Raw genomic sequence first — 72,089 nt, forward strand, 5'->3', positions numbered from 1 at the left:
AGTTATCTGTATGTGACTCAAGCATGTATCTGGTGACATACAAGTGAATCATGTTTTGAGTGATAACCAAAATGGTGTGTAGTATATGGATATAGGAGGGAATTTATCTTTGTAACTCTATGGGCGCGGCCCACTTTGTGGAATGGACACAAGTGTTGTGACTTGTCACAGATGGTCTAATCCTGATCATTCGTGTTGGGGACATGCGAGCAAGGGCGTCCTATACAAAGAGTTTGTATAAGACCTGATCACGAAGTGTTAATGTCTCGTTATATAACACCGTTCATGATAGAGACTTCATTTTACTAGGATGACCATAGGTAACATGACCTCAATCCTGAGTGAGTTGGGAACTCTTGCCATTAAAAGCGGTCCTTTGATTTGTATAGGTGCGAGTGGCAAGGTCGTCGATTCAAACCTACCATTTTGGGGATTCGTCTGATTTGGGAGCTGGGAACTCAGCTACACAAGATGGAATTCACTCCTTCCCCGAGGTAGGGGTAAGTAGATAGATGGCTCCCTTAAGGGCTGACTCTGGGGCTTGAATGATATGGTGTCACACACCTTCTCTTGGCCCGAGAGGTGTTCACACATAGTTGGACTATGTTATATTGTTCATTAGAGGAATCAGTGGTACTTAAGAAGTGAGATGTAACTATAGAGGCAAAACGGTAAATTGGCTCAGCTGTACTTATGAGCATATGTGAAGGGTCATCGTACTCATGATTTGTTAAATCCAATGGACACATAAATATATCTGTGGTAATAAGAGTTCAGTTGTTGGTCTTTAGTGGAATCACTGACAGTTAACGGATGGTGGATCTCGTGGCTAAAGAGTTTAATCAGCTATTCACGTACTATTGGAGCTTCGAGCCACAGGTCTATTAGGTCACCTAGGTAGCTTAGATAAAGTTGAGAACCAATGTTTGGGTTAATTTGAAATGTTCAAATTGACAAGAGGAAGTTCAACTATATATGATATAATTGGACTGGTTAATTATATATGATATAATTGACTAAATATATGAGATACATTATTTTGGAGGAAATTAAATATAAATATGATTATATCAAGTAGATGAGAAAATACTATAGTAGATATGTGATATCAAACTATAGGATATAAATATAATATGATTATATTTATTAATTAAATTAATTGATTAATTATATGTTAATTAACTAATTTATCCACGTTCAGATGTGGGAAGTGGGTTACGTTGGTTATGGTAACCGGCGGGTTAAAAATGAAAATCATTTTCATTTTTCATAATTGTGCATTCATTTTTTCGTTCGTGCCTAAAAGAATTCGTGAATACAATCGCGAGAGCCTATACGATAGAAGCTCATCCGTCTAAACGATCGTCTGCCTCACGTTTTCTCTAAACGATCGTATACGTTTTTCCTAAACGATCGTTTAGCCTTTCATACACGATCGTGTAGCTCTTCTATATGATAAGCACTTCCGCTATACGTTAGCATAGCCTCATCTCCCACTTACTTATCGTCTACACGACGCGTTGTCCTTCGTCCTCTACCAAACTCACCAAAGCCTACTCTTTGGGTTTTCACGTCGAGAATACCTGAGTTTCACTAGTGGTGGTGTCGTCAACGCTGCAGTGTTCGTGTATGTTTTGATCGTGCTGTTGCAGTCGACATATACCCAGGTGCTGGTAGATCTGTTGGAGGGTTCCCGCTGCTTAGGGTTCAAACGTTCGAAGAAAGTCTTCATCTGGTATGAACCCTTTCTTTGTTAATTATTGTGTTTTAAGCATGCCGATAATTAGGTTTATATGCATAAATGTTAGTGTTGAATGTATATCTTTTGTGTTTCGATCACTGTGAAATCGGAGCGATCTGAACCCGCTCATGGAACTCTCGGTATGAGATCCTTCAACACGATCGCTGAGCTCGGCTACACGATCGCTTACCTCTATTACACGATCACTGAGTAACAAAATGTTATACGATCACCTACCCAATGCTATACGATTGCCTACCAAATTCTACACGATCGCTGAGCTTGGCTACACGATCGCTTAGCTCTGCTACACAAAAAAATGTCAAGTAAGAGATTCTTGTTCACGTGTCAAGTAAGACCTTATATTCGTGTCAAGTAAAGGTTCGCATGAAAATATCCAAAATATTCCGTCAATCTCCGCTTTTTAACCCTTTTACTTGACTTTTTTTGTCCAAAATCATATTACTTGACGTTTAAAAACGTCAAGTAATTTAAAACTACAAGTGTCAAGTAATGTAGATTTTGTGGTAGTGGTTTTTTATTGGTGATTCCAAGATTTTTTTTTTTTTTTTTTAAAGGAACCGAACCAACCAAACACATTTTTTTGGGGTTGGTTTGGTTCCGGTTCATAATTGAACAAAGGTTAGTTTGGGTTAGAAAAATACACAAACCGAAGCACAGGGTTGGGCCTAAAATATCCCTAAACCCAACCCAACCCAACCCACGAACACCCCTGACGTCCGCAAAAGCCACATTTTTCAATGCTAAAAATTAGTTTATTGGCATCAAGATAAATACCCTATGTCGATGCCACTTCTTTGGCGTCTATAAAGGTTGGATATGTGAGGAAAAAAGTCTTTTCGAATGCCAAATTCGAAAGATTAGCATTAGAAGAGGGTACCTTTCTCGACGCCAATTTGATTTAGCATTGAGAGAGGTTACCTTTCAAAAACCAAGCAAAATTTTAAAAATTAAAATATATATATATAGTTTTCATAAACTTGTTTTTGTTTAAAAATTCATTAAGAATTCAAGTGGTTTTTCAACAAATGTGAAAACCATTATATGAAATATAGAAGAGAATTAAACTTATAAGTTTCAAAAATAGAAAATTAAAAACGATTACAATTTATTTTGTTTTTACGTGCAAGATTCAATCGTCCGATTTTCATGTTTAGTGAAGGATTAAAATAATCAATGTCGATGTCGATATTGACATTTTAATTTCATGAATATATTTATATAAATAGAGAAATTTATAAGAATTTAAAATTTATAATTAAGTTATTTTTACTTTAAAAAAAATTGCCAACAATATAATTTATGGTCTATTAATAATTGGAACGACTTTTTAAGTGTTAACTAAAATAGATTGAGTTATTTGGAACGATAATATGTGCTTAATATTAAAATTAATAAATTCACTATTTGAGGAGTAATTAATTAGAGATTAGTGTTTATGTTCGGAATAAATTTTGGGAAAAAAATATTTTAAGAGCAAAATCAACTTTAATTCTATAAGCACTTTGAAAAAAGTAATAATTTAAAAATAACTTTAAAGTGAATAATAAAATGAAATCTTTGAATTTTGTAGTAAAAAAATAATATATATGTAATTATATTGCAATCATTATAATTGGTTGTTTAGAAAGACAAAATCATATTAAATAAATTACAAGTTATGTGTATCTTTAGATAAACAGTTTCATCCAAACCATATATAGAGGATGTTCTTCAATTACAAGTTTAATTTATCTTTAGAAACAGTTTCATCCATCCATATATTTAAGTTGCCAGATCGTGTTGATCAATATATGATCAAATTTACCAACATAATTCGTAATATTTCCTTAATATGCTAATTGGTGAATCAAAAATATAAACACAAAATCATTGTCAATTGATATTTTAGGTGGTTACGGGTAAATTTGGATCTAACGAAATAAGCCAAAAATCAGGAAAAGATAGAATAAGATTTAATGCTAACTTGTTTGGGATTAGGAAAAACTCATGTAGGATTAAGATAAATCTTAGATCCAATTCCATATAAATATGTCATTTTAGTTCCATTTGAGGTAACTTAAACTTCTAGCTTTTTTTCTATTCTACTGTTCTCCATCTCTAACTTCGGCATCGAAGTTTTTTTTCTCTGTTTTGCAGGTCTTACCTAATCCTAGATTACAAATTTATCACTATTGTCACGTGAAAAACATACACATTTTTTTCTGGTTCAAATTTAGCATCAACATAGAATTTAAAAAATTCATTGTTTTTTACAACTCCCTCAAAACAACCTCTAAGTTTCACATATATATATGTGTATGTGATAGTTCTTTTTATTCAAAAAGAAGATTTCTTTGGAAAATTAAATGCTAAAGTGGGTGAGAAAAATGAAGATGAAAGGCCAAAATGCTTTAAGTATGGTTTTGTGGGTTGTTTTTGCTTTAAGTTTGATGAAGCCATGTAATTGTTGGAGGGTAATTATTTTGAATTACCAATCAACTTCACTTCTTCAAGCTCATTGTAAATATCGTGATGATGATTTAGGAGTGCATATTCTCAAAATTGGAGACAATTACAATTGGAAATTCAAAGAGAATTTTTGGCAATCCACTCGTTTTTGGTGCACTTTTGTTAGCCAAAATGGTCATGTGACCTTTGATGTGTTTTGGCCTGAGGGTCGCAGCTCTTGGCTTGTAGACAGATGTGTCTTTGGTGATTGCACTTGGATTGCTAAAGATGATGGATTTTATATCAAGAATAATTCTCTAAAGACGTATGAGTTCGTCCATAAATGGATCACATGATTTCTTGTTAAATTTAGAGACCTATCAAACCCAATAATCTCATCAAATGTTTGCATGTCTTTTCTTTGGAATCTCAACACATGTTGCACACATGAATAATATGAATAAAGTTGGAGTGAATGCCTATTATAAATGATAATATACTCTTAAAAAAATTTATGATATATATCTATTGTATTTCAATTCTCATTTTGAATAAATTTTGTGGAAAGTATATGTTATTTTAAATCATCTTGAGTATAGTTAAACTAGTTCAAACAACATGTTAAGAAATCGGTAACAATCAATGATTGTTAGAAACGTAAAGCAAAAGAAAAACGACATATAGATTTTACACAGTTCACTAGCAGTGTGTTAACTACGTTCACGGGCAAAGGGAGAATAGTTTATTATTAAAGAGGATAATTAATAATATAGAGTCATATGCGCCTCTAGGGTTAGAGAATTTAACCGTGCATTTCTCTAAACTCTATGGCCAAAAACGTAAATATGACAAATGGAATGAGACCCAGTACTTGATCGTTCGAAGATCTAGATATCAGATTAAGGCATTCCAACATACCATTATAATATCAATTAAAAGGTGAATGGTCTGAAACTCCACCTCATGTATTGTATATATATTAGGTTCAGTTCAAATTTTATTAATTTTTTGAAGCACAATAATGACAAAGGTGTGGGATCGAACCTCCAACCTCAAGAAAGAGAATTCATATCAATTACTGTTAAGCGAAGCTCACTTTAACAAGTGAGTTTCATTAGACATAACTAGGTCTCTTCAAAAAGCAAAATTAAAGCTTTTAGGTCATAGTCTATGCAACTAACTTGACAACCTCGTGAAAAAGAAAAATACTTATATCTTTTGTGTGTAACTTGACTCTAAAAATTAAATGTCCATTCAATCGTTGAAGAATGATGAAAGATTGCAAGAATAGCACAAAATTGTCATCACTACTAAAAAAAGTCACATTTCTTAACGTTTGCAATTTTAACTACTTGACATTTTTATGAAAAACATCAAATAATAGGTTCTTTTATAGAAAAATGTCAAGAAAATGATTAAAAAAAAGGGGAGAATTATGTTCCTTATATTCTTTTTGGAAATATTCATATGGATGGGGTTGTCCATATTCTTCTAGCTTAGAAAATCCTTCATAGAGTTGTAAGTTTTATATTGACAATGTTGAAGAAGCTGATCTTTTGTCAAAGATATTGAAGGAAATTTTGGTTTATAAGATTGAAAATGTGTTTGGTTGTTTATTTGGTTTGATGGATATTTGTCATATATTATATAATATATCATATATAATTGTTGGATCAAAATACAAGAACAATTTATAGGTAAACATCCATACTAAAATTAAGAAAAAAAAATCACAAACATACTTGACAAGTTAAATGTGTCAAGATATAGATATATGCGACAAGTGGAAACTATCAAAAAATTTTGCACTTAACACTTTTTTCTTGTCAAGAACACCTATATTTTTTACATTTTTGTAGTACCAAGTAAAGTATATCTTGACATTTTTAACATATCAAGTAAAAATAATCTTGATGTTTTTTCCTTATCAAGAACGTCAATATTCATAACATTTCAAACATGTCAAGTGTTATTGTTCATGACATTTTTTCCTTGTCGAGAACATCGACATTCTTGACCTTAGATGTCTTGACGTTTTAAACTTGACAATAAAAAAGCGTCAAGGAACATTGTTTTTCTAGTAGCGCATGATTGTTAAAAACAATTATCGAATAATTAGATGAAGCTAATTATGCTCTCATGTGAAAATTCAAAGTTGGTTTGAAAAGATTTTGAGATCAAACAATGATCTTATTGTTATGATTGAAAACAAAATCTTACATTAACTAGGAAAGAAAATATATCGATTTATAAAATATAAGTGAAAAGCAATTGCCTCCACTAGTATATTACTCAAGTTAACATTTATAATTTAAGGATGTTATAGACAAAAGGGTAAAATCGATTTAATAAAAAAGAAGAAGAAGCTACCGGGTCAAGAAAACAATAATAAATGGACAAACAATCGGGCCAAAAGGACGAAACAAGCTTAAAGAAAGGACTATAGCCCGGTCGACCTCAATCAAGGCCGAGGTGGAACTCAACATGTCGTGCATCCTATGCATGATGAGGGTTGACTTGGCCCAAAGCCAATTCGACTCATTCACCGGAGGCCACCTAGTTAGGCCTTATTCGCAAAATGTTGCCTAAAAGAAAAGATAATATCTAGAGATTTAGGGGAAAATTCTAAAGAGAGAAGGATTTGACAACCCAACTCTATAAACAAGGAGGAAAAAAAAAAGATAAGTGAACTCTCTATAAATAACTCTATTATGTTGAATCTTCAAACTTTAAAGCATCAAAATGTGCGTAGCCTACATCACATTATTGTGTAGTTTTTGCTAATTTACAGGTGATCTTCCTCCCCGAAATACAAATTTATAGTTACTGCTACCAAGAGATCATGTCAATTTACCTATTCAAATTTTTGCATCAACAAGGAAATTTTAGTCATTTAGTAAATTCGATTTGATCTTAAAATATTACATGTGTTTTCATTTTTTTAATAACAAAAATATTTTCCCATTTTTCAAAACACACCATTATATTTTGTCATTAAACCCTTTAAGTGGAAACCCAGGCTGAGTGATCTTTTTCTCGTTCTCTAGACCTCACAAGCCCAATTTAAGGTGAACAGTCAAAGTGTTGGCCCAAGCCAGTACAAAAGACAAGGCCCAGACAAGTACAGTTCTAAGCCCAATTAAAGAGAGAAATTTAGGTAAAGGCCCAAGCCTAAATCAAAACACAGCGATTCTTTTCTTGTTCGATGGGTCACCGGCGGACTGAATATTAGCTTCAATCGGGAGCCATTTCTCGGAATCTGTCTTTAGGATTGGAAAAAATGGGTCAGGGAACTCCAGGAGGTCTGAACCGGCAAGCCCCCGGCGACCGGAAATCCGACGCCGATAAAAAGAAAGACAAGAAGTATGAACCGGCGGCGCCGCCGACTCGAGTTGGCCGCAAGCAGCGGAAGCAGAAAGGTCCGGAGGCGGCTGCTCGACTCCCGACGGTTACGCCTCTCACGAAGTGCAGGCTGAGGCTTCTGAAGCTCGAACGTGTGAAGGATTACCTGTTAATGGAGGAGGAATTTGTCACTAATCAGGAGCGCCTTAAGCCGCAGGAGGAGAAGGCGGAGGAGGATCGCTCTAAGGTCGATGATCTGAGAGGATCTCCCATGAGTGTTGGGAATTTGGAGGAGTTGATTGATGAGAATCATGCCATCGTTTCCTCTTCTGTTGGACCGGAGTATTACGTTGGTATTATGTCTTTTGTCGATAAAGATCAGCTTGAGCCTGGGTGTGCAATTTTGATGCATAATAAGGTATAGTGCTTTTAGTTTCTATTTGAATATTTTGTTGAATTTTCTCTTGTTAACTTCTTCTTGGCGTTTGATTTTGTGTTGAAGTTGAGTCTATTCCCTTTTGGTGTGTTGGGTTGTATGATTCTGCTAGTTAAAAGCTTGGGTAGTTTGCTTTGGAATTTTAGGGACTTGCTTCTAGTTTGGGTGGGTACATGATGAGGTAGGCATTTGAATTTTTTAGATTTGTTTTTCGAGTAGAAGAACGTGGGAATGGCTTCAAATGTGGATGGTATCCCAAGTCTAGCAATCCGGGCTCAGTTCATATAATGTTCCATTACATGTTACTGCGATTTATATATTACCACTTACCCAACTGTCGTGGAAGCTAAAATGCTGGTTTTTCTTTGGGGTGCTTCTCTTTTGTCAAAAATATGTAGATTGAGACTGGCAATTAGAACTTTTTAGTACTAAAGTTGTCCAGAGAACTTATATTCAAGTCACCTATCTACTTTTATGTATAATTTTGATATTGTTGAGCTCTTGTATGAACTATAATGCTTATCTTTAAACTTTGAACAGCATGTGTTGGGAGTGATTTTGAAATGGTGAGAATCACTTTTGTCATTTGTAAAATCACTCCCAACATGCCTGATGGTTTGTATACACTTGGAACTCTAATTTCAGTTTTGATTGTATGAAATCATTTAAAAGTGTTAAAATAAAAACATGAAACTGATTTTGAATGATTGATCGCATGTTTCAAAGTGCTTTTGAGCATGAAAAAATTGCAGACATGCCAGAAGTGTTGTAGTTGGATATATGTGATGGAAAATGCACAGCTAGTAGAGTTGATGCTTTTTTGGGCAAAGTCTTTTTAGTTTGTTTTTTCAGAGTATCATCAAGACACTGGTTGATCATTTTGCTTACTATCGTTTGTTTTATAGGTACTTTCCGTTGTTGGACTTCTTCAAGATGAGGTTGATCCAATGGTGTCTGTGATGAAAGTTGAGAAGGCCCCTTTAGAGTCATATGCTGATATTGGTGGATTGGATGCTCAAATACAAGAGATTAAAGAAGCTGTTGAGTTGCCATTGACTCATCCTGAGTTATATGAGGACATAGGTATTAGGCCTCCTAAAGGTGTGATACTGTATGGGGAGCCGGGAACAGGCAAGACTTTGCTTGCAAAGGTGATTGTTTAATCTTGTTTCCCCCTTCAAAACTTTGCTGTCCACTCATTCTGTAGATTTATAACTTACCCTGTTTGAAGTTGAAGTCTCGTTATTTAAATTTTAAATCACTTGGATAGCTTTTTTAGGTTCTCTCTTCAACTTTAAGATAACTTTTTAAGTTAGAAGCTATCTAAAAAGATAGTATTATAGGTAAAATGTTTCAGTCAGTGATGATAAATTTGAGGCTTGTTTCTATTAAAAAAAGTATAGGTAAAATGTTTCTTTCACTTTGTAAACTGTATTTTCTCTCGTTTAGGCAGTGGCAAACTCAACTTCAGCCACGTTCTTGCGTGTGGTTGGGAGTGAACTCATTCAGAAATACTTGGGAGATGGTCCGAAGTTAGTGAGGGAACTCTTCAGGGTTGCTGATGATCTCTCACCTTCCATTGTTTTTATTGATGAGATTGATGCTGTCGGCACAAAGAGGTCAGTTGTTTTACATTCTTATTCGAACTGAAGAAGACTGTCGTATCTAATTCATACTCTCTACATGCAGGTATGATGCTCACTCTGGAGGTGAACGTGAGATCCAAAGGACAATGTTGGAATTACTGAACCAATTGGATGGTTTTGATTCAAGAGGAGATGTTAAAGTGATACTTGCTACAAATCGAATCGAAAGTCTTGATCCAGCTTTGCTTCGACCAGGCCGAATAGATAGGAAGATTGAGTTTCCATTGCCTGACATAAAAACCAGGAGGCGCATTTTTCAGGTCTAGTTTTCAATTGAAAGCCTTGTTAATTTGGAAGCTGTGCATTAACTTATACCATTTTATAGTTCGGTTTGATTAGATATTTAAAGGTGTTTCATCTTTGTCTAACAACTTGACGACTCTGATTTGCAGATTCACACGTCAAGGATGACATTGGCAGATGATGTCAACTTAGAGGAATTTGTAATGACCAAAGATGAATTCTCTGGTGCTGATATAAAGGCCATATGTACTGAAGCTGGGCTGCTTGCTTTGAGAGAACGACGTATGAAGGTAAGAGTGCCCCTAGTTCCTAAATGAATTTTGATGCGAGAAAACTTTTCCACCGATTAACATAGCTTTTGAAGGGTCTGTTGAAGTAGGCTTAAAAATACTTTGAGATCTTTAAGCACCGGTGATTAAGCTCCAAGTTTTTGGACTACCAAACATCTTGAAGTATTGAAATCTAGGGGTTCTCTGTTTGTCACAGCCCTCATGTCTACTTCATTTTCTAGGGTTTGTTCTTTGTTGTTGTATTTCATTGTTCATTCGTCTTTGCTGTGTTTTCATGGAGAATTTCTTTGCGCGGCCTTTAAGATTGCCTTCCTCTCAGTGTGAAATGGAAGTGTCTCAAGTCATAGTTGTGCTACAGCAAATACTCTTTTTGGAGAATTCCATTAGGGTTTTCCTTGTGAAATCTCTCCATTTCCCACTTGAACTTGTTTTTGAGGCATTTGTTCTCCCATCTGGATCTCCTACTACCAGTTATCTGGGACCCTAACGTCTTGGCTTTTCTGCTGTTTCGTTAGATGAGTGTCATGTATTTGGAGTTTCAGATCCATATGGATGTTGTCTTAGTCTTGCTCTAAGGTGGGGATTACATTTCATATTCGTTTTGCGATGAAGTATCGAAATTTATAATACGGATAGAGTGGGGAATTGAACAGTTCATCCCAAGTCCATTTTGTGTATTGTTACGCTTGGAGTTGATTGAATGACCGTGAAATGTAGCTTAGGTTCTTTTTATGTTGTATTTTGCTTCAGGTCACACATGCCGACTTCAAGAAGGCAAAGGAGAAGGTTATGTATAAGAAGAAAGAAGGCGTGCCAGAAGGCTTATATATGTGATGAAGATTATCGATAGTGTGCTTGAAACTACTCAAAGAAATGTCATCTCACATTTTGGAGTTGGAAATACTCTCTGTTCTCAGATTTTAATCTATATATATGTGTTTTCCATTCTGAAGCTAATTTGTTAGCAGCCTTTGTTGGATATGTATTTCCTTTGTTCACCAAACTCTTCTATTCATTGTTTAGAACTTGATAGCATCAATTTTGAAGATAATCAGAAATTTCTCCTCCAATGAATTCTATTCTTCTTTCTCTATCACGAATCTCAAAACAAGTGAAATAAGACCTATCGAATAATTACAGAAAAAGATTTAGACACGGATGTCTGTCTAAAAGAGAAATAGATAATTCAAAAGGGGTCAAACATTGTTGAAAGAACTCTTTGATAATTTTTTGTCCTAACATAGTTAAATTATGTTTAGAAAATGGTTAGATCTCCAATATCCTAGTTTCCTCATCTTATTCACCAAATTGTCTAATCCTCGATTTTCTATTTGGTTGCCAAAAAAAGTATAGTTCAAATGATATAATGTTTGTAGTATCAATTTAGAAGTCAGAGATTCGATTCTTCCATCTAACGTATTGTCAAAAAGAACTTTGTATTTGATTGGTTGATAGATACTAATTCTGATCATGAAAAATTATACATTTCTTTCTCAACTGAAATTAGTCTGATTCATCGTGATAATAACGATGTTGATTTTGTGATCTAAAACCTTCAATTTTCAGTTTGTTAATTTAATCACAAGTCTTTTTGTCAAAACACGACTTGCTACATAGTACATGGAGTCATACGAATCGTTAAACACACAAGTGTTGGATTGATCCTCAAAAGGATTCATTGCAAGCATCTGCTGAGCTGATCATTATGCCAAGGGGACAGAAATGTCCCATTGATTATACTTATACATGTCTTGGGAAATTGTTTCCCTCCACCTCCATCTATTACCATTTGGAGCTAGGAGCCAAATGATGGATGATATTTAACCAACAGAGAGAACAAATGCTTAGAGCAAACAAAAATATTTGTCCGGCATGCTCACAAAGATAGTGTTGTAAGTCATAGATGAACAAAAATATTTGTCAACACTTCGGCATGTTGAAAATGTGAAATGTTGCATCTTCCATAGCTTTATCAAGTTCCTAACCAACTTAAAACAATGCTTTTAACTATAAGTATTGATCACATTCACATTGATTTGTTCATGAAAACTATAATGGGGCAAACAGATGTTTGAGAGTACAATTTCTCTAAGTAATGGAAAATACAGACTACTCATAGCTTTTGGATTTGATAAACTATAATTATTAATGACGATCTTATTCTATTTTGGTCCTAAGTTTTTAAAAATATTCGTTTTAGTCTCTAAACTTTTAAAACATGCTTACTTTGGTTCTTGTTGTCAAAATTTTGTTAACTCTTTAACAGAATGATGAAGTGACTAAGTTAGCCACCCTAAAAAATGTATGGTTTCAATTTTAAATTAGAGGGTAAATCGATTTTCTATAAGGGGCTCAAAAGTCATTTTGTTTTCAAGATTTTGATCGTTCATTATTTTGGCATGTTGATTATTGGTTTTCCTTATAACTTTCATCTTCTCAACCCACACAATTTCATCCTCAAAAGCCAATTGTTTTCAAGATTTTAGTCCTTCACTACTTTGGCACATTGATTCTTGATCATATCTACATAACTTTCATCTTGCTCAACACATCCTAGGCACAATTTCATCCTCAAAAGTCATTTTGTTTTTAAGATTTTGGTTGTTCACTATTTTGGCACGTTGATTCTTAATCTTCTACATAACTTTCATCTTACTCAACACATCCTAGATGCAATTTCATCCTTATATAGATTTTGAGTATTTTGTTATATCCTCAAGTTTGAGATATTTCTACAATTTATTGAGGTACATTTTTGCTCTTCTTCCCAATTCCTTCCTTATTTTGTGTGAGATACCGTTTATTTTACATTGTCATGAATTGTTTTATTCTTGAATTAAAAAGTTTTCAGAACATAATAAAGTGAAGAACAACACGTAACTTCTTTTTTTATCGAAATGATTCAGAAAAACGAGACTTGGTCTAGTTACACGAAAAATGGGTGGATTCAAAGGAAAAGAAAAAGAGAAAATAAAGATGCTTATGACACTTTGAGAAAAGTTCTCCATTTCCTAAATTATACAATAGCCATGAAAGATAGTTGTATAACAAAGAAGGAATGTTAAGTGATTGATTGTGATTGTGATTCTCCATATTTAAGTGTGCTTAAATCCTAGACATCTAAAAAATACATGCAACCTCACACATTTTACCAATAACAATGGCCAAAATAAATAATTTTCTAAAAGTTTAGGGATCGAAACAGACGACTTTAAAAATATGAGGACCAGCATACAACAAGATTCAAACTTTTAGGACAAAAAGAAAAGCCCTACAGTTTTGGTTGTGCTGCCGAATTCTGGCCTAAAGAAGTATCGAGAAATTCTTTAAAACTTTTGGCACTCGACTTCCCAGTCGCACGCCTCCTTCTCACTTTCACTCTCTTCTCTTCAGTCTTCGGTTCACAGCCCAACACCTGCCATTCAGTGGCGATTCCACAACCACCCGTTTCTCTCCTCTTTTAGTTTCAGTTGCTTCTTTCCCCTTATCATCTTTTCCAAGGTACCCATTTTGAAATTTTATGGGTTGGGTTGGTTTATGGGTTCACCCAATATAACCCAAACCAACCCGAATTTATTATTACTTTAAAATATATTTTTTATTACTTATAATACAATTATTTATACATATATTGATTTTAATTTTATTTAATTCTAATATTTTTTGAATAATTTATTCTTCAACAACTCTTAAAAGTAGTTTCTTTACACTTTAGAAAGAAAATTTTCACTATGTAAATTGAAATTGAGTTGTTAATCTTAATTCAATATATGAAAATTATTAAATTAGACTTTTACATATTTACGTTTTGCTTCTTTTTATAAAAAAATTTTAAATAAATGACTTAATTAACCTGAACCAATCCAACCCAAATATTTCATGGTTGGGTTGGGTTGGGTTGAGTTTATTTTTTAATAAAAGTTATTTGGGTTGAAAAAATTTACAACCCAAACAATTGAGTTGGGTCTAAAAAGTCTTTCAACCCAACCCATGAACACCCTGTTGGGATTGATGCCCTAAATCTCGTAGGGTCCTGTAGTTTGTAAACACCTGTATGAACAAACGCTTGTGATATAATAATATGAGATATTTTCTTCACTGTTTTTTATGAAATATGGGATATTTTAGTTGAATTAACCACAAACCAATAAACTAAGATCCCTAGTTATCGTTCTAACTTAAGTATGTAAGTGGAGACATACAAGTGGATCATGCCTTAAGTGTTATAAAGTGCTACAGATGGTCTGATCCTGGTCATTTATGTGGAGACATGCGAGTGGGTGTGTCCTATACAAAGGAGTTTATATAAGACAGGACCACGAAATGTTTAGTCTCGTTATATAACGTCGTTCATGACAGAGACTTTCATTTTACTAGGATGACCATAGATAACATGACCTTAATCCTGAGTGAGTTGGGAACTCCTGCCTATGAGGGCGGTTCTTTGATTTGCATGGGTGTGAGTGGCCAGATTGCCGACTCAAACCTACCACTTTGGGGATTCGTCTGATTGGGGAGTTGGGAACTAAGCTACACAAAATGGAATTCACTCCTTCCCCGAAGCAGAGATAAGTAGATAGATTGCTCCCTTAAGAGCTGATTTCAGGGCTTGAACAATGTGGCGCCACACACTTTCTCATGGCCCGATAGGTGTTCACTTATAGTAGGACTATGATGTATTGTTAATTAAAGGAATCAGTGGTACTTAAGAAGTTAGATGTAACTATAAGGGCAAAATGGTAAATTGGCCCAATTGTACTTACGAGCGATCTGCGAACGGATATCGTACTGTTAATTGGTTATATCCAATGGATATAGAAATATATCTGTACTGAGAAGAGTGTAGCTGTCGATCTTTAGTGGAGTGCCCTGCAATTAACGAACGGTGGATTTTGTGATTAAAGAGTTTAGTCAGTTATTCACGTATCGTTGGAGTTTCAAGCTACAGGTCCATAAGGTTCCCTTGGTAGCTCAATGGATTCAAGTTGAGAATCAGTTGTTGGGTTAGTTTGAAGTGTTCAAATTAACAAGAGGGAATTTGATTATATATGATATAATTAAATTGGTTCAATTATATGTGATATAAATGTTTTGATGTATGAGATACATTAATTGAAGGAATTTGATATAAATATGATTTATATTAAATAAAGAAGAAAAGAACTATGGTTTAATTATTACATATGATGTGATATTAAAACTATAGGTTATAAATATAATATGATAAGTTGGTTATTATATTTATTTATAATAAAAAAAAATTATGAGATAATTGTTTTGTTGGTTATTTAATTTCTCCTTTAACCGTGCAAGTGAGAGGTTATGTTCAGTTTTAATCGGAAGAATAAAATGAAAAGTATTTTCATTTTATTGAACGATCACTTCATTTAGTGAATTACTAATCGTTTGATCAGACTATACGATAGCTCTCACAAGAGACTAAAAGATCTAACGAGAGACTAAACGATCGTGTAAACGATCTAGCGAAGACTAAACGATGGTATAAACGATATAGCAAAATTTATTAAACGATCAAGTACTCTCAGTGTATGCGATAGACAAAAACTTTCTCCCACTTACTTGATCGTGTAGTTCGATCGTTTTCTTCCTCCTTCCCTCTACCAAATTCACACAGAGCCCATACCTTCTGGATTCTCACTCCGAGAATACCAAGGTTTCCGAGTGGTAGTGTCGAGGGGTTACTGTTCGTGGATCAGATAGTTCGTGATTGCTAAACGATTGGTTGGACGATTGCTCACGAAAGCTAGATATTTTTGGTCGATTGATCACAAGAGCCGGAGATTTCCAGAAGAAGAGTTCTTCAAAGGTATGTCTCTCAATTCCTTTTGTATTATTTAAGAAAGCATGTTGTAATTTTGTTTAAGATGCATAATTGTTCTTGTATGTTTGTGAATGCGTTTATTCTTTCACAATGGGCTTGGAAAGATCTTACTTCCACTCACTGGTCCTCTTCTATAAGAGTTCCTTTAATTGGTGTCAGAGCTAGGTTCTGATATTCCAAATTCATTACTGTACAGAATTGCATTTACATTCTTGGTAGGTGTTAAGCATGTCTACATTATGTTTAAATGTTAAATGTATCTGTGGATGTGGATTAATAGAGTTTCTGGGATGATTGCCTCTGGTTAATAAATTCTTTTACATTTCAAAGTTAATTATAAGGGCCCCTATGTTTTTGGAAATATTAACTTGCTATCAAGTTTGTAATTCAAAGAGTTTGAGTATGTTTGAGTCGCTCGTAAGGCATGGAGATGCATTTTACTTCGAGGAAGAAGAAGACCAAGAGTTAATCAGATCGTGTAAATGATGGAGGTAAACAATCATTAAGTATGGGATACTCGTTGCATGGTATGCGTGCGCACTGAACGATCGTGTAGGCCAGCATGCTTCATCGCATAGACACTGGCTACACGATCGCTCGGTAAGTGTTACTTAGCGCTTGCTCTTCGATCGTCTAGATGATCATGCTTCATAGCATAGTAGCCGTCTACATGATCGTTTAAGCTTGCATTTAAAGTTGGTGCGTTGCACAATTGAGTGGCCTTCATGCTTCATCGCATAGTCAAAGGTACTCAATCATTACTACACAATCGTGGTTACTCGACCAATTTTACTAGACGATTAGGAAGCATGGCTTCGCTGGGACGGTTCAAGACTCGGGTCGCTTGTTGATCTGGTTTACTCGATGGTTTAATGTAATAGATAGATTTATTTTCGATATTTTTAGGCTAATCATCCCGGTCCATTAATTTTAGTGAATATACATGAGATGTATGTTTAAATGATATGTCATATAGTTTTAAATCCCACTATAGGTTATGCATTGGTCATGTATCATCTCTATATTGAGTTATGATATAGTAGTTTGCATGATTAAATTACTTAAGAGTATGCTCATGCATCGTATAATATAAGAGTTATATTTATGCATGCATTAAGCATATTCATGCATCATCTTTATATTATAAATGTTATAGTATAAGGATGTATGGAAGCATGTATGCTTAGTTCATTACTTTTTATATAAGAGTTATATATAGTAATGAATGGATATTGCATGAAGCATGACACATAGGTTAAATTTATAAGAGTTATAAATACCTAGTCTAGCTTAGCAATGTGAATGATTTTGGTTGTTTCCTTTTATAAGTGTTATAATGGAAATTAGAACTAAAATCAATAAGAAAGACATGCATGCAAACTTAGGCTTGAATCATGTTTTAAAAGAGTTTTAAAATTTGATGGAGATAGACCTAAGATCACGGTTCTAATGAGATTAGAAAAGCTAATCTTTTAATAAGTTTAATAGGATTAAATTGACTAATAAAAGATTAAATATGTACCAAATCTATCTATAATGGACCTTTTGTCTAAGGCGAGTTTTGTCTAGGCTGAGGTACTTAAGCTGACGAAAATGGAACACCTCTACCTGGGAACCTACCTGGAAAGGTGAATTAGATAGATTTGATGTATGCATGCAAATTTGATGATAGTTCGTTAAAGTGTTTAATGGGACTTGATTCAAACTTATTTAATTATCAAAAGCAAGAGTTATTTTTTGAGCAAATCAAATCGCACTTAGATAAAATCAATAGTCGAATTGTCTAAGTTAATGAATCCCTAGGTACAACATTCAGTGGAAGGTACTTGAGGTATATGATACTTCACTTAAACTTCTTCACGTTTCTCCCTAATGTTCACACCATGAGATCTATCCTCGACTTCGTGACACCCTGGGAGTGTCCCTCTAAAGGATGGTGTTTGGGTAGGCCAATACCATGGTGAACAGAGAAAATATTCATAGTAAGTGGGAGCGGGATGTGTGACAACATATCCCATGGTCTCTCTCATTAGGTTAGATAACATTTTCTACATCGCCTCGAGGCCCGCTAGGAGTGTCCCCCTAAAGGATGGTAGTTTCGTACGACTCTTTATCTCATTTCCTGTATAGGATAAGGACACTTTAGTCTTTTATCCTAATATGCTTTTTCCCTAAGGTGGGTGCATTAGGGTGGGATTCTAGGGTCTAAAATGAAGGGTTACACTTATGCAGAATTGTTAAAGGTAGTTCTGGACCGAGAAATGGTGATTGTTAGAGTCAGTTACAAGAGTTATTTCTATCTAATGGTTGAGAATGTCTCATCCCAGTGAAGAAGCACTTGATCACCCCACTGGTGACTTTTGTCCTGCCTCGCTGGGAAATAATTGCAAAATAGATGTCATTTTACTTAGGGTATATAAGAACCATTTTGCTAAAACTAAATTGGTATTAAAAGTGGTAATGCATAGACTTATTAAGTTTTTTCATGTTTTTTTTTCAGCAACTTTAAAATGGCTACAGCCAAATTAGCTCTATTAAGTGCCGATAAATTGACTGGTGAAAACTATGTTAGTTGGAAAAACACGATTATTACCATACTGATCATCGATGACCTTAGGTTCGTCCATATGGAGGAGTGTCCTCCTATTTTGACCCAAACTGCCGCTCAAAATGTTCGAGAGGCATATGAGAAATGGACACGGACAAACGAGAAGGCCCAAACTTATATCTTGGCCAGTCTGAATGACGTTTTGGTCAAGAAGCATGAGCCTATGGTCTCTGTGCATGAGATCATGGAGTCCCTGCGAGGAATGTTCAGACAACCGTCAGGACAGCTCAAGCATGAAGCTCTGAAATGCATCTTCAACTCCAAAATGAAGGAGGGTAAATCTGTTCAAGAACACATTATGAACATAATGGTCCACTTCAATGTGGCGGAGATGAATGGGTCCCGTATCGATGAGGGTAGCCAGGGTAGCATAATTCTGCCCTCATCGCTAGAAAGCTTCTTGCACTTTGGCAACAATGTTGTGCTAAACAAAGTTGATTATACCCTTACAAATCTCCTTAATGAGTTGCAAACATTCCAATCTTTGTTGAAAAGCAAGGAGAAGAAGGTTGGTGAGGTAAATGTTGCTTCATCATCAAAAAATTTCCATAAGGTTCGACTTTAGGAATTAATTCTGCACCTTCTACTTCTAACACTACCAAATGGAAGAAGAATGAGGGTGGTAAGGGGAAAGAGAAGGCACCTGCTAACCCACAACCTACAGTACAATGGGTAGGTGACCAGCGCCGGTTGAAAAAGGAAAATGTTTCCATTGCAACCAGGATGGGCACTGGAAGTGGAACTGTCCTTGCTGGTTGAAGGAGAAAAAGAAGGTTAAGACCAAGGCAAAACAAGGTAAATATGATTTACTAGTTTTGGAAACTTGTTTAGTGGAGAATGATGATTCTGTCTGGATCATAAACTCTAGGGCCACTAATCATGTTTGTTCTTCTTTTCAGTGGATTAGATTCTGGTGGCAGCTTGAAGCTGGTGAGATGACGATGCGAGTAGGCACCGGGCACGTCATCTCAATTGTGGTAGTGGAAGGGCTCCAGTTGACTTTACAGAATAAATTTATCATTTTGAATGATGTATATATTGTTCCCGAGTTAAAGAAAAACTTAATTTCTTTAAAGTGTTTGATTGAATGTAAATATACTCTCAACTTTTCAGTGAATAAAGTGTTTATTCTGAAAAATGGTGTTGAGATTTGTTCAGCAAAATTAGAAAATAATTTGTATGTGCTAAAGTCGTTAGCAACAAATTCCCTCCATAACATAGAAATATTTAAAACTGTCATAACTCAAAATAAACGACTTAAGGTTTCTCCTAAGAAAAAGTCCCAACTTTGGCGCCTTTAATTAGGGCACATCAATCTCAATAGGATTGAAAGATTGGTGAAGAATGGACTTCTAAGCAAGTTAGAGGAAAATTATTTACTTGCGTGCGAGTCATGCCTTAAAGGCAAGATGACTAAAAGACCTTGTACTGGAAAAGGTTATCGAGCCAAAGAGCCTCTAGAGTTAATGCATTCAAAACTTTGTGGTCTGATGAATGTGTGAGCCAGGGGAGGTTATGAGTATTTCATCATTTTTACTGATGATTACTCCCGGTATGGGTATGTTTATTTGATGCAACGAAAGTCAAAATCCTTTGAAAGGATCAAAGAGTTCAAGGTTGAAGTTGAAAACGCATTGGATAAATGGATTAAAACACTTCGATCAGATCGAGGTGGAGAGTTTTTGGATTCTGAGATCCAAAACTATATGATAGAATATAGAATCATTTCCCAACTCTCGACACCTAGTACACCTCAGCAGAATGGTATATCGGAGAGGAGAAATAGAACCCTATTGGACATGGTTCGGTCAATGATCAGTACGCTTCCTTATCGGACTCGTTTTGGGGTTTTGCAGTGGAGACTGCATCTTATATCCTCTACTGTGTTCCTTCCAAGAGTGTTTCCAGAGCACCTTTGAAGTTGTGGAACAGGTGTAAAGCTAGCTTGTGTCACTTCTGCATCTGAGGTTGCCAAGCACATGTGCTTGAGGCTAATCTTAAGAAACTGGAACCATGTTCGAGGCTGTGCCTATTTATAGGCTACCCTAAAATTACACGAGGGGGTTACTTTTATGATCCTAAGGAAAACAAGGTGTTTGTGTCAACAAACAATACCTTCCTTGAGAAGGATCATATGAGAGAGCACGGTCCACGTAGTAAAATCGTGTTGCGTGAACTTTCCAATGAAATTACTGAAACTTCAACAAGAGTTGTTGAAGAGCCTGCTACATCAACAAAAGTTGTTGATGGAAGTTCATCTGGTAGGTCCAATCCACCTCAAGAGTTAAGGGAACCTCGACGTAGTGAGAGGGTTGCGAACCCACTTGTTCGTTATATGGGTTTTAGTTTCACTGAAATCCTGGCTATGGTAGTCGATGGCGAGGTGAGGATCCATTGTCTTATCAGAAGGCAATGGAGGATGTTGACCAGGATGAATGGGTCAAAGCCATGGATCTCGAAATGGAGTCTATGTACTTCAACTCAGTATGGGATCTTGTAGATCAACCTGATAGGGTTAAACCTATTGGTTGTAAATGGATCTACAAGAGGAAACGGAGTACTTATGAGAAGGTGCAAACCTTCAAAGCTAGACTTGTGGCAAAAGGTTATACCCTGGTGGATGAAGTTGATTATGATGAGAATTTCTCGCCTATTGTCATGCTTAAGTCTATCTGCATCCTTCTGCCCATTGCCTCATATTATGACTATGAGATATGACAAATGGATGTCAAGACTGCCTTTCTGAATTGTAATCTTGAGGAGGCCATTTATATGGTGCAGCCTGAGGGATTCATAGCCCAAGGTCAAGAGCAAAAGGTTTGTAAACTGAATCAGTTCATTTATGGCCTGAAACAGGCATCTCGATCTTGGAACATGAGGTTTGATACTGCGATCAAATCTTACGATTTTGACCAAAACGTTGATGAGCCTTGTGTCTACAAGAAAATCATCAACAATTCAGTAGTTTTTCTAGTGTTGTCTGTAGACAATATCCTACTCATTAGGAATGATGTAGGTTTATTGACTTTAGTTAAGAACTGGCTAATGACCCAATTCCAAATGAAAGATTTGGGAGAGACTCGGTTTGTTCTTGGTATTCAGATCTTTCGGGATTGAAAGAACAAAGTGCTAGCAATGTCTCAAGCATCGTACATTGACAAGATGTTCATCAAGTACTCGATGCAGAACTCCAAAAGGGGACTACTGCCTTTTCGGCATGAAGTTACATTGTCTAAAGAACTGTGTCCTAAGACACCTCAAGAGGTTGAGGAAATGAGACGGGTTCTCTATGCATTTGCCGTTGGCAGTTTGATGTATGTGATGTTATGTACTAGACCTGACATCTGCTATGCTCTGGGGATAGTCAGTAGATATCAGTCTAATCCAGGACAGGGTCACTGAACTGTCGTCAAGAACATCCTCAAGTATCTTCAAAGAACATGGGACTACATGTTCGTGTATAGATCTAAGGATTTGATCCTTACTGGATACATGGACTCTAATTTTCAGACTGATAAGGATTCCCGAAAATCCACTTCAGGATCGGTGTTCACTTTTAACGGAGGAGTAGTAGTATGGCAAAGCACTAAGCAGAGGTGAATCGCTGACTCCACGATGGAGGCCGAGTATATAGCGACTTGTGAAGCTACTAAGGAGGCCATTTGGCTCAAGAAGTTCCTGACTGATCTGGAAGTTGTTTTAAACATGTCTAGGCCCATCACCCTTTATTGTGATAATAATGGTGTTGTAGCAAATTCCAGGGAGCATAGGAATCACAAGTGCGACAAACATATAGAGCGGAAGTATCATCTCATCTGTGAAATTGTACATCGAGGGGACGTGATAGTCACAAAGATCGCTTCAGAGCACAACGTTGCTGACACGTTTACAAAGGCTCTCACGGCTATAGTTTTTTAGGATCACCTACAGAGCATAGGTCTATAGAACCGTCTGCGGCTGGACTAGGGCAAATGGGAGATTTTACATTGGGCCTTAGTGCCCTAGTTTATTGTTTTGTACTTGTATTTATCTTGTACACCCACTCTCTTTAGGACAAGTGGGAGATTGTTATGGTCAATGCCTTAAATCTCATAGGGTTCTGTAGTTTGTAAACACCTGTATGAACAAACGCTTGTGATGTAATAATATGAGATATTTTCTTTATTGTTGTTTATGAAATATGGGATATTTTAGTTGCATTAACCACAAACCAATAAACTAAGATCCCTGGTTATCTTTGTAACTTAAGCATGTATGTGGAGACATACAAGTGGATCATGCCTTAAGTGTTGTAAAGTGGTATAGATGGTCTGATCCTGATCATTCATGTGGAGACATGCCAGCGGGGGTGTCCTATACAAAGGAGTTTGTATAAGACCGGACCACGAAATGTTTAGTCTCGTTATATAACGTCGTTCATGATAGAGACTTTCATTTCACTAGGATGACCATAGGTAACATAACTTTAATCCTGAGTAAGTTGGAAACTCCTGCCTATGAGGGTGGTCCTTTGATTTGCATGGGTGCGAGTGGCCAGATTGGCAACTCAAACCTACCACTTTGGAGATTCGACTGATTGGGGAATTAGGAACTCAGTTACACAAGATGAAATTCAGTCATTCCTCGAAGTAGGGGCAATTGGATAGATTGCTCCTTTAAGGGTTGATTCCGGGGCTTAAACAATGTGGCGCCACACACTTTCTCATAGCCCAAGAAGTGTTCACTCATAGTAGGACTATGATGTATTGCTCATTAGAGAAATCAGTGGTACTTAAGAAGTTAAATGTAACTACAAGGAAAAAACGGTAAATTGGTCTAGATGTACTTACGAGCGGTCTGTGAAAGGTTATCGTACTGTTAATTGGTTATATCCAATGGACACATAAATATATTTGTAGTGAGAAGAGTGCAGCTATTGGTCTTTAGTGTAATGCCCAATAGTTAACAGATGGTGGATTTTGTGATTAAAGAGTTTAGTTAGTTATTCACGTACCGTTGGAACTTCAAGCTACAGGTCCATGAGGTCCCCTTGGTAGCTCAATGGATTCAAGTTGAGAATCAGTTTTTGGGTTAGTTTGAAGTGTTCAAATTAACAAGAGGGAATTTGATTATATATAATTTAATTAAATTGGTTCAATTATATGTAATATAATTGTTTTGATGTATGAGATACATTAATTAAAGGAATTTGATATAACTATGATTTATATTAAATAAAGGAGAAAAGAACTATAGTTTAAATATTACATATGATGTGATATTAAAACTATAGGTTATAAATATAATATGATAAGTTGGTTATTATATTTATTTATAATAAAAACAATTATGAGATAATTGCTTAGTTGGTTATTTAATTTCTCCTTTAACCGTGCAAGTAGGAGGTTATGTTCAGTTTTAATAACTGAAGAATAAAATGAAAAGTATTTCATTTTATTGAACGATCGCTTCATTTAAAGAATTACTAATCATTTGCTCATGAGAGACTATACGATAGCCCTCACGAGAGACTAAACGATCTAGCGAGAGACTAAACGATCGTGTAAACGATCTAGCAAGAGACTAAACGATGGTGTCAATGATAGAGTGGGATTTACTATACGATCAAGTACTCTCAGTCTATGCGATAGACAAAAACTTTCTCCTACTTACTTGATCGTGTAGTTCGATCGTTTTCTTCCTCCTTCCCTCTATCAAATTCACACAGAGTCCACACCTCTTGGATTCTCACTCTGAGAATACCAAGGTTGTTGAGTGGTAGTGTCGAGGGGTTACAGTTCGTGGATCAGACAGTTCGTGATTGCTAGGCGATTGGTTGGACGATTGCTCACGAGAGCGAGATATTGTTGGTCGATTGATCACGAGAGCGAGAGATTTCCAGAAGAAGAGTTATTCAAAGGTTTGTCTCTCAATTCCTTTTGTATTGTTTAAGAAAGCATGCTGTAATTTTGTTTAAGATTCATATTGTTCTTGTATGTTTGTGAATGCATTTATTCTTTCACAATAGGCTTGGAAAGATCTTTCTTCCGCTCATTGGTTCTCTTCTATAAGAGTTCCTTTACACCCCTAGTCTAGTAAGGATTTCAATTTTAATTGGCGTAGTTTATATATATATACACACACATATATATACTTCCAATCATAGAAATTCAATTCCAATCTTTGCCCTAATTCTCACTGAATTTTAGTTGATCTAGGTTGATTTAATCTTATTTTCATAACAATCAACTACATAATCACATGCCTTTAATTTGTTGTGTTAACTTATTTTGACAGTCTTGTAAATTTATGCAGAAGTTGGTGATTACACATGGATTCATTCTTAGTGACAAATGATTTATCGTATTCTCCCTTTTATGTTGATGCATTATAATTCTACTGAAAAGGTTTGTGATTCAAGTGTAAAATTGACATCAAAACATGGTTTGTAAATTTCCAGAGCTCTTGTTCTTTGCAGTCATCTCTTAATGGATCAACTTCAAATCTTCCATATGTACTAGGTGAGCTTTTGCTACCTCATTTTCTAATTAGTCTGGTATAGCCTCCCTTGTTTTTCATCACTCTAGTGGGTGCACGTTCCTAGAGTTTCTATAGTTTTCTTTCAAATTTATGGAACTTAGAGGTCTCAATTTCCTGGAGGAGGTTGCATGATGTTCATGGAAGCTTCAATATTCAAAACATGTAAGGTGCACTAGCTTCAAGAAATTCAATGATAAATTTGAACAGAAAAAGAGTTTTTAAGGTCACGCTTTGATGTATATTGACTTTTAAATTGATGGTTACAGTAACAAGGATGTGGTGGTGTGTCTCTTGCGTGTGAGACTTTTCGCTCCTAAGCAATGTTCAATGGTAGTGTGAATGGTGGCGATAACGTCTTCAACAGAAATAACGACAACTATCCTGATGACAAACTTAGATGAACTTAGACCAACAGACTCGCAAGCAGTAGATGTGACTTTCTTTTGCTGTAATCCGCCCTATATTTGTGGTAAGTCTTGGATTAGTAGGGTTTCCTGCTCATGTTCCAATCTGTGGAGTACCTTTGTGTTGGGAAAAAAAATCTCCCACAACATGAATAAGCATAAAAATAACAGAAAAGTTAAAAGAAACCAATAAATTTGTGAACATAAGAGTTAATGTGGAATAACTCCAAGTCCAGAAAAAAAACGGTTTAGAAAATTTTCACTATGTAAAAGATTATTACAACCACACAGTCAAAGTATTATCCCACTCATTTGTGTACCAAGAAAGTGGTTCAAAGTGAGAGGGGTTGTTTGGGGGCCCAACATGGGATGGTATATTTCCACATCCTATATTATCTCAGTATTTGGAGACCCATTATCCTATCTCACCAATTTTAATTATTTGTGGGCCCATTTTCGGAACCTGTTTCTTATCTCACCGTCATTTTCCTTCCTGTATCATATATCATCTCAGTGCTTGAACATACTCGATCATACTTGATCGTTCATACTCGATCAAAACTCTCTAGAAATCAGAACTCGCCAAATATCATAACTCCCCACATCCTAGATCATCTCAATACCCCAAAGAGCCTCAAACTCTTTTTACAGTGAGTCATCACTTTCGTGGGTAATTGACAAAAATAACCTTTTTCAAGTTTTGATTTTGACTTTTGGACCATTTTTAAAAAGTTTGTTTTTTTTACCCCACAATTTTGAAAATTAAGAAAAATTACCTTAATACCCTTCGCATTTCAAAACTCACTCAACCCCTCCAAACCCTCAATTTTCTTTTCCATTTTCACTCTTCTCCATTTCAAAAGTCCTCAATCTCACTCCATTTCACAATAAGTTTGAGTCTAAAATGCGTTTCCAAAAATCGTCCTTACCCGGCCGGGTTTCATATCATTGTGACCGGGTATGTGACTGGGCAGGCAAGTTTGAGGTTGCTTTGGGATAGATTTGGGGAAGATTGTGCCCGATGGTAGACCGGCCAGGTCGTATGTGTATTTCGATCGAGTATGGGCGGGAAAGAGAGGAAAGGACGAGGGGGAAGGGGGCAAAACCGGGTAAGAATAGATGGCACCCGACCGGGCTTCAAAGCACTTGAACCGGGTACGTGACCAAGCCATGTAAGTGGATATTCTGGAATTTGGCCCGATCCTGGCCTGGTCGGGTATTGGACAGGGTAGTGGGAGGGCACCGGGTAGAGAGGGGGCACGCGTGGAATTATTGGGAATTCAGCTCGGTCCCGACTCGACTGGGTATTGGACCGAGTAGGGGATGTTTCTTGAATTTTGCCCGGCCTGACCCGATCGGGTATTGGACCGGGTAGGGGTATTCTGTTTTTTCGCCTGGCGCCGTACCTGGTTGGGTATGGGTCGGTCCATTTTTTTATTTATATTTATATATAATTTTTTGTTTTTTTTTTAAGTATGCATTGATGATCATGATGTGTTGTCCTTAAATTTATCTATTTCATGAACCGATCGTGTGGCGCTGAAGGCTAAGGCCGATCGTGTAGCGCTAAAGGCTATCGTCCAGTGTTTGCTGAAGCTAAACAATCGCTTAACTATGATCACTTAGTACCATCGCTTAGCTCTATCGCATAGAACTACATGATCGCTTAACACCATCGCCTAGCACTTTCATGTCATCGCTTAGCGTGTGTCATAGCTAAACGATCGTGTAGTGTCATTGTTTAGCAAATCTAACGTATCGTTTAGTTCCCACACCACGATCGCTTAGCTCTGCATCTAAACGATCGCTCAACGCTATCGCATAACACTTCATCGCATCGTTTAGCATGCGTCGTAGCTAAATGATCGTGTAGTGCCATTGTTTAGAAAATCTAACGTATCGTTTAGTTTCCACGCCACGATCGCTTAGCTCTACATTTAAATGATCGCTCAGCATTATCGCGTAGTACTTCATCGCATCGCTTAGCGCACGTCATAGCTAAACGATCATGTAGTGCCATTGTTTAGCAAATCCAACGTATCGTTTAGTTCCCACGCCACGATCGCTTAACTCTGCATCTAAACGATCGTTCAGCACTATCGTGTAGCACTTCATCGCATCGCTTAACGCGCATCGGAGCTAAACGATCGTGTAGTATCATCGTTTAGCAAATCAACGTATTGTTTAGTTCTCACGCCACGATCGCTTAGCTCTACATCTAAATGATCGCTCAACCCTATCGCGTAGCACTTCATCGTATCGCTTAACACGCATCGTAGCTAAGCGATCGTGTAGTACCATCGTTTAGCAAATCCAACGTATCATTTAGTTCCTACGCCAAAGCTAAACGATCGCGTAGTGCTATCGTATAGCATTTAAAGCATCGCTTAGCTCCTGCAGGTACACGATCGTATAGCGTTCAACATCAAAACGGCCAGCGCCCATTGCTATACGATCGTCTAACTTTTCTTCACATCGTGTAACGTCTAGAACTAAACGATCGCTTAGCAACTGAACCTCAAATTGGGAAGCTTCGGTGAATATTCGGTGAAGTCCAGCCGGGTATCTTAAAAAAAATTACTATTTTTTCATTTTTGTAATATAAATATCAAATGCAGAGCATTATAAAAAAAAAGGAAAAAATAAATAATAAATAATCAACAAAGCAAGCATAAATCAAACTCCAAAAAGGTAATTTATTTTTGTCAAATTTTTCAAAAATTATCGAATTATTGAATACATACAAAATTAAATACATACTTTCTTACGGAGTGTACAAAATTACAACTTCTTGAAATACAAGTTTTAGACTTGACGAAAGATTTCTCATTCTGGAAATAATTTGGTGAAGATAATTTTTTGGTGGGGTTGTAAACAAATTAAATTTGGTGGACAATTTTTTGTGTTGGAATGTAAAAAAAATTTGTCAATTAATTTTGGATAAAATAAATTTTTGAGGTGGAGAATTTTTTGTGAATTAATTTGATAGGTTGGTTGTTGAAATTGAAAGTAATAATTTAATAAGGGGCATAAGAGTAATTGTACAACCAATATTTTCCATGATTACATAATTTTCATCTTCAAGGGGTAAAAAAACTTGTTTTTCAAAAATAGATCAAAAAAACAAAATCAAACTCCAAATAGGCCATTTTTGTCAATTTTCCCACTTTCTTCAAATGTGTAATAAGTATATTTTAGAATTATTTTAAAAAATAATATTTTTTTAATATATAATGACAAAAATAGGGTTGGAGAGAAACTTTTTCTATTTAAGGAAACTATTGACAAAATTGGAATAGTGAAATCATGTACGGGGTATACGATTGCCATGTGACAAACTCGTGTACCTGATACACGAGTTCCGTTTAATCCAGTCAGCACCACGTCGGCTGACTGGTTGATCGGTTAGATGCAAACTCGTAGACCCGGTCCACGATTTGCTTATTTTTTTTTTTTAAAGTGTGTTGACTATTTTTTTTATTATTATTATTGTAGATGTACAACAATATTAAAACTTTAGGAATGGGTCCACAAATTCCTTCATTATTAAACTTAATTATATATTTAATCTACAATGAAAATATCTTGCACTTATATTAAAAAAAATGTCATGATATTAAAGAAAATTTACCATTAGTTCTTTAATTTACAATTTGAAAATGAAAGCTTACATGAAATTTAAAAACGACCCTCTGTCCCTTACCCCTCATGGGTTTGTCTTCGTGTCCCTCTAAATTAAGTTCACCCTGTTGTCGTTGTCGTCTACGACGAATACATCTTCGATCAATGTCAGCAACATTGAGTCGTCTTGTTTGTTGAATAATGTTGACCAATGTTTTGAGTCGTCTTGTTTGTTGAATAATGTTGACCAATGTTTGCTGACACATTGAACCCAATTCTGGTAAGTTGTTCTGCACTGAATATTGTTGAACCGATAAAATTATTTTGTACAATAAAAAAAATAAATATTAAACAATATTCATATCATATATATGGAAAATGTCTTATTTTAAATCTCTTATCATGCAGTAATAATAAGTGTCGTTAGGATAAATCGCCACATGATCGAATTGTACCAAGAAAAGTAGTCATCTAATACAGCTGGCCCATTTGTTAATTCTCCCTGTGCACAACGATCATGTCGTCCATGCTAGTAGGATAAATATTCGGCATGGATTTGACACCAGTTTTGGTCGTGCTTACCTCTCAAATTGATATGGTGTAATGCTGGGAGTGTATAGGATAATGAAGGTATCGTTTGTCGCAGACCGAACTGTCTCAACACATGATCTAGATGATGTCACTCTACTATATGGAAGCATATAAGAGGGCTAACGGTCAACTAGATATCTTCACCATCACGACAATAATCAGGTAAGGATGACCAAATATGTTGTGTTTATGGCGTCCAAATAATCTGACAAAAAAAAAATAATAAGTATACATCTAAAATGTTTTAAATATTCATTTATATATATATTTGCTACTTGATTGTGCATCAGCATGTCAAATATTTTTCTGTATATGAGCAACATATTTGATGACTGTTCAGAGGCAACTAATACACCACTCCATCTAAAATTATAAAAAAATACAATTAATTTATATTCTTACCTAAAATGGTAACGAAATAAATATATAAATGAAATAATACCTGGCATTAGGTGGACAATAATCTGAGGCCTATAGCTGGATTTGTGGTGTTATAATTGGAAATCGGTCATAAGCCCATACTTGTAGTAGTATCAGTGACCCCGCTATTTCCAACGCTTGTGCATTTCCAACACTTGTGGGAAGTTTGGTGATTTCGAACATCCCATGAGTTCTATGCCGACATGCCCGTAACTTCCAAGCACAACCGTCACTCCATGATTTACATCTAACATACCAAAGATCTTGATTTGATTCCACTACAACAATTTCGTAGTGTTCTGTCACACAATATTTTTTTACAGTAAGCTGTAAATCTTCTTTGGTATTAAACAATAAACTACAGTTATCTACACCTATATTTCTTTCTTCCAAAGTAGACCCTAGTTCACACCTTGAATTTGTCATTTTCCAATCTATTTGGGTGAACATTTCTAATGGTACCAACTCAAGATCATGTTCCCCACTATTGTCGTTTCCAAATTCATCAACTTCAACGTCAATTTCACTATCTCCATCATTTCCAGGTTCAAGAATAACTAAATCTTCAAAACACATCATATATTTATTATAATTTTTTCAACTATTATAGTTGACAAAAAATATGTTAATATGTCAATCCAACAAAATCCAATTTCTATGTTCAACATATAAGTCTAAATATTATACATTTAAATCCGCCCAAATCTAAGATTCATAAACTATATATTTAAATCAACCCAAATCTAAGATTCATAAACTATACATTTAAATAACTCAAATCTAAGATCCTTAGATAGCTCAAATCTAAGATCCATAAACTATGCCAAAATCTAAGATCCATAAACTATACATTTAAATCAATCCAAATCTAAAATCCATAAACTATACATTTAAATCAGCCCAAATAAAAACAAAATAATATATCAATCATACATTTAATTCAACCTAAATGCAAACAAAGTAATATATCCGTGAATCATACATTCAATTCAGCCCAATGCAAAAAAGTAATATATCTATGAATCATACGTTTAATTCAGCCCAAATGCAAACAAAATATTATATATATATATATATATGTGTGTGTGTGAAACAATCTTCATTTTTATAAACATATACATATATTTCTACATTCAACCCAACAAATACATAATCATCCAATGACAAAATCAGCCCAACAAATAGACAAATATATACATATATTTCTAGATTCAACCCAACAAATAAATCATGGATCCATAAACTACACATTTAGCCCAAATGCAAACAAAATGATATATATAGAAAGATTATATATTGGAAAAAACATAGAGAAAGAATTTTACCACAGAAGTGGACGAACAAATGGATGACCATTTCAGATGCACGAGATAAGCAAAATGAGGAAGATTTCAAAATTTTGGATAGAGAAATGCAACAAAAGAAGGTCGAAAGCTTGAAATTGGACGGAGAAGGCAGAAGGTCGGATGAGGAAGAAGAAGGGGCGCGGTGGAATTTAATGGAGGAGGAAGTCGTGTAGAATTTAATGGAGGAGGAAGTCGTGTACAGGATACACGACTTAAGGTAATCGTATACGGGTACACGATTACCTCAGTCAACCCTGCATGACTGTCACAGCAGACTGCGCATGGAACTCGTGTACCTGGTACACGATTTAGTGCTAATCGTGTATTGTGTACACGATTAAGGTGTAATCATGTACCCAACACACGATTTAAAAACATATTTTTGACAATACTTTCACTCCTACCTTATTTTTGTTATTATATATTTAAAAAAATATATTATTTAAAAAAAAATTCTATATTTTATCAAACCCCAACAGTTTGATTCTCTGCTAATTCGTTTTTTTTTTTCCGGCTTATTGCCAATATTCTTCTAATAAGCCCAGATTGCTGCTTCCAATCGTGACCCATCAAATTACTTGGTGCGTCGAAAGTGCACTTAATTTTCATAGCTCTTCTCTAACACATCATGGTCTTTTTCCGTCGGCAACACATCCGGAGAAATTTTACATTTTTGGCTGTCGCCGGAGAGGAGACGAAGGATAATCTTCGTCATCTAAATACAAAACTCAAACCTTCAAACCTGAATACCCATTTCTCAAATAATGTAGATTTACCCAAAGCTAACAACGAGTTGAAACTATTAGTGAGAACCGGTCACTTGAAAGATGCACGCGACATGTTCGATCAACTGCCTCAAAGGGATGAGGTTTCATGGACCAATATTATTTCTGGGTATGTTAATGCCTCAGACTCCTCTGAAGCCTTGCTTTTGTTCTCAAAGATGCGACTTCAGTCTGAGCTCCGAATTGATCCCTTTCTACTTAGTCTTGGTCTTAAGGCTTGTGGGCTCGGTTTGAATTTTTTTTATGGTACAAACTTGCATGGGTTTTCAGTCAAAACAGGTCTAGTCAACTCTGTTTTCGTCGGTAGTGCTCTTCTCGACATGTATATGAAAATTGGAGAAATTGGGAGAAGTTGTAAAATGTTTGATGAAATGCCGACAAGAAATGTGGTGACTTGGACAGCAGTTATAACTGGGCTTGTTCGTGCAGGGTATAGCGAGGACGGGCTAGCTTACTTTTCTGAAATGGGAAGGTCAAAGGTCGAATATGACTCATATGCATATGCTATAGCATTGAAGGCCAGTGCTGATTTAGGCGCACTAAATCATGGAAGATCAATTCATACACAGACACTTAAGAAAGGATTTGATGAGAACTCCTTCGTGGCCAATTCGCTGGCCACCATGTATAACAAATGTGGTAAGCTAGATTATGGTTTGTATATGTTTGGAAAGATGAGGACTCCAGATGTCGTTTCATGGACGACAATTGTAGCAACATACGTTCAAATGGGTAAGGAGGAATGTGGGCTTCAAGCATTTAAAAGAATGCAGGAAAGCAATGTGATTCCAAATGAATATACATTTGCTGCTGTTATCTCTGGTTGTGCTAATCTTGCAAGGTTGAAGTGGGGGGAACAACTACATGCTCATGTTTTACGTGTCGGGTTTCGGAATGCTTTGTCAGTTGCTAACTCTATCATGACCATGTACTCAAAATGTGGGGAGTTAGCTTCAGTTTCAAAGGTATTTTGTTCAATGAATTTTAGGGATGTGATTACTTGGAGCACTATAATTGCAGCATATTCTCAAGTAGGCTATGGCGAAGAAGCTTTTGAGTATTTGTCACGAATGAGAAGTGAAGGACCGAAACCAAATGAGTTCGCCTTGGCTAGCGTGCTGAGTGTATGTGGAAGTATGGCGATTCTCGAGCAAGGGAAGCAATTGCATGCTCATGTTTTGTCTGTTGGGTTAGAACAGACATCCATGGTATGTAGTGCTCTTATTATTATGTATGCAAAATGTGGGAGCATCGCGGAAGCTTCTAAGATCTTTATGGACTCATTGAAAGATGATGTCATTTCATGGACAGCTATGATCAGCGGGTATGCTGAACATGGACATAGCCAAGAAGCCATTGAATTGTTTGAAAATATCCAAAAGGTTGGTTTAAGACCAGACTCCGTGACCTTCATTGGCGTCCTTACAGCTTGTAGCCATGCAGGAATGGTTGACCTTGGTTTCCACTACTTCAACTCAATGAGCAAAGATTATCACATCACTCCTTCAAAAGAACACTATGGATGTATGATTGATCTTCTCTGTCGAGCAGGACAATTACGTGATGCAGAGAGCTTGATTAGAAGCATGCCATTTCAAGGGGACGATGTTGTCTGGTCTATTTTGCTGAGGGCATGTAGAGTCCATGGTGATGTTGATTGTGGACAACGTGCTGCTGCTGAAGTTTTGAAGTTAGATCCAAATTGTGCTGGGACTCACATAACGTTAGCAAACATTTTTGCTGCCAAGGGAAAGTGGAAGGAAGCAGCAAATATAAGAATGTTAATGAAATCAAAGGGGGTGGTTAAGGAGCCAGGTTGGTCTTCGATAAAGATCAAGGATAGTATTTTCGCATTTGTTGCTGGAGATCGTTCACATCCACGAGGAGAAGACATATACAGTATGTTGGAGGAGTTGGCTTCAGGAACGGAAATCTATATTCTTGAATTGGACCATTTAGTAACTGATATGGAAGAATAACAAAAGATTGATTTGTACATACTCCAATTTTGACCGACTGTTGTCTCCTTGATGCCTTTACTTCTTAGAAGTGAAATCACGGACTGCAGCTGGGATCACGTTTGACTTTTAAGAAGTGAAGAGGTGGCTCATGAAGGTGCTGGTACTCTTTTGAGAATTCTGTTAAATCAATTGTGATACTTATGCATTTGGTTTGAATTAGCAATGTCAAAGGTGAAGGGTCCAGTACATGGAGGTTATTTTTCAGATCGTCATCTTCTTGAAGGACTTGTGGAGATTTTGAGAAAGGTATGTGATTCAACATAACCTATATTTACCATTATTATACCTAATGGTGGAAGAATATGACTTGTCACGTGAAAACCTTGTTCAGGAACAGATACTTGCACAAGCATATTGGCGTTGCCTAAAATTTGATCTTGAAGCTGGATACTATTTTTAAAAATTATACTTAAAATGATCTTACAGTAATTGGTCTACTACCTCTCTCTCTCTCTTGCTGATATTGCCTTCCTACACATTGTTATAATTTAGGCTGCTTCCATCAGATAAATGAAGCAACTAAGAACGAGGGGAAGTAAAATAGAACTGCACTGTAGCAGCTGATGTAGCATATGGATTTCAAACTAGTGAATGTTGGAAACTTTATAGAGATTTGTACTCTTCAAAGATCTTTCATAAATATATTTACGCCTAATTTCTTCCTTCCTATAAGCCATTGAATGATTCGATCAGTTTTCTATTCTAAAGACAAAAAAGAAAAATCTACACCCTATCTTTTATATGGACACAATTGTCATCTCACCATATCAAAAGGTGAAATCAGCAGTTGTATTCAATTATCCAAGCACCTGTTTGCCTCGAGAAAGAGACCTTAAGGATTCCATCCAATTGAGGCATGTAGCATAATACCGTGCACGTGACTACAACTATTTATCATCCCTGAATCAATTGTTTAATACATATATAACGAAGCCTATACAGAATCAAGAAGCTTCCAAGACCACAACAACTTGAACTCACAAATTTGCTGAAAAAGCTTCACTAACCACAGCCTTCCAGAACAAATACCATAAAATGGCGAAGAAACCACCCAATATAGAACCTATCAAAACTTGGCTGAAAGTATGGAGCTTCCGTGAGACTCGTAGCCACGACTGACTGAGATTGATGCTGTCAGCACAAAGAGATCAGTTGTTTAACATTCTTATTTCTAAAAGAAGTCTGTTGTTTCTGTCTCTGATTCATACTCCCTACGTGCTCACTCTGGAGGTGAATGTGAGATCCGAAGGACAATGTTGGAATTACTTAATCAGTTGGATGGTTTTGATTCAAGAGGAGATGTTAAAGTGATACTTGCTACAAACAGAATCGAAAGTGCCGATCCAGCTTTGCTTCGACCAGGCCGAATAGATAGGAAGATTGAGTTTCCGTTGCCTGAGGTGCATTTTTCAGATCTAGTTTTCAGTTGAAAGCGCTGTCCATTAATAAACTTGTACCATTTTATAGCTCGGGTTGGTTATACCAATAAACTGAAGGTGTTTCTTCTTTGTCTAACAACTTGAGAACTTTGATTTATTTGCAGATACACACATCGAGGATGACATTAGCAGATGACGTCAACTTAGAGGAATTTGTAATGACCAAAGATGAATTCTCTGGGGCTGATATAGAGGCCATATGTATTGAAGCTGGGCTGCTTGCTTTGAGAGAACGGCATATGAAGGTAAGAATTCCCTACTTGACGAAAGGGAACACACTTTGTTTCGTTTCCGGGTTGATGGATTGGATTAAGTTCCAAGTTTTTGGACTAACAAATGCCATCAAGTATCGGAATCTATAATACATAGAGAATGGGGATTGAACAATGAACAGGTTATCCCGAGTCTGTTTTGTGTATTGTTACTCTTGGAGTTGATTGAATGAGAATGAAATGTTGCTTAGGTTACTTTAATGTTGTCATTTGCTACAGGTCACACATGCCGACTTCAAGAAGGCAAAGGAGGAGATTATGTAATATGTATAAGAAGACGGCGTGCCAGAAGGCCTATATATGTGATGAAGATTATTGATAGTGTGCTTGAAAGGAAACTACTCAAAGAAATGTCTTCTTTCACATTATGGAGTTGGAAATACTCTCTGTTCTCAGATTTTAATCTATATATATGTATTTTTCCATTCTGAAGCTAATTTGTTAGCAGCCTTTGTTGGATATGTATTTCCTTTGTTCTCCAAACTCTTCTACTTGTTTAGAACTCGAAAGCATCAATTTTGAAGATAATCAGAAATCTCTCCTCCAATGAATTTTATTATTTTTTTCTTCTTCAATGCTTTCTTGGAGAAAAATTGAAAGAATACATGGCAAAGAGCGTTCAAACAAGTAAAATGAGATGTATCAAATAATTATAAAGACATCCAAAGAGAAACAGAATCTAAAAAGATCAATACGTGAAAGAACTCTCGTTTTGGAAATTCTATTTGTTTCATCATGATAGAAACTGACTTTCAACTTTCTGCTTGTTAATTCAATCCCAAGCCTTCTAGTCAAAACATTACCTATTACACACCATTGAGTCTCGACATCATTAAACATGAGCTATTCATTGATTCTCAAAGGAACAGATTCCTATGTAGTATTTGAATACTGTTTTGTTCATTAAAGAAAGAGAAGGCTACTTGTAAAGAAAAGACGAGTAAATCATATATCATCCCAAAACTTGGCACATTTATCGCCATCAAACATTGCAGCTGAGTGCTTGGATGGCGTCCCAAAGCTAATCTACAATCCGAGACCCGTAGTTAATTGTTGAAAATCAGCATCTGCAGAGCTGATCACTTGTGCCCCATTGATTATACATATACATGTCTCGAACAAACTTTTTCCTTCCTCCATCTGTGACCACCGGGACTACGAGCCGATAATGGATGATATCTAACCAACAGAGAATATATGCTTAAAGCAAACAAAAATATTATCTGGCATGCTCACGACTGCATCGTGAGTCATAGATGAACAAAAATATTTGACAGACAGTTCTCCCCAAAAATAGTACCTTGGTGCTGAAAATGTGAAATGCTTCATCTTCCATAGCTTTATCAAGTTCCTAATAAGAGCAATAACCAACTTAAATCTTCGCTTTTAACTATTATTATTGATATTCACATTCATAACCATTAGTTTGTGACGACTATAATGAGGAAAAAAGTTGATCAAGTGTTTTCTTTCTTTTTCCTTTTGTTTTCGAAGAGAAGTCGTTTAAGAGTATAATTTCTCAAATTTTGGAAGTGCAGACTACTCACAGTTTCTGGATCTGGTGAACTATCGATAGCAAGGATGAGCTTCTGGAGTCTCTCATGATTCAAATCACTGTGTATTTCTGAGGAAGAAGCTATATGAAAGATGCGTAGAAACCTATTGTAAGTTCATTAATAGTCCAAACAACTAGAAACAACATTATTCTCGACGCATAAATAAAAATGTGATAAAACATAGTTTTCTGTCGGTTTTCTGTCGTTCGAACTTCAAAAGCTTAAACCCCTTCTCATATGATACTTTGCCATCCAAAGTTATGCAAATGATTCAGAATTTATCATATTCTAGATTTTCTACTTAGAACTAATCCCGTAAACATTTCACTTTGGGGCCGTTGCCCACCAACTTCTTAAGTTGGTGACTTGGTGTAAATAACTCAACTTTAATAATAAGTGTTGTACATTTATAGAGTAACTCTATCTTCCCATTTCTTTCATACTTTTTACGTTTACCAAAGAACTCAATATTCTCCTATATCTCTACTTTCACATCTACCAAGTAACTTCATTTTATTTTCTTAATCTATTTATCACAATTATCAAACACAATCTTACAACTCTACACCCCAAACACAAACTTACTAACTCCAACATTTTTACCCAAGACTTATTAAATCCACTTAGTGGGCCAAACGTCCCCTTTGAGATTTGAAGATTTTGGTCTCTAATTAACCATCATGAATTTTACACACACACACATATATATGTATATATATATAACCCTACTAAAGGAAGGGGTTCTCCAAGAAACCATCATGAAAATTTTTAACTCTTGTAAAGAAATAGGAATGCATGTCAAGTGTTTATTGGGACCAACTGAGCTCATGTATAAATTGAGGTAATAAAATCAGTAGTTATGAATCAATACCAATAGCCTCTAGCTGCAACTTTTCAAGTATTTCATTCTGGTCTCTAACATATATGGGCCTATCTACAAGTGATCCATTAGGAGCAGCTGTAGACAGAAAGAATAGAAAAGGGTCAGTGAGTTCAATGAATACTAGAAGAATGAACAAGTAAAAGAAAGTTTATTGACTTTTACAGGATCCAAAAGGATAAAATCGGGAAGGAACTTCATAGACAATTATTGGGTAGTATATGACGTGAGGCATTTGAATAAATGAAACGTGAGAATAGACTTACTTGGTTGGTCCCCTGCAGACACAGGCTCGATGGCACATGGCACTTCTGCACAATTTGCAAATGATATAAGTTATCATACTAATAGAATTGAAAGCTAACCACAGACGGCGTGTGTAATGCCCCCAAATTTCAGACTTCTTACCTAGTTAAACTCAATTACGACACCTAGGTCATTTAAACCAAACCGAAAATTGCTGTCTAAAGAAACTGTCTGAAGTTTGGATTAAAACTTTTGAGTCTCACTTCACCAACGAAAATAAACCTGCTAGTCCCAGAGAGTGAAATAACAACTTTGCTCAAACAAAAGAATCAAATGACTTATCTCTTTACAAGAATTCTAATCAAAGAATTTTAATCAAGCCACTACAACTTTAAACATAATAATGTGAGACCTCCAATTATGAACGTATATGAGAGGAAGGGTAAGAAGGGAGCTGTGCAGGCCAAAAGGGAGGTGGGGACCATCTGAGTATTGGTTCGTTGGTTGACAGTGTACGGAGGAGGGGACCAGTGGATGAAGGGTTTTTGTAGGGCTTGGGAAATGAGTGTGGAAGGGAGGAATGTTTTTGGGAGCAAGAGCTCACTGAAGGAGAGGCGCTCTCTCGAATAGCCAAGTATTTCATTTCCATTTCCTTGTTTCTGTATTTCTTGTTCTTGTGATTTTGAGACCTCTGTTTGGCTTGTAATATCCTCTGATACTTTGGGATATTTGTTGATATATAATATTCACAGGGGCGATCATATTACCCTGTTTTGGTATTGTTAGGTGTTCCTTATTGGGTGTTCTTGTGTGTTTTTCTGTGTGCAGGGACTTGGATACCTAACAATAATGAACGGGAATAAAAACAAGCTTCTCCTGGACAAGTTTAACAACTCAAATACATAATCTAGAAGTTAACCAACAGCCACTAACCTCAAGCTCAAAAACACACAACAATAGCTCCACAAACGAATGGAATAACCTCAACACATTCACAAACTAAACTAAACCCAACTACTTGAAAGAATCAACTAGACTATCCAAATGGAAAAGTAATCACTAAAAGTATGAATAACTTGCTACTGGTCCTTTTCATCACAAGGAAAACTAGAGCATCTCAAGGAGACAGACTAAGGCGAATAAATCATATATCCAAGAGTACTTCCAACTGCCCTTTGAGTTCCTTCAGTTCGTCTAGTTTCATTTGGTCAGGTGCCTTGGGGACATCCCAAAGAGATCCTAAAGAAGAACATCCACAAAATCCTTCACAACAGGCATAGAGTCTATGTTGGATCATTCCTAGCTAATGTTCACAACATTTGACAAAACGCCCAAGCCCCATGCTACAGGAGACGCTTAACCTTTAGGACCGATACCACCTCTGGACATCTGTGCTTCGCACCTTTGAACTTAAAATTTAGGTCACAGTCGGTCCACAGAAGGCATCCTTCTTGGCACAATCGATGGTGGTTTGATTAGCAGCTAACCAATCCATGCCCAAGATTGCATCAAAGTTCTGTACATCCAATCTACTCAACATCTCTCCAAGAGTCTAGCCCACAATTAAAAAATAATAATAATAAATAAATCCAACTTCACTACATGCATAGTTAGTAACATTGAACGAAACCAAACGATTGTACAGAAAGCAGGTAACCTGAAGGTTCTAGCTTTTAAGTCCACTTCTTGAACAAAGGACGAAGAAATAAAAGAATGACTCGACCCCAAGTCAAAAACCACAGAAGTAGAAACTCTAAGAACCAATATAGTATTTCAATTAAAGAATTTACAAAGTGTCATATGGGTAAAAGATACCTTGTAAATTTTTTATAGGAACCATCTCAGTTCTTAGTTTTCCTGCTTTTGTGTTATTTGACTTGGGTCAAGTCCTCCTTTTATTCTTCAACAAGCTAACTTAGAGCTAGAACTTCTAGGTTACCTGCTTTTGGTGTTTACTATATATGGTTCAGTGTTGCTAGCTAAGCAAGTAGTCAAGTTGGGAAACTTTTTATTTGGGGTCAGACTCTTGAAGCAAAGTTGATCATATTGGATATGTAGGACTTCAATAGTTCAACGTAATCTTGGGCATCAATTATTTAGATGTTAACCAAGCGTGGATCAATTGTGCTAAGAAAGAAGTCCCTTTCAGACCACCGTCAAAAGCCTGAATTTTAAGTTCAAAGGAACGAAGCATGGAGAGCCAAAAGGTATTGTCCACCCTAAAGACCAAGCACCTCTTGCAGCATAGTGCTTAGGTGTATTTGGAAAATGTTGTAGACGTTTCCTAACCTAATTTGAAATTTGGGGTCTTCCATGTGTATTACGTAAAAGAACACTCTATGAACCACTTATTGGAGCATGACATTCAAGAGTAACTCAACTTGGAAAAACATAACTAATAAGTATTCAACCCTTAAACAGATACCAGACCCTCCAGTTATCATCAACTAAACCTTAAAAGAAGGTAAAAATGCAGGCAATGGAACTTGAGAACAATTATCTGCTATGAACTTGGGCAGTGAGTTCAAACTCACAACAAAGCACAAGCGGCATCAACCTAGACGACTAGTGATTTTGCCACATCATGAAGTTATCCCAAATAAAAGGCCAACTAGAACTATATACCATCTGAACACGAAACTTCAAACAAAATATAGAACATAAATAGAATAATAAAAAACCCAAGTCCAAAAGAACAGCACCTTTGTGTTTCTTGAAACAAACCAGAGAGCAGCTTCAAGCAAATTGAAAAGGAGAGGCCAGCACACAAATAAATGAAGGTCAGAGAGTTTTCAATAAAGACTACACGAAAATAACCTAAAACAAATCTTCTTATTTGTCTTACTAAGGTACAAGGCATAGGGGGCATTTGTATTTGGATGGTGCTTCATTGCAGACCTGACATTGCCGAGGACCCATAGAATGTTCAATTTCTTAATCTCAAATGCTGCAAACCAAAAATGATGAGATTAGACCTATCAAGCTGGAAGTGAAGACAATTTTAAGCTTCTATCATCAATAATGAAGTTCAAATTCAGTCCGGACGGTTAAAAATTCACCAGAAGAACTAATGCTATAGCTGTTACTCGAACTACAACTTGATTCTTCCAGAACTATAGGCAGATTAACAAAAACAGATTGATGTAAATCACTACAAACAGATATATAAACTCCGAAAGCAGAACAAAAGAAAAAGGAAGAAGAAAACGAATTCAGGAAGTTTTAACCAAACAATCAGACTAAACGGATTCTGAAGAACAAAGCGGCGATAACAGAAGCAGAAGGAAATTAGAGGCTTCACCGGAGGGAGTTTGGCGCTGGCTTCACCGTCCGACGAGCGGGTTCTGTCAAAAACCGAAATACTCGAAAAGGAAGTATTTTGTTGAGAAATTTGTACGAATGATCATCCAAAATGCCAAATGACCTTTTTTTTTTTTTTTTTTTGTGAAAAAATATCAAATAACCCTATATTAATATGAACTAGATCAAAATCATTCTTTACAAGTCCATAAGAAGTGATCTCATTTTTTTCATGGTCCGGGTAGTGACCAAAGGTCTTAAACGATTAATCCAGCAGAACAACTCAAAAGATAAAGAAGTCTCGTTAATTTTCGAGGTTTACTAGCGAGAGTGTGTAACGCCCCAGGCCCAGATTCGGAATCCGAATTCGGCCCCTAATGGCCCCGACACTCCCTTCCTCCCTTGCCTTGAATGCCTTAGAAGTGAAAGTTGTCCCCATAAACCAACACGGGTCCTTTCAGCATGTTTTGTCCTCACTCACATGCATCCTAGAAAAATTCCCAGAGGCTCCAAGCTAAGCACGCTTAACTTTGGAGTTCTTATGATTGAGCCACCGAAAAGGAAGGTGCACCTTGTTGGTATAGGTAGTAACTTTCAATTCTTTTAAGCCTTTTTTAACCAAACTTTCATGTCCTCAGGATCCCTCTCGTTCGGATGTGATACCAGTTCATTCATGTACCCCTCCTGAACTCGGGTCGTTACAGAGTGAGTCTAGCAAGACTTAAATAGAATGTATGTTTGTTGATTTTTTTAAGAACCTGTTAACTGATAGATTAAATGTTCATTTCATGCAAGAGTAATTTAATATGTCAAAAGGTTTTAAAATACATGAAGTTGATCGGTTTTCCGAACAAGTAAAGAGCTTGACTCACATTGCGAGTGCCAACAAGATTGTGAAGGAGAAGCTTACCCGACAACAGTTAAAGATGTTCAAGAGAATAGTTTTTGGGCGATTCATAGACATAGACATCATATTCAGCAACCCACTTGTCCACCATATGTTGTTGAGGGAAGTGAAGAAGAAGAATGTTGACTCGATCAGCTTCTCTGTTAGAGGAAAGGTTGTCACGTTTTCAAACAACGATTTTCTTTTGATTACTCGTTTATGGTGGTCCCCCTACAGGAGGTGTGAGAATCCAGGAGGTGTGGGCTCTATTGTGAATTTGGTAGAAGGATAGAGGCAGGAAATAATCAAACTATATGACTAAGCAAGTGGGAGGAGGTTTTGTATATCGCATAGACTAAGATGCTTGATCATTTAGTAAATCTCGGTTGGTACACAATCATTTAGTAAAACACTCTTGATCGTTTATACGATCGTTTAGTAAAACTCGCTTAGCACGTGATCGCTTAGTAAATCACTTTACACGATCGTTTAGTAAGAGGCACTTTACACGATCATTTAGTCTCTCACTTAGAAGGCTATCGTGTAGTCTCTCGTGAGCTAAACGATTAGTAATGCACACAATGAAGCGATCTCTTTCAAAATGAAAACACTTTTTATTTTATCCTTCAGTTATAAAAAATGAACATAACCTCCCACTTTCATGGTTAATGGAGAAAATAACCAGCCACAATTATCTCATAATTGTTTAATTATAAATAAATATAATAACTAACTTATCATATTATATTTATAACCTATAGTTTTAATATCGCATCATATGTAATATTTAAACCATATTTTTTTCTCCTTTATTCAATATAAATCATATTTATATCAATTCCTCCAATTAATGTATCTCATACATCATATCAATTATATCACATATCATTGAACCAATTTAATTATATCATATATAATCAAACTCCCTCTTGTGAATTTGAACACTTCAAACTAACCTAAAAATTGATTCTCAACTTGAATCCATTGAGCTACCAAGGGGACCTTATGAACCTATAGCTTGAAGCTCCAACAGTACGTGAATAGCTGACTAAACTCTTTAATCACGAGATTCATCATCCATTAACTAACAGGCACTCCACTAAAGATCGACAGTTGCACTCTTCTCACTACAGATATAAATATGTGTTTGTTGGATATAATTAGTCAATAGTACGATAACCCTTCACAGATCGCTCGTAAGTACAGCTAAGCCAATTTACCGTTTTGCCCCTATAGTTACATCTAACTCCTTAAGTACCACTGATTCCTCTAATGAACAATATAGTCCTACTATGAGTGAACACCTCTCGAGCCATGAGAAAGTGTGTGGCGTCACATCGTTCAAGCCCTAGAATCAGCCTCTTAAAGGAGCAATCTATCTACTTACCCCTGCTTCGGGAAAAGAGTGAATTCCATCTTGCGTAGGTGAGTTCCCAGCTGCCCAATCAGACAAATCCCCAAAGTGGTAGGTTTAAGTCGGCAATCTGGCCATTCGCACCCATGCAAATCAAAGGACCGCCCTCATAGGCAGAAGTTTTCAACTTACTGAGGATTAAGGTCATGTTACCTATGGTCAATCTAGTGAAATGAAAGTCTCTGTCATGAACAGCGTTATATAACGAGACTAAATACTTCGTGGTCCAGTCTTATACAAATTCCTTTGTATAGGATACCCTGCCCGCATGTCTCCACATGAATGATCAGGATCATACCATCTGTAGCACTTTACAACACTTGTAACATCTACAAAGTAGACCATATCCGTAGTGTCACCAGGATAAGGTTTCCCTCCTTTATCCATATACTATCAGACCATTTAGGTTATCACTTAAGCCATGATCCACTTGTATGTCTCCACATACATGTTTAAGTTACAACGACAACCAGGGATCTTAGTTTATTGGTTTGTAGTAAATGCAAATAAAATATCTCATACAAACTACAGAACCCTACGAGATTTAGGGCATCAACCTCAACAGAAAGGTGGAAAGGGGAAAGCTAACCCACCAGCTGCTGCCCAAAAAGGCAAGAAGGCCAACGCTACAAAGGGAATTTGTTTCCATTGCAACCACGAGGGACATTGGAAAAGGAACTATCCCAAATACTTGGGAGAAAAGAAGAAGACCAAGAATGGTAAATCTGATTTACTTATATTGAAGACCTATTTAATGGTGAATAATGATTCTTCCTGGATAATTTATTCAGACGCCACTAACCATGTTTTTTCTTCATTTCAGGGAATTAGTTCCTGGCGGCAACTGGATGCTAGAGAGATGACAATGCGTGTTGGAACTGGGCACGTTGTCTCAGCTATGGCAGTGGGAGGACTCCAGCTAACTTTACAGAATAGATATATTTTACTTGAAAATGTATTTGTTGTTCTTGATTTAAAGAGGAACTTAGTTTCTGTAAAATGTTTATTAGAACAAAACTACTTTATACAATTCTATATAAATACAACATTTATTTCCAAAAATGGTATTAATATTTGTTCTGCTACATTGGAAAATAATTTATATGTGCTAAGACCGTTAGCAACTAAAGCAATCCTTAACACTGAAATGTTTAAAACTGCGGTAACTCAGTATAAAAGACTTAAAGTTTCTCCTAAAGAAAATGTCCATCCTTGTCACCTGAGGTTAGGACACATCAATCTCAATAGGATTAAGAGATTGGTCAAGAATGAACTTCTAAGCGAGTTAGAAGAAAATTTTTTACCAGTGTGTGAGTCATGCTTTGAAGGCAAAATGACTAAAAGATCTTTTACTGGAAATGGTCATAGGGCCAAAGAACCTTTAGAGCTTGTACATTCAGACCTCTATGGTTCGATGAATGTTAAATCAAGAGGGGGGGGGGGGGGGGGGGTTGAATATTTCATCACTTTTACTAATGATTATTCTAGATATGGGTATGTTTATTTAATGCAATAGAAGTCTGAAGCTTTTGAAAAGTTCAAAGAGTTTAAGGCCCAAGTTAAAAATGTTAAATAAAACAATTAAAATATTTTGATCTGATCGAGGTGGAGAGTTTTTTTTATCTTACATTCCAGAACTATTTGATAGAGTCTGGAATAGTATCCCAACTCTCAGCACCTGGCACACCTCAGCAAAATGGTGTATCAGAAAGGAGAAACCGAATGTTGTTAGACATGGTTCGTTCTATAATGAGTTATGCTTCCTTACCTGACTCGGGGGTTATATACATACTTAAATTTATATTTTGAACTGTGTTCCATCTAAGAGTGTTACTAGAACACCTTTGGAATTATGGAATGTTCGTAAAGCCAGTTTACGTCATTTCAGGATCTGGAGTTGCCCAACATATGTGCTTGAGGCAAGTCCTAAGAAACTGGAGCCTCGTTCAAAATTGTGTCATTTGTAGGCTACCCCAAAAGAATGAGAGGTAGTTACTTCTACGATCCTTAAGAAAATAAAGTGTTTGTGTCGACAAACGCTACATTTTTAGAAGAAGGCCATATAAGGGAGCATTTGTCATGTAGTAAAATTGTGTTGGATGAACTTTCGAAGGAAACTACTGAACCTTCAACAAGAGTTATTGAAGAGCCCAACACCGCAACAAGAGTTTTTGAAGTTGGATCATTTAGTTGGTCAAAGCCACCTCAAGTGTTAAGGAAACCTCGACATAGTAGGAGGGTTGCGAACCCGCCTATTCGTTATATGGGTTTAACACAAATCCTAGCTATGGTAGTTGACAAAGATGTTAAGGATCCATTGTCTTACAAGAAGGCAATGGAGGATATTGACAAAGATGTATGGATCAAAGCTATGGATCTCGAAATGGAGCCTATGTACTTCAGTTTTGTTTGGGATTTAGTAGATCAACCTGGTGGGGTTAAACCTATAGGTTGAAAATGGATCTACAAAAGGAAATAGGGTGCTGATGGGAAGGTGCAGACATACAAAGCTAGACTCATGGCAAAGAGTTATACCAAAGTTGAAGGAGTCTACTATGAGGAGACTTACACACCTGTTGTCATGTTAAAGTCTATCTGGATCCTCTTGTCCATTGCTTCATATTATGACTATGAGATCTGGCAAATGGACATCAAAACTGCTTTTCTGAATGGAAATCTTGAGAAAACCATTTATATGGAGCAACCAAAGGGATTCACAAACCCAAAGTCAAGAACAAAAAATTTGCAAGTTTAATCGATTCATCTATGGATCGAAACAAGTTTATCGATCTTGGAATATAAGATTTGATACTGTGATCAAATCTTATGGTTTTGATCAAAATGTTGAGGAGCCTTGTGTTTACAAGAGAATCATCTATAGTTCAGTAGCTTTTCTAGTATTGTAAGTAAACGACATCCTACTCATTTGGAATGATGTAGGTTTACAGGCTGAAATTAAGAATTGGCTAGCCAGCCAATTCCAAATGAAAGATTTGGGAGAGGCGCGGTTTGTTTTGGGCATTCAGATCTTTAGAGATCGAAAGAACAAAATGCTAGCCCTGTCTCACACATCGTATATTAACAAGATGCTTGTCAAGTTTTCGATGCAAAAATTCTAAAGAAGTTTACTACCTTTCAGTCATAGAGTTATATTGTCCAAGGAACAATGTCCTAAGACACTACAAGAGGCTAAGGAAATGAGATGGATCCTCTATGCATCGGTTGTTAGTAGCCTGATGTATGCGATGTTATGTACTAAACCTGACATCTGCTATGCGGTGGGGATAGTTAGTAGATATCAGTCTAATCCAGGATATGATCACTGGACCACCGTTAAGAACATCCTCAGATATCTACGGAGAACGAGAGACTACATGCTCGTGTATGGTTTTAAGGATTTGATTCTTAATGGATACACGTATTCTGATTTCCAAACTGATAAAGATTCTAGAAAATCCACATCAGGATCAGTGTTCATCCTTAACGGAGGGGCAGTAGTCTGAAGGGGCACCAAACAGGGGTGCATTGCTGACTCCACCATGGCGACTGAGTACGTAGTGGCTTGTGAAGCTACTAAGGAAGTTGTGTGGCTCGAAAAAATTCTAACTGATCTGGAAGTCGTTCCAGACATGTCAAAACCTATCACCCTGTATTGTGATAATAGTGGTGTTGTGGTTAATTCCCGAGAGCCTCAGAGTCACAAGTGTGAGAAACACATAGAGCGAAAGTATCATCTCATCCGAGAGATTGTGAATCGAGGAGACGTGATCTTTACACATATAGCTTTGGAGTACAACGTTGCTGATCCATTTACAAAGGCCCTCACGGCTAAGGTATTTAAGGGTCACCTTCAGAGTATGGGTCTATGAGACAGACCACGTCTAGACTAGGGCAAGTGGGAGATTTATACTGGGCACGTGTTATGCCCTAGGTTATTGCTTCGTGTACTTGTATATTAGTATGACTTTTATATTGTACACCACACTAACGTTAGGCCAAGTGGGAGATTGTTGGGGTTAATTCCCTAAATCTCGTAGGGTCATGTAGTTTGCAATTGTATTGTACAAATATTTTATTTATTTAATAAAATCTGGGATGTTTTATTTGACATTTAGTAACATTAAACCCACAAACCAATAAACTAATATCCAATGTTATCATCTGTAGCTTAAACATGTATGTAGAGTTATATAGGTGGATCATGTTTAAGCGATAACTTAAATGGTCTATGGTAAATGGATAAGGTAGGACACCTTATCCTGGTAACACTGCGAATACGACCGTTTTGTAGATGTTACAATTATTGTAAAATGCTACAAATAATCTGGCCCAGCCTTATTCATATACTATAGACCGTTTTGACTATTTACTGAACTTGATCCACTCTTATATCTCACATAAAGTTCATGTATTCAAATAATAGCCATAGATCTTTAGTTTATTAGAGACTTTACAAGCGCAATTCACATATTCAATAACAGTTTTATTGAATAAATGTCAATAACATCTTTATTGATAATAGAATATGTTTAACATTATAAACTGCGAGTTTTAGGACTTACAACCCAACAAACTCCCACTTGGACTAAAACTCTAGTGGATTTTACATGTATATACAAATATATATACAATGTTGAGTAATGAGAGAATAAATACAAAACTAGGGCATCATATACCCAATACTTCTCCCAATTGCCCTAGTTCTATCTACCTTGCAGTTCTAGTCCCACTAGGTGATCCTCGAATACTTTAGCCAAGAGGGCTTTTGTAAATGGATCAACCAAGTTGTCTTCACAGGAAATATGTGTGACAATCACGTCTCCTCAGTGTCCATACTCAGCTTCTATGGTGGAGTCAATAATACAACTTTGTTTGATACTCCTCTACACTATAGCTCCTCTGTTCAAAGTGAATATTAACCCTGAAGTAGATTTCCCAGAATCTATATCGATTTGAAAGTCAGAATCAGTGTATCCAGTAAGGATCAGATCCTTAGCACCATACACGAGCATATAGTCCCTCGTTCTCTGAAGATACTTAAGGATGTTTTTAACGGCAGTCCAATGATCATATCTAAGATTGGACTGATATCTGCTAACAATTCCAACTGTATAACATATGTCAGGACAAGTACACAACATGGCATACATTAAACTCCCTACTGCTGATGCATATGGAATTCGTTTCATAACCTTAACCTCTTGAGGTGTCTTAGGACACTGTTCCTTAGACGGATTAATTCCATTTTTGAAAGGCAACATACCTTTCCTAGAATCTTGTATTTTATATCAAGACAACATCTTGTCTATATAAGATGCCTGAGACAAGGCTATCGTTCTGTTCTTGCGGTTTCGAATGATTCAGATCCCAAGAACATACTGTGCTTCTCCCAAATCCTGCATTTGGAATTGCGTGGCTGGCTATGTCTTAATGTCAGCAAGAAATTCTACTTCATTCCCAATGAGTACGATATCATCAACATATAGAACCAGAAAAGCTACAGTTTTTTTGACGATCTTCTTGTAAACACAAGGTTCGTCAACATTCTGTTCAAAGCCATAAGATTTTATCGCAGTATCAAATCTCATGTTCCAAGATCAAGATGCTTGTTTTAGCCCATAAATGAATCTGTTAAGCTTGCAAACCTTTTGCTCTTGACTCTATGCAATCAACCCCTCTAGTTGAGACATATAGATACTCTCTTCAAGATAGTCATTCAAAAAAGTTGTCTTGACATCCATTTGTCAGATTTCATAATCATAAAAAGTGGCAACGGACAAGAGTATCCTAATAGACTTGATCATGGCAACCGGAGAGAAGGTTTCTTCATAGTCCACCCCCTCTCTTTAGGTAAACCCTTTTACCACGAGCTTTGTAGGTTTGTACCTTACCAGCATGGTCTCATTTTCTCTTGTAGATCCATTTGTAACCAATGGGTTTGACCCCTTCTGGTTGTCTACAAGATCCCAAACTGAATTGAAGTACATTGACTCCATTTTGAGGTTCATGGCTTTTATCCACTGGTCTTTATCCATATCATCCATTGCTTATTTAAAAGTCAATGGATCCTTTAAGCCATCATCAGGGTATGACGACCTGAGTTTCAGTTAAACCCATTTACTGGTTAGGCTGTTGCACAACCCTCCCACTACGTCAAGGCATTCTCAACTCTTGAGAAGAATGTGACGTACCATTTCCATCAACAACTCTTGATGAAGGACTTGCTCGATCAACAACTCTTGTTGATCTATCTGTAGTTTCTTTGGTTATCTCATTTAATACTAGCTTACTGCGAGGTTGATGATTTTTAATGTGGTATTCCTCTAGGAATGTTTCATTTATCCACACAAATACTTTATCTTCCTAAGGATCATAAAAGAAACCACCTTTTGTATCTTTGGGATAGCTACAAATAGGCATACCTTTGAATGACGTTCCAACTTCTTTGCACCAACACATGTGTTGGGCATCCCTAAATCCTAAAGTGACGTAAACTACCTTTACTTCCTCTCCATAACTTGTAAGGTGTTTCTGAAACACTTTTCGAGGAACCATGTTCAATATATACACCGCAATCCCTACTACGTGACCCCAAAAAAGAACTTGGAAACTGAGCATAACTCATCATAGAACGAACCATGTCCAACATGGTTCTATTTCTCCTTTCTACAACACCATTTTGTTGAGGTGTGCCAGGTGCTATGAGTTGTGACTAAATTCCGTGTTCTATCAAATAGTCTTGGAATTTTAAGTCCATGTACTCACCACCTTGATCTGATCAAAGTGTTTTAATATTTTTACCTAATTGGTTCTTAACCTTTGCCTTATATTTCTTGAACTTTTCAAGTGTATCGGACTTATGATGTATTAGGTAAATGTAGCCATACCTTGAATAATCATCGATGAAGCTGATGAAATACTCATACCCTCCTCTCACTTTAACATTCATCGGACCACAAAAGTCTGAATGTACTAGCTCTAAGAGTTCTTTGGCTTAAGACCTTTTCCAGTAAAAGATCTTTTGGTCATCTTACCCTCAAGACAAGATTCACATGGCGATAAAGAGCTATCTTCTAACTGGTTTAGAAGTCCACTCTTAACCAATCTCCCAATCCGATTGAGATTAATGTGACCTAGTTTTAGGTGCCAAAGATAGACATTTGGAGAAATTTTCTTTTTCTTATGATGAGTTTCAGCAGTTTTAAACATCTCTATATTCAAAACGAATTTTACCTCAGTCGGTTTTAACACATATAAGTTATTCTCTAAATTCGCAGAACATACTATATTACGTTTTGAGATAATGAACATTTCATTATATTCAAAAGAAACTTTGTAATTTTGTTCTAGCAAACATGAGATAGAAATTAAATTCCTTTTCATAAAAGGAATGTAATTAACATTTTCAAGTAAAATGTGTCTATCTCCAATAAATAACTTTATATCTTCCGCTGCTTTACCTGAAACAACCTCCTCGATCTCTACCTTAAAGGTTGCTTCGCCTTCTGTAAGTTGTCTCCAGGAACTAGTTTCCTGAGCAAAAGTACAAGTTAACTTATCATTTTCCACCAAGCACGTCTCAATGACAAGTAAATCATATTTACTTTGTTGTGCTTTCTGGTAAGTAGCAGAATTGGGAGATAGAGGACATTCCTCTATTAAAATATAGTCTAAATCATCAACTGCTAGTATATTCAATTTGCATGTTGATTTACCATTAAAAGTGTCGAAAGCGAGTAAATTTAAAGGATTCAACATGCTGAAATTATAAACAAATTCTAATTTGTAAATTGCTTCTAAACCCAATCAAATTTTATTAAAGTAATAATGTACCCAAATTTCATTATTTTATTTGCAACGATACTATAGTGAGTCAGAATAAGTGCTACTGATGGGCAGTCAAATACTCATTCACTAATGCAAGACATTCTTGATTAAATACTATCTCCAGAATAACTCTTATTCCGATAGCCATTTAGCTATCGTTTTCGGTCAATAACTTACTAACACTTAGTAATTCTATAAGTGTATCCCTCCATTTTTAAAACTCAGAGATTAGCGGCTCCAATGATGCTACCGAATTGGAGAGTCAAAGTTGGGGAACGACCTAAGAAATCATATCCATTTCTGGAGTTTGAGTTATTCTGAATCCCATGTTACAACCCTCCGAGGGGATATCCGTTGTTAAATGACTAGCAAGAGTCGCATAAAGCTAACCAGCAGGCGCAACATAGGAATTTCACGGTCCAAACTAACGGAAGAGACCTTAGGACACGTTGTCACATATCCTTCACCCACTTACTTGAATTACTTCCCTCATTCACCTTGATCTTGACCTATATGAACACTTTCCAAATGGAGGTCACTTCCAGGGTGACACGAAGTGTCGTATGAATCTCATGGTGTGAACTTTCTAGGGATGTGAGAGTTGAAATCAATATATCACATATATTGATTTTTTAATGAACAACTTCCCCCACCTTAATCTTGATTCATGCATACACTTTCCGAATGAAGGTCACTTCCAGGGTGACATGAAGCGTGTTATGAATCTCACGGTGTGAACTCTTTAGGGACGTGAGAATTAAAATCAAAACCTTGTGTATTTGATTTTACTGTGAACAACTTCCCCTATTCACCTTAATCTCGATTCATGCAAACACTTCCTGAATGGAGGTCACTTCCAGGGTGACACGAAGTGTCACATGAATGTCGATGTGAACTCTTAGGGATGCGAGAGCTAAAAACAACATATCGTATATGTTATTAATCTCACACTAAAATGTTCTAACAGCATATCATATACATTATTAAATTCTCACTGAAGTGCTTTAACAGCATATCATATATGTTATTAAACTCTCACTGAAGTGTTCTACTTGTTTTTGGGTAAAACTTTACTGAGGAATGTTTCAGCTAACTAAACAACCTAAGTCTATGTGGTTGATCCAAGTATAATGCTTATGATTCGATTTAATCTACGATGTCTAGGTAACAAACCAATTTTAACACCTATCACCGCTCATGTATGCTCATAAAACCAGTTAACAACGCTCAATTATTTGGTCATAATTCCTATTTAGGAGGTGTTTCGTAGACCGTCAACTTAAGCACACCCAGCCTTAGATAGGATTATATATCGGTTGAGTTTGTAACCGTATTTTACAAAATGTCGACCTATTTTAACTATTAAAATAGGTGGTTTAACCTACGTGAGCATGCAACTTATCTTTGTTATGGATTTTAATGTCTAATCTAATTTTATAACAACTTATAAAATAATAGACATGCTTTGCATCCATAACATGTTTTTATATAACAATTATATAAACATTCATTTCATGCATCAATATAACAACTTATATCAAAAGCCATGGAATCCTACACATGCATACCACACTTATAATATACTTGCAATGCATGCTACATACTTATCCTATGTTGGGATTTTAAATCTACATGGCATACAATATGCACACAATAAATAAATTATTTAATTCATACATTCACAATGCATAATTGAATAAACACACTAAAATGGACCGGTTTTGCATCCTAAGCTAGCTAAAAGCTACACTTATTACAATAATAAACAGAAAACAGCCTCGAACCGCCTCCGAACACTTCGAACTAGCTCGAACCGCTTGAAAGGGGCTTGAACTGGCTCCAAAAACCCAAAAACAGCAAAAACCCGCCCAAACCAATCAAAACTGGTCAAACCAGCTTGAACCGGACAAGGCCGCTGAGCCACTACCAGGCGCACGGGTCGGCTGGAGCTCCACTCGAGTGTGGGCCGGCTGAAGCGGGTCGGATGGAGGGCAGGCGCGGGCGCGGCTTGGACTGGGCCGCGCACGGAGCTAGGCCTGGACGCGGATCTTGAAGCAGGTTTAACCAGGTCGGGTCGCTGGGTCTCGGAGCTTCCACACGCGTCAGCCACTTCCTCGCGAGTCAAGCGCCTTCCGGGTCGGGTTTTCGGAGATGAACCGGGTCTGGCAGTGCCTTCCGGGTCTGTGAGCTAAATTTCACCAAATTGGAGTTGTCCTCTTTCCCGGAACCAAGCAATAACAGCCTAATTTCAACACTAATGACTCTAGTAAATATACATACCCTTTTCCATACATTAAAACCCATAAAACACTGGGCAATTACAATAATCATTACAACCCAAGAGGAAAAACGGATGCCAAAACCGAAATTATCCATTTTAGCACACACAACATTCATCACATGAATCAATACCCACCATATGCATAAATTAACCAAAAATTGAGTATTTTAAGAATGCTCTGATACCAATTGATGGAACAAACACATGCAGAGCGGAAGAAAAACGCATCTAAAGTACTCTAATTAGATTAATTATAAAGATAAGCATGCATGCAATAAAACAAGAAAAAAGGGAAAAAGAATACAACTTTGTAGTCTTTGAATCTTCTCCAAATCAGCTTCAATCTCCTCACGAACGGTTCGTAGACCACGACGAGAGTCTTCTCAACTATTCTTCGGCCTTAAAACGGGATGGTGGAATCCGGTGAGTGACTAATTTGGAGAGGAAAACACTAAAGCTTTGAGAGAAAAAATAGATGAGATTATCACATAATCTCATCTAAACCCACTATGGCCAAGAAGTCTTCAAAAGCATTAAACACTCCTTTAAAGACCATTACATGCAAATATTCAACTTTAAGTTTGATGAGAATTTGACACTAAAAAATTCACCAACTCAAAAAGTGGGATTTAGTGGGACAAGTGTCTTCAAATGAAGACAACACTTAGCCATGCAAAAGTTGGTATTTCTCACTCACAAATGTTGGATCTTTCCACTAACTTGGTCAAAGTTTGACTCTCAAAGTTCAAAGTCAACAAATTTGACTTTTTTACTTTAAAAAATAAACAATCAACAATTTGACTTCTATTGCATTTTTTACCTAGTCAACAATTTGAATTTTAATGCAATTTTGACCAATCTATTTAATTTCAAAAATTAATTTTAATAATCAATTTTAAAATAAAATTAATATTAAATAATTAATTAAACAATTTAATTAATTTAATTTAATATTAAATCCAACACTTATCCAATTTATATGAATCACTATTCATAATCTTGATATTTAAATCTTATTTAAATATCTCCTATTTTCTCTCTCTTTATGTTTAATTCACAATTAAACATTAGGTTAAATATATCATATATATTTAATGCTTTACTCCAAAAACCAAATTTGAACACTTCAAATTCATTCGTCACATTGTTCTAAGGTTTTGTCCGATATGAGCTAGTAGGGAGACCTCATGGCCCTACAGATCATGTGCTCCAATGATCCGTGATTAACCGGCTAAACTCTTTAACCTAATTAACCATCATTTGTTAACTACCGAATCACTCCAGTAAAGCCAAATAGTTGCACTCTGGCCCCTCATTATAGATATATTATGTCCATTCGATATAACCATGATTAGTAAGTCAACCCTTCACAGATTGTTTGTAATAACATCTGGGTCAAAAACTATTTTATCCCCGAGATTACAGCTTGCTCCTGAAGTCCCACTGATTCTCTAATGAATAATTGGTTTTTGATCCAATCACTAAACCTAGTCCTCTCAGACCAATGAGAGGGTGAGGTCCCTTATTCAAGACTCAGAGTCAATACTTAAGGGAACGATCTCTCTACTATCCCTAAAAGTGGGTAGGAGTAAATTTCGTCTTGCACCCTATATCTCTAGCTATCTACCCGATCTTACCCCTGAAATGGGAGGCTTATTGAGCCGGCGCTGTTGAGTCAACCCTCACCAATGCAAATCTAAGGATAATCTCGAATAAACAGGAGTTCATAGTTAGCTCAGGATTAAGGTCAAACTACCTATGTCATCACTTTGAAATAGTAAGTCTTAAACGTAAACAACGTTATAAAGTAAGAGTGATTTAATTCTCAGTCCGATCTTATGCAAACTCATTGCATAGGACGCCCCCACTTCTCATGTAAATACATGAACAAATCAGGATCACTTCGTTTGTAGCACTTTACAATAAATTGTAACAACTACAGAATGAGCCGCATTCAATAATGTTACTAGAATAAGGTACCCAGCCTTATTCATATACTATTTACCATTTTGGCTATTTACTAAATTTGATCCACTCTTATGTCTCCACATAAAATTCATGTATTCAAATAATAGCCATGAATCTTTAGTTTATTGGATTTAGACTTTACAAGTGCAATTCACATATTCAATAATAGTTTTATTGAATAAATGTCAATAACATCTTTATTGATAATAGAATACGTTTAACATTACAAACTGCGAGTTTTAGGACATACAACCCGACACTCTTCTGTCCGAAGAGGGGTCTGGTCATGGTTGGACTATAACTTATAGTTCATTAGAGGGATCAGTGGTACTTAAGAAGTTAGATAGGAGCAAAATGGTAATTTTTTACCTAGCTGTACTTACGAGCGATTTGTGAAAGGTCATCACATTGTTGACTGGTTATATCCATTGGATATAGAAATATATCTGTAGTACGAAAAGTGCAGCTATCTGTCTTTAGTGAAGTGTCTGATAATTAATGGATGTTGGATAATTTAATTAAAGAAGTTTAATTAATTATTCAAGTACCATTGGAGTTTCAAGCTACAGGTCCATAAGGTCCTCTCAGTAGCTCAACTGGGATTATTGAGAATCAAGTTAATTTTGGATTAATTTTAATTGTTCAAATTAATTGAGGAAAGTAATTATATGTGATATAATTAATTTAAAGTAATTATATGTGATATAATTAGTATAATATTTTTTATACATTATAATATAAAGTTTATTTCAGAGGAAATAAATATTTGAATATGATTCAAATATTAATTATATGAATTAGATTCATATAACTAAATTTAATATAAATTTGATTTATATTAAATACCATAAATTATTGAGAGAACAACAAACTATAGGTTATACTGTATTTGATATAACATATAGCTATAGGTAATATATGATAAGTTAGTTATTATATCATTATTATTTAAATTAAAATTATTTTAATTTAAATTTAAATTAAAGGAATGGAATTATAAATAACTCGCTTCCCCTATTTACTTTTGATGAATCATGGAGTGTGGGCGGTTGTGCAGAGGAATGGTCTTTTTCCAAAACTTACAGAGGGTCTGAGAGATGTGGATGATTGATTTGCTCTTCCCAAAAAGAAATCTCTCTACCTGATATTCTTCTCTCTAAAATTTTTTTTTCTTCCTCTTCCCAATTGACACAAAGCCTACAACTCCTATGGTTTCTCAACCCTAAGGAGAATACCTTGGTAATCTCGTGGTAGTGCCTGACGGATTGGACTTATTGATTGTTGTATTTGGGGTTTCTTGATCCAAAGGAGTTTAGAGTGTTCATGTTTTTTTTTTTTTTGAAGAAGAAGAAATTTGTGAAGGCAGATTTCTTCAAAGGTTAGTAATCAGAAACCTATTTTTATCTCTGTTATTTTTCTATGCATGTTGTAAATTATTGGAATTGCATAATTTTGTATTGTATGAATGATTCTGTGAAAATAAGAATTTGGTCTAATCCCTACGTTTCCACTCAAGACCTTCACTCGTTTCTTCAGTTGAGGATATGAGAGGTATTCTCTATGCCTTAACTGTTGGCAGCTTAATGTATGTTATGCTCTACACTAGGTCAGACATTTGTTATGCAATGAGAATAGTCAGTGGGTACCAATCCAATCCAGGGTTAGACCACTGGACTGCAGTTAAGAACATTCTCAAGTATCTTAGGAAAATGAGGGACTATAAACTGGTGTATGGAGCTAAGGATTTGATCTTTATATGATACACCGACTCTAATTTCCAAACTGACAAGGATTCTAGGAAATCAACGTTAGGATCAGTGTTTACCCTAAATGGGGGATGCGGCGTAGCATCAAACAAGGATGTATTGTAGATTCCACTATGGAAGTTGAGTATGTAACTGCTTATGAAGTAGCAAAGAAAGCAGTTTGGCTAAGGAAGTTCCTAAGCAATTTAGAAGTGGTTCCAAATATGGACATGCCAATCACTTGATACTGTGACAATAGTGGGGCAATAGCCAACTCTAAAGAACCTCCCAGTTATAAACGAGGAAAGCATATTGAGAGAAAGTATCACATGATACGGGAGATTGTGCAAAGAGGAGATGTGATCTTCACAAAAATTGCCTTAGAGCATAACATTGCTGATCCATTTACGAAGGCTCTCTCGGCTAAAGTATTCGAGGATCATCTAAAGAATCTAGGTCTACGAGATGTGTACATTGTATAAGCTAAGGCAAATGGGAGATGTGTAATGGATATATGGATTTTCTAGTTTATTGTATTTATTTAGCATTATCCTGCCTTTGGATTTTGATATTATATACAACCCACTGACTAGAGTTTTAGGTCAAGTGGGAGTTTATTGGGTTTTATGCCCTAAAACTCGTAGATAGTAAATATTATTAATTGATCGTCATCAATAAAGAGTTATAAATGTTATTATTTGTATTGTTTGTCTATTTTTGTCTTAATAACCCTAAATCCAATAAACGAACATCCAAGGCTACCTTATGAGTTTTAAACTATATGTGGAGACATATAGCAATCAATGTTCAAGTTAAGCCTAAAGGGTCTATAGTATAAGGATAAGGCTAGGTACCTTATCCTGGTAACACTATGGATATGACACACTTTGTATTTGATACAAACGCAATGATCCAACATGTTCGTGTAGTTGACATAGAGTGTGTGTAGCAGAGGGGGGGGGGGGGGGGGGAAGGGATATCCTATGCAATGAGTTTGCATAAGACCGGACCACCAAATAGTAATCATTAGATGTAACATCGTTAACTAGTTAGATCCTATTTTAATAGGACGACCCAGGCAACTTAATCTTAATCCTGAGTATATTATGAACTTCTGTTCACGAGGTATTGTCCTTTGATTTGTATGGGTGAGAATGGCCAGTTCACTGACCCAGCCTACCATTTTGGGGACAAGACCGAGTGGGGAGCTAAGAACATAATAATACAAGATGGAATTCACTCATTCCCGTCTTAAGGGTAAGTAGATGAGTGTTCCTTTAAGTGGTGTCTCCGAGACTTGAACAAAGAGCCCTACCCTCTTATTGGCTCGAGAGGGTTTTTGTTTATTGGTTGGACTAATGTATATATACATTAAATTGGATTAATGTATAAATAGTTATTTAATTGTGCTAATTAATTAAATAAGTGTTATTTAATTAATTAATTGTAGAAAAGGGAAATATAAAAAGGATTAGGAAAATGGTTTGGCTCTTCTCTATATAAAGACCTCTCTGTAGCCCCTTTAGGAAACACTAACAATACACAACACACAAGTGTTAGTGTGCAAAATTTTTCTTAAGCCACAGAGAGAATCCTCTCACTCTCCAAAACCCTTTTCTCCTCTCCTTCTCCCAATAGTTGGATACCACCTATCCCCCTATTGGAATCCTAGAGAATAATGAGGTCACTCTCGTGGTAGTATTCGAGATTGTTTAAGAAATTGTTCGTGATCAAGATCATTGGAGGAGTCGTTCATTAGAACTTAAAGAGGCCGTGAAGCTTGAGAATCTACAAAGGTAAGAATAGTTCTAATCTTTTTTCTTAGAGCATGATATATAACATGTTTATATTTTGTTTTAGTATACTGAATTTGTTTATGTAAAAATCGAATTGTTGGATGCAAGGCGGTCACAACACTTCCGTTGCAAGATTCGATCCCTTTAGTAGAGAGGACACTAAACCTCCACTTTCTGAGATACAATGTCTACTAGAGCTACCGCCTATTTCACAGTTTGACACCATGCATGGAGATCCACTAGTATGATCTTTCTATGATTGGAAAATCTCCTTGTTTATTTCTTATTCGACATGTTCACCATTTTGTTATATTTTGTAGGTTACGATCGAAACTCAAAAAATCACTCATAAGAGGAAGAGTATTGGACAAGTACACACCTCTGGCCCCACCAAAGAAAAAAAATAACGAAATAGAAGGAAACTAAGGTACAACTTTCTTTGGATAGAATAATGATTATATACCCTGTCCCTAGAGTACCTACGACACTGTTTAGAGTGATGGTCCAATACAACTTAGCACATGACGTTTCACCTGTCGTCTTTACAGAAATGATGAATTGGATTTTCGGTATGAATACATACCACGAGGTTTGTGAAGGTGTATTTCGACCATTGTCCAAGAAATTTCTTTATGAATTGACTGAATCGAGTTCATGGGTTGAGTGTGATGTAAGTTTGCAATCCTTGTCTTTTTTACAATAAGATACAATGTACTCCTCTCACCTAACTTATACCTTATTCTAGATGCATGCCATAAATATTTTGATTCCACTTATAAAAGATAAATCTTATAGCTGACCAGACATGTGCATGAAGTTCGCTATCCTGCTAATTGGAATAACAGTAACCAATTAGTGCACTTATGAATATGACTATGCTGGCTGTTTACTTCGCGTTGTTAATGTCGAATTTGTTGTGTAAAGTCACCTTAATGCCTGATATGAGGTATGTAAACGGATTAAGGACAAGTCAACACTGCAAGCTGCCATAGTATGGGAGGAAGAAGACATGTATAAGGATTACGTCATAGGTAAATTCGATGTGAGGTGGGCAAGTGTGGATTTTGTGTATACGGCAACAAACATCAGTGAAAAATGGATTTTCATTGCAGTGGACATAAATAAAGGCCGGTTGGTCGTATTCGATTCACTCCCAGGCATCACGTCAAAGAAGAAGTTGAAGTCTCGTCTAGAGCCATTGACTTGCACCCTACCATCGCTCCTTCCTTATTGTGATTTGAAACGTTCAAAATCGGACCTAGATATATCCTGTCGAAAAATATCCCGACCTGCTAATACAAACATATAACACGGGTCCCTTGATTGTGCCATATTTACAAAAAAACTTTTAGAACACTTAGTGACTGGTGGCGATCCTTCGGTAATCACTCAGGAAAAAATGGTTGATTATAGGATGCAGTTAGCATGTCAGTTATGGGCGGACACTCCATACTTTTTATGTATATAAAATCTTAGTGTAATTTTGCATGTGAATTTCTATAATTTTACTAACTTGTTGTACATAGATAGCAAGACTTAAAAGAGACCAAGACTTAAAAATAGTGAGGCATTAAGAGAGAGCAAGATTTAGAGAGAGTGAGACATGAATGCATTATACATTTTAAACACTTATATGTGTCGTTATTAGCGAGAGCGAGACTTATAGAAACACATCTAGAGCGAGACATTCAGAGACAAAATGCATTATACAATTTAAACACATACGTGTCGTTATTAGCGAGAACAAGACTTATAGAGACACATCTACAGCGAACATTCAGAGACAGAATGCATTATACAATTTAAACACTTATACATGTCGTTATTAGCGAGAGCAAAACTTATAGAGATACATCTAGAGCGAGACATTCAGAGACATAATTCATTATATAATTTAAACACTTATACATGTTTCTATTAGCGAGAGTGAGACTTATAGAGACACATCGAGAGCGAGACATTCAGAGACATAATTCATTATACAATTTAAACACTTTAGACAGTGTATATTTGTTTGTACATAGAGCATACATTAAGGATGAAAAGTGGCACATAGAAAATGAACCTCAACCAACATTTGAATAATTTCTACTATGTTCAGTATATCAACATGTTGTGAGCGGTTCACTGCAGTTTTGTCGATTATGCCCATAATTCCCATGTCTACTGTTGGGGTTGATGCCCTAAATCTCGTAAGGTTCTGTAGTTTGTAAATACTTGTATGAACAAACACTTTGTGATTTATAAGGTGTGATATTTCATTCACTTCAGTCTATGAAATATGAGATATTTTAGTTGCATTAACCACAAACCAATAAACTAAGATCCTCAGTTATCGTTGTAACTTAAGCATGTATGTGGAGACATACAAGTGGATCATGCTTTAAGTAATAACCTAAATGGTTTGTAGTATATGGATAGAGGAGGGATATCTTATCCTGGTGATACTACGAGTGTGGCTTGCTTTGTAGGTGTTACAAATGTTGTAAAGTGCTACAAATGATCTGATCCTAATCATTCATGTATTAGACATGCGAGCGAGGATATTGTATACAAAGGAGTTTGTAAACCAGACCACAAAATGTTTAGTCTTGTTATATAACTGTTGGGGTTGATGCCCTAAATCTCTAGGGTCCAGTAGTTTGTAAACACATGTATGAAAAAACGCTTGTGATGTAGTAATATGAGATATTTTCTTCACTGTTGTCTATGAAATATGAGATATTTTAGTTGCATTTACCACAAACCAATAAACTAAGACCCCTAGTTGTCGTTGTAACTTAAGCATGTATGTGGAGACATACAAGTGGATCATGTCTTAAGTAATAACCTAAATGGTCTGAAGTATATGGATAAAGGAGCGAAACCTTATCCTAGTGACACTACGGATACGACCCGCTTTGTAGATGTTACAAGTGTTGTAAAGTGCTACAGATGGTATAATCTTGATCATTCATGTAGAGACATGCGAGTAGGGGTGTCCTATAAAAAGGAGTTGTATAAGACTGACCACAAAGTGTTTAGTCTCGTTATATAACGTCGTTCATGACAGAGACTTTCATTTCACTAGGATGACCATAGGTAACATGACCTTAATCCTAAGTGAGTTGAGAACTTCTGCCTATAAGGGCGGTCCTTTGATTTGTATGGGTGCGAATGGCCAGATTGTCGACAAACCACCACTTTGTCGTCTAATTAGGGAGCTGAAAACTCAACTACACAAGATGGAATTTACTCCTTCTCTGAAGCAGGGTAAGTAGATAGATTGCTCCCTTAAGGGCTGATTCCGAGGCTTGAACGATGTTGCGCCACACACTTTCTCATGGCCTCAGAGGTGTTCACTCATAGTAGGACAATGATGTATTTTTCATTAGAGGAATCAATGATACTTAAGGAGTTAGATGTAACTACAGTGGCAAAATGGTAAATTAGCCCAACTGTACTTACGAGCGATCTATGAAGGGTTATCATACTGTTGACTAGTTATATCCAATGAACACATATTTATATATGTAGTGAGAAGAGTGCAGCTGTCGATCTTTAGTGGAGTGCCCGTCAGTTAACGGATGGTGGATCTCGTGATTAAAGAGTTTAGTCAGTTATTCACGTATCATTGGAGCGTCAAGCTTAGATTCATAAGGTTCCCTTAGTAGCTCAATGGATTCAAGTTGAGAATTAGTTTTTGGGTTAGTTTGAAGTGTTCAAATTAACAAGAGGGAGTTTGATTATATAAGATATAATTAACTGGTTCAATGATATTTGATATAATTGAATATAAATATGATTTATATTGAATAAAGAGAAAAGAAATATGGTTTAAATATTACATATGATGTGATATTAAAACTACAGGTTATAAATATAATATGATAAATTAGTTATTATTTTTATTTATAACTAAAACAATTATGAGATAAGTGGGGTTAGTTATTTTCTCCATTAATGGTGAAAATGGGAGGTTATGTTCAGTTTTCATAACTGAAGGATAAAATGAAAAGTGATTTCAATTTGAAAGAGATTGTTTCATTAAGTGCTTTACTAATCGTTTAGCTGATGAGAAACTACACGATAGCCTTCTAAGCGGGAGCCTAAACGACCGTGTAAAATGCCTTTTACTAAACGGTCGTGTAAAGAGATTTACTAAACGATCACGTGCTAAGCGAGAGTTACTAAACTATCGTGTAAACGATCCAATGTCTTTTACTAAACAATTGTGTACCTTCGAGATTTACTAAATGATCAAGCATCTTAGTCTATGCGATAGACAGTACTTTCTCCCACTTGTTTGATTGTGTAGTTCGATCATTGCCTTCCTCTATCCCTCTACCAAATTCACAACAGAGCCCACACCTCCTGGATTCTCACTCCGAGAATACCAAGGTTGTCGAGTGGTGGCGTCGAAGGGTGCTTGTTCGAGGAGAAGACTGTTCTTGTTTACTAGGCGATTTGAACGAGAGATTGTTGTCCAAGTCTTCATAAGAGCGAGAGATTTGTAGAATAAGAGTTTTTCAAAGGTATGTCTCTCGTTCCTTTTGTAATTAATTACTAAAACATGTCGTAATTTGTTCTAAGATGCAACTATTCTGTATGTTTGTGAATGCATTTAATTTTTTCACAATGGACTTGGAAAGATCTTGCTTTCGCTTATGGGTTCTCTTGGGTAAGAGTTCCTTCAATTAGTGTTAGAGCCAAATTGTGATATTCAAAATCCATTAATGTATAGAATTGCATTTACATTCTTGGTGGGTGTTAAACATGTCTACATTCTATTTAAGTGTTAAATATGTTTGTGGATGTGGATTAATGGAGTTTCTAGGATGATTGCCTCTGGTTATTATTTTCTTTTACATTTCAAAGTTAATTGTAAGGGCCCCTTTGTTTTTGGGCATATTAACTTGTTATTGAATCTGTAATTCAAAGTGTTTAAGTCAGTTTGAGCCGCTCGTGTGTAAGCTTCAAGGCATGGAGATGTGCATTGCTTCAAGGTATAAAAAGACCAAGAGTTGGTCAGATTGTGTAAACGATGGGGTAAATGATCGTTAAGTATGGGATACTCATTGCAAGGTAGACGCGTGCGCACTAAACGATCGTGTAGGCCAGCATGCTTCATCACATAGTCACTGTCTACATGATCGCGGGGTAAATGTCACTTAGTGTTGTTCTTCGATCGTCTAGACGATCATGCTTCATAGCATAGTAATCGTCTACACGATCATTTAAACTTGCGTTGACACTTGGTGCGCTGCACAATCGAGTGGCCTTCATGCTTCATCGCATAGTAAAAGGTACTCGATCATTGCTACACGATCATGGTTACTCGACCATTTTACTAAACGATCAGGAAGATGGCTTCGTCGGGGTGGTTTAAGACCCGGTTCTCTTGTTGAACCAGTTTGCTTGATGATTTAATGTAATAGATAGTTTTTAATTTTCGGTTTTTTAGGCTAATCATCCCGGTTCATTAATTTTGTGAATGTACATAAGATGTATATTTCATATGTCATATAATATGCCATATAGTTAAAATCCCACCATAGGTTATGCATTGGTCATGCATCATCTCTATATTTTAAAAGTTATGATATAGTAGTTTGCATGAATAAATTACATAAGATCATGCTCATACATCATATAATATAAGAGATATTTATGCATGCATTAAGCATATTCATGCATCATCTTTATATTATAAGTGTTATAGTATAAGGGTGTACGGAAGCATGTATGCTTAAATCATTACTTCAGTATATAAGATTTAAATATAGTAATGAATGGACATTACATAAAGCATGACACATAGGTTAAATTTATAAGGGCTATGAATAGCTAGTTTTGCTTAGCAATGTGAATGGTTTTGGTTGTTTCTTTTATAAGAGTTATAATGGAAATTAGAACTAAAATCAATAAGAAAGACATGCATGCAATTGAATCATGTTTTAAAAGAGCTTTAAAATGGTGATTGTTAGAGTTAGTTACAAGAGTTGTTTCTGTCTAATGGTTGAGAATGTCTCATCCCAGTGAAGGGGCACTTGTGAAGGAACTCTTAAACAAGAGTATCCATGAGCGAGTTCGGATCTTTCCTATTGTGACCGAATTACCACATACACAATCTAACAAACAAGTATGCATTTTAACACTAATTATAGGCATGTTTTAACAATTAAATAACAATAGATTGAGTAAACGTACTAGTTGAAGACTATCTTCACTCAAACTCAATCCAGCAAAAGCAAACCCTCTACGGTCTTTATCACTCAACAAACAGACGCCTAGCAGCACCACGATCGTCTACACGAACGGAAGCGCACGAAGAAGCAGCAACCGGGGACGACACCACCACTTGAAGCCCTTGGTATTCTTAGAGTGAGAATCCAAAGAGTGGATTTTGATGGAATTGGTAGAGGGAGGAGGAAATAACGACCGTGTAGAATGACAAGTAAGTGAGAGATAGTAGGTGACTATCGTATAAACGGGTGCTTGTCGCTTAGAGAAAGGTACACGATCGTGTAGGTTTTACTAAGCGATCGTATAGTAATTAGTAAGTGATCGTTTAGAAAAGCTCGGTGCGCTAAACGATCGTTTAGAGAAGGTGAGCGATCATTTAGAGAACACGTGCGATCGTTTAGGTGATAGGCACTATCGTATAGGCTCTCAACTAAGCGATCATGAAGTTTCTACACCGTGAGCGAAAATTTTCGAACTCTTTGCAAAATGAAACCAATTTTCATTTTATTCTTCAGTTACAACAACCAAAATTGATCTTCCCACTATCGCACGATTCGGGAGAAGTTTTTGATCAATTATCACATAACCGACCAATTAATTAATAAATGAATATAATCATATTATATTCTTAACCTATAGTTTGATATCATATATCTACTATATTAATTTCTCCTCTACTTGATATAAATCATATTTATATTTAATTTCCTCCAAAATAATGTATCTCATACATTTAGTCAATTAAATCATATATAATTAACCAGATCAATTATATCATATATAATCAAACTCCCTCTTGTCAATTTGAATATTTCAAACTGACCCAAAAACTGATTCTCGACATTATCCAAGCTATCTAGGGACCTTATGAACCTGTGGCTCGAAGCTTCAATCGTACGTGAATAGTTGACTAAACTGTTTAGCCACGAGATTCACCATTCGTTAACTGTCAGACATTCCACTAAAGACCAACAGCTGAACTCTTCTTACCACAGATATATTTCTGTGTCCATCAGATATAACCAACCATGAGTACGATGACCTTTCACAGATGCTCGTAAATACAGTTGGGCTAATTTACCCTTTTTCCTCTATAGTTACATCTCACTCCTTGAGTACCACTGATTCCTCTAATGAACAATACAACATAGTCTAATTATGTGTGAACACCTCTCAGGCCAAGAGAATGTGTGTAGCGCCACATCATTCAAGCCCTGGAATCAACCCTTAAGGGAGCTATCTATCTACTTGTCTCTACTTCGGGGAAGGAGTGAATTCCATCTTGTGTAGTTGAGTTCCCAGCTCCCAAATCAGACGAATCCCCAAAATGGTAGTTTTGAGTCGGCGACCTGGCCACTCACACCCATACAAATCAAAGGACTACCCTCAATAGCAAGAGTTCCCAACTCACTCAGGATTGAGGTCATGTTACCTATGGTCATCTTAGTGAAGTGAAGTCTCTGTCATGAATGGTATTATATAACGAGACATTAAATACAAACTCTTTGTATAGGATGCCCCCGCTCGCATGTCCCCTACACGAATGATCAGGATCATACCATCTGTGACAAGTCACAACACTTGTGACCATTCAACAAAGCGGGCTGCATCCATAGCGTTACTAGATAAGGTTTCCCTCCTATATCCATATACTACAGACCATTTTGGTTATCACTTAAGACATGATCCACTTGTATGTCACCACATACATGCCTAAGTTACATACAGATAACCGGGATTTTATGTTTATTGGTTTATGGTAAAGCAAATAAAATAAACAACTGAGCAAAATCAAGAAGTGAAGTAAAATATCATATATTATACATCACAATCGTTTGTACAAACTGTTTACAAACTACAGGACACGAGACTTTAGGGCAACACCCCACTGGTGACTTTTGTCCTGCCTCGTTGGGGCATCATTGCAAAATAGATGTCTTTTCACTTAGGGTACATGGAAATTATTTTGCTAGAACTAAAATTGGTGTTAAAAGTGGTATTGCATAGACTTATTAAGTTTGTTCATGTTTTTTAGCAACGTTAAAATGGATATAGCCACATTAGCTCTATTAAGTTCTGATAAACTGATTGGCGAGAACACGTTAGTTGGAAAAACACGATAAATACCATATTAATCATCGATGACCTGAGGTTCGTCCTTACGGAGGAGTGTCCTCCTATTCCGACTCAAACTGCCACTCGAAATGTTCGGGAGGCATATGAGAGATGAACATAGGCAAACGACAAGGCCCAAGCTTATATCTTGGCTAGTTTGAACGACGTTTTGGCCAAGAGGCATGAGCCTATGGTCGCGACGCGTGAGATCATAGAGTCCCTACGGGGAAATGTTCGAACAACAGTCTGGACAGCTCAAGCATGAAGCTCTCAAAAACATCTTCAACTCCAAAATAGAGGAGGGTACATTTGTTTGAGAACACGTTCTAAACCTGATAGTCCACTTCAATGTGGCGGAGATGAATGGGTCCCGTATTGATGAGGGCAGCCAGGTTAGCATAATTTTGCACTCATTGCCATATAGCTTCATGCACTTTGTCAGCAATGCTGGGCTGAACAAAGTTGACTATACCCTTAGAACTTTCTTCAACGAGTTGTAGACATTCCGATCCTTGCTGAAAAGTAAGGGGAAGAAGGTTGGTGAGGCAAATGTTGCTTCATCTTCAAACAATTTCCATCGAGATTCTACATCAGGGACTAAGTCTGCACCTTCTACTTTTAACACTTCTAAGTGGAAGAAGAAGAAGGGTGGTAAGGGAAAGGGGAAGGCACCTGCTAACCCGCAACCTATCGCACAGTGGGGTAGGCGACCAGAGTCGGTTAACAAAGGAAAGTGTTTCCATTGCAACCAGAACGGGCACTGGAAGCGAAATTGTCCTCGCTGGTTGAAGAAGAAGAAAAAGGCTAAGACTAAGCCAAAACAAGGTAAATATGATTTACTAGTTTTGGAAACTTGTTTAGTGGAGAATGATGATTCTGCCTGAATTATTGACTCTAGGGCCACTAATCATGTTTGTTCTTCTTTTCAGGGGATTAGATCCTGGCGGCAGCTTGAGGCTGGTGAGATGACGATGCGAGTAGGCACCAAACACGTCATCTCAGCTGTGGCAGTGGAAGGGCTCCAATTTACTTTACAGAATAAATTTATCATTTTGAACGATGTGTATGTTGTCCCCGAGTTAAAGTGAAACTTAATTTCTGTAAAGTGTCTAAATGAATGTAAATATACTCTCAACTTTTCAGTGAATAAAGTGTTTATTCTAAAAGATGATGTTGAGATTTGTTCAGCAAAACTAGAAAATAATTTATATGTGCTAAGGTCATTACCAACAAATTCCCTCCATAACATAGAGATGTTTAAAATTATCGTAACTCAAAATAAAAGAATTAAGGTTTCTCCTAAGGAAAATGCCCAACTTTGGCACCTTCGATTAGGGCACATAATCTCAGTAGGATTGAGAGGTTGATGAAGAATGGACTTCTAAGTAAGTTAGAGAAAAATTCTTTACCTATGTGTGAGTCATGCCTTGAAGGCAAGATGACTAAAAGATCTTTTACAGGAAAAGGTTATCGAGCCAAAGAGCCTCTAAAGTTAGTGCATTCAGACCTTTATGGTCTGATGAATGTGCGAGCCAAGGGAGGCTAGAAGTATTTCATCAATTTTACTGATGATCACTCCCAATATGGGCATGTTTATTTGATACAATGGAAGTCAGAATCCTTTGAAAAGTTCAAAGAGTTCAAGGTTGAAGTTGAAAATGCATTGGATAGACGGATTAAAACACTTCGATCAGATCGGGATGGAGAGTTTTTGGATTCTGAGTTCCAGAACTATATGATAAAACATAGAATCGTTTCCCAACTATCAGCACCTGATACATCACAGCAGAATGGTGTCTTGGAGAGAAGAAACAGAACCTTGTTAGACATAGTTCGGTCGATGATGAGTTACGCTTCCCTATCGGACTTGTTTTGAGGTTTTACATTGGAGACTACAACTTATATCCTCAACTGTGTTCCTTCCAAGAGTGTTGCCAGAACACCTTTGGAGTTGTGGAACGGGAACCACGATTGAGGTTGTGCCTATTCGTAGGCTACCCTAAAGGTACACGCAGGGGTTACTTTTATGATCCTAAGGAAAACAAAGTGTTTATGTCAATGGACGCTACCTTCCTGGAGGAGGATCATATGAGGGAGCACAGTCCATGTAGTAAAATCGTGTTGCGTGAACTTTCCAACGAAACTACTGAAACTTCAACAAGAATTGTTAAAGGGCGTGTTCCATCAATAAGAGTTGTTTATAGAAGTTCATCTGGTTGGTTAAATCCACCTCAAGAGTTGAGGGAACCTCGACGTAGTGGGAGGGTTGAGAACCCACTTGTTTGCTATATGGGTTTCACTAAAATCCTGGCTATGGTAGCCGATAGTGACGTTGAGAATCCGTTGTCTTATCAAAAGGCAACAACGGATGTTGACCGGGATGAATGGGTCAAAGCCATGGATCTCGAGATGGAGTCTATGTACTTCAACTCAGTATGGAATCTTGTAGATCAACCTAATGGGGGTTAAACCTATAGGTAATAAATGGATCTACAAGAGGAAACGAGGTGCTGATGGGAAGATGCAAACCTTCAATGCTAGACTTATGGCAAAGGGTTATACCCAAGTGGAGAGAGTTGACTATGAGGAGACTTTCTCACCTGTTGCCATGCTTAAGTCTATCCGTATCCTCCTATCTTTTGCCTCATATTATGACTATGAGATATGGCAAATGGATGTCAAGTCAGCCTTTCTAAATGGTAATCTTGAGGAGATCATTTATATGGTGCAGCTCGAGGGATTCATAGCCCAAGGTCAATAGCAAAAGGTTTGCAAACCGAATCGGCCCATTTATGGGTTGAAAGGCGTCTAGATCTTGGAACATTAGGTTGATACTGCAATCAAATCTTACGGCTTTGACCAAAATGTTGATGAGGCTTGTGTTTACAAGAAAATCATCAACAGTTCAATAATTTTCCTAGTGTTGTATGTAGACAATATCCTACTCATTGGGAATGATGTAGGTTTACTGGCATTAGTTAAGAACTGGCTAGTGACCCAATTCCAAATGAAAGATTTGGGAGAGGCTCAGTTTGTTCTTGGTATTCAGATCTTTCGGGATCGGAAGAACAAAGTACTAGCGCTATCTCAGGCATCATACATTAACAAGATGTTGCTCAAGTACTCGATGCAGAACTTCAAAAGGGGCTTACTGCCTTTTCGGTATGGAGTTACATTGTCTAAGGAACAATGTCCTAAGAAACCTTAAGAGGTTGAGGAGATGAGATAGGTCCCCTATGCATCTGCCATTGGCAGTTTGATGTATGCGATGTTGTGTACTAGACCTGATATGTGCTACACTGTAGGGATAGTCAGTAGATATTAGTCTAATCCAGGACATGATCACTAGACTGCCGTCAAGAACATCCTCAAGTATCTTTAGAGAACGAGGGACTACATGCTCGTGTATGGATCTAAGGATTTGATCCTTATTGGATGTACAGACTCTAACTTTTAGACTGATAAGGATTCTCAGAAATCCACTTCAGTCTCAGTGTTCACTCTTAATGGAGGAGCTGTAATGTGGCGAAGCACTAAGTAGGGGTGCATTGCTGACTCCACGATGGAGGCTAGGTATGTAACGTCTTGTGAAGCTGCTAAGGAGGTCGTTTGGCTCAGGAATTTCCTGACTGATCTGGAAGTTGTTCCAGATATGTCTACGCCCATCACCCTTTATTATGATAATAGTGGTGTTGTGGCAAACTCTAGGGAGCCCAAGAGTGACAAGAGGGAAAACATATAGAGTGGAAGTATCATCTCATCCGCGAGATAGTGCATCGAGGGGACGTGATAGTCACGAAGATCGCTTCAGAGCACAACGTTGCTGACCCGTT

General features: G+C 36.5%; 4 protein-coding genes and 1 non-coding gene across 9 annotated transcripts; 3 read left to right on the forward strand and 2 right to left on the reverse strand.

Moving 5' to 3' along the window:
- The first annotated feature begins 7,359 nt into the window (after positions 1 to 7,359).
- On the forward strand, positions 7,360 to 11,219 carry LOC120078489 (26S proteasome regulatory subunit 4 homolog B-like). The gene is made up of 6 exons (XM_039032761.2): positions 7,360 to 7,952; positions 8,876 to 9,121; positions 9,420 to 9,589; positions 9,660 to 9,876; positions 10,009 to 10,149; positions 10,900 to 11,219. Exons 1-6 carry the CDS (start codon positions 7,473 to 7,475, stop codon positions 10,981 to 10,983), a joined length of 1,338 nt encoding a protein of 445 aa, XP_038888689.1. The 5' UTR covers positions 7,360 to 7,472; the 3' UTR covers positions 10,984 to 11,219.
- A 13,865-nt stretch (positions 11,220 to 25,084) lies between these two features.
- LOC120078865 (small nucleolar RNA snoR35) lies at positions 25,085 to 25,164 on the reverse strand. The gene has a single exon (XR_005482144.1). It is a non-coding gene; the product is annotated as a small nucleolar RNA snoR35 (small nucleolar RNA).
- Positions 25,165 to 31,967: 6,803 nt separating this feature from the next.
- On the forward strand, positions 31,968 to 36,576 carry LOC120077509 (putative pentatricopeptide repeat-containing protein At3g47840). Of its 4 annotated transcripts, none has more exons than XM_039031421.2 (4): positions 31,991 to 34,552; positions 34,638 to 35,706; positions 35,850 to 35,990; positions 36,237 to 36,576. In XM_039031421.2, exon 1 carries the CDS (start codon positions 32,129 to 32,131, stop codon positions 34,262 to 34,264), a length of 2,136 nt encoding a protein of 711 aa, XP_038887349.1. In that variant the 5' UTR covers positions 31,991 to 32,128; the 3' UTR covers positions 34,265 to 34,552; positions 34,638 to 35,706; positions 35,850 to 35,990; positions 36,237 to 36,576. The 4 variants fall into 4 exon arrangements, with proteins under 4 accessions (XP_038887347.1, XP_038887349.1, XP_090170340.1 ...); XM_090314214.1 differs by having other exon boundaries at positions 34,799 to 35,706; positions 35,850 to 36,139; XM_039031420.2 differs by having other exon boundaries at positions 34,799 to 35,706.
- On the forward strand, positions 34,469 to 36,281 carry LOC120078019 (26S proteasome regulatory subunit 4 homolog). The gene is made up of 4 exons (XM_090313964.1): positions 34,469 to 34,552; positions 35,485 to 35,706; positions 35,850 to 35,990; positions 36,237 to 36,281. The coding sequence occupies exons 1-4, from the start codon at positions 34,469 to 34,471 to the stop codon at positions 36,279 to 36,281; spliced, it is 492 nt and encodes a 163-aa protein (XP_090170090.1).
- Positions 36,577 to 36,713: 137 nt separating the features above from the next.
- On the reverse strand, positions 36,714 to 42,133 carry LOC120077141 (HIT-type Zinc finger family protein). Of its 2 annotated transcripts, XM_039031044.2 has the most exons (9): positions 42,001 to 42,090; positions 41,759 to 41,812; positions 41,545 to 41,646; positions 41,402 to 41,433; positions 38,720 to 38,764; positions 38,445 to 38,531; positions 37,565 to 37,653; positions 37,318 to 37,368; positions 36,714 to 37,196 (listed from the first exon to the last, which is right to left on the reverse strand). In XM_039031044.2, exons 3-9 carry the CDS (start codon positions 41,616 to 41,618, stop codon positions 37,173 to 37,175), a joined length of 402 nt encoding a protein of 133 aa, XP_038886972.1. In that variant the 5' UTR covers positions 41,619 to 41,646; positions 41,759 to 41,812; positions 42,001 to 42,090; the 3' UTR covers positions 36,714 to 37,172. The 2 variants fall into 2 exon arrangements, with proteins under 2 accessions (XP_038886972.1, XP_038886971.1); XM_039031043.2 differs by lacking the exon at positions 41,759 to 41,812 and having other exon boundaries at positions 42,001 to 42,133.
- Positions 42,134 to 72,089: the final 29,956 nt, after the last annotated feature.

The sequence above is a fragment of the Benincasa hispida genome, chromosome 5 (genome assembly GCF_027475165.1).
Source record: "Benincasa hispida cultivar pf3 chromosome 5, pf3_genome.v1.1, whole genome shotgun sequence".
NCBI classification, from domain to species: Eukaryota; Viridiplantae; Streptophyta; class Magnoliopsida; order Cucurbitales; family Cucurbitaceae; genus Benincasa; species Benincasa hispida.

What these genes read in the sequence shown, in the direction of transcription:
- LOC120077141 (XM_039031043.2), bottom strand. Translation starts at nt 41,618, where the DNA reads ATGGGTCCTCGGCAATGTCAGGTCTGCAATGAAGCACCATCCAAATAC. An exon ending in TTGTTTCAAGAAACACAAAG is followed by an intron (nt 38,765 to 41,401) that starts GTGCTGTTCTTT and finishes CAAATTGTGCAG; the next exon opens with AAGTGCCATGTGCCATCGAG. An exon ending in GTTGCAGCTAGAGGCTATTG is followed by an intron (nt 37,654 to 38,444) that starts GTATTGATTCAT and finishes TCTTTCATATAG; the next exon opens with CTTCTTCCTCAGAAATACAC.
- LOC120077509 (XM_039031419.2), top strand. Translation starts at nt 32,129, where the DNA reads ATGGTCTTTTTCCGTCGGCAACACATCCGGAGAAATTTTACATTTTTG.
- LOC120078489 (XM_039032761.2), top strand. Translation starts at nt 7,473, where the DNA reads ATGGGTCAGGGAACTCCAGGAGGTCTGAACCGGCAAGCCCCCGGCGAC. An exon ending in GATGCTGTCGGCACAAAGAG is followed by an intron (nt 9,590 to 9,659) that starts GTCAGTTGTTTT and finishes CTCTACATGCAG; the next exon opens with GTATGATGCTCACTCTGGAG. An exon ending in TGAGAGAACGACGTATGAAG is followed by an intron (nt 10,150 to 10,899) that starts GTAAGAGTGCCC and finishes ATTTTGCTTCAG; the next exon opens with GTCACACATGCCGACTTCAA.
- LOC120078019 (XM_090313964.1), top strand. Translation starts at nt 34,469, where the DNA reads ATGTCAAAGGTGAAGGGTCCAGTACATGGAGGTTATTTTTCAGATCGT. An exon ending in TTGAGTTTCCGTTGCCTGAG is followed by an intron (nt 35,707 to 35,849) that starts GTGCATTTTTCA and finishes ATTTATTTGCAG; the next exon opens with ATACACACATCGAGGATGAC. An exon ending in TGAGAGAACGGCATATGAAG is followed by an intron (nt 35,991 to 36,236) that starts GTAAGAATTCCC and finishes CATTTGCTACAG; the next exon opens with GTCACACATGCCGACTTCAA.